General features: G+C 47.1%; 1 long non-coding RNA gene across 1 annotated transcript; it reads right to left on the reverse strand.

Annotated features, from left to right (window-relative positions):
* Window positions 1–24,896: 24,896 nt before the first annotated feature.
* Window positions 24,897–55,920, reverse strand: LOC139227040 (uncharacterized). The gene is made up of 2 exons (XR_011587362.1): window positions 55,611–55,920; window positions 24,897–26,036 (listed from the first exon to the last, which is right to left on the reverse strand). It is a non-coding gene; the product is annotated as an uncharacterized lncRNA (long non-coding RNA).
* Window positions 55,921–72,089: the final 16,169 nt, after the last annotated feature.

A 72,089-nucleotide genomic window follows, 5' to 3' on the forward strand; every position in this document is an offset into this window, starting at 1 on the left:
ACATAACCATTGTATGATTCTATATCTTGGACAAAGGAATGTGACCAATGCTCCCAGAACTGTATCCTAGTTAAGGTCAGTACATTCAGGAATGATGAAGAAAAATAATTGATAACAAGGACTGAATTAGTCGGTGTACCCCACTGCTCTCTATTCATTAACAGCTGCAAATGTGACCGCTTCCCAGGGGAAGCGTTGCCCTCGGAGAATCTGTCACAAAATCCAACCGCATTAAAAACACGATCAGAGCCATCTGATGTAAACACACACAAGCTGTCTCTGAGCAGGAGGGGCAGGGTGAGCCAGCTACATAATACCTGGAGGAAAGACACTAAAAATAGCAAGCTAATTATTCTACTGTTAATGCTGGATTACATTTAGAAATCCTTTGAGTGTATGCCAACCTCGGATGGGTTATTTCAAACAAACCATGGAGAGGAGGATTTTCCAAATTGGGTTTCTAAATCTTAAAGAAATCCTCCTCTAAGTGACAAGTGGTTGTTAAAAAAACACTAAAGGCAGCAAAGTGCCAATTCCATTTTGTATAATGCTTACTCAGAGCTAAGTGGTTACTGGGAGAGTGGGTCAGACACTGTTGCCTGATTCAAGACACCTCTGCAGTGCACAGCAATATCAGCAGAGCAAAAGTAGAGTGGAGCCTGTTGCCTCAGACTGATTATTCAGCAAGCATACCCCTGGCCCACAGAAACAGTGCTCCCACTTCCGAGACCAGTGAGGGGAGGTCCTCCTACAGTGTCCTGCGGAAGGCTCCAGGGTCACGGTTGCTAGCCGTATTCTGCTACAACAATGTCACTGAGAGTAACAAACACCCCGAGGAGCAACTGCAAAAATCACTTGAAGAGGAGCAGAAGGCGATGCTGTAGTTGGGTTAAAGAGACACAGGAGCCGGCACTAATTAGACTGAGGAGCCAGTAGTAACGAGGGTGAGGAGTGAGCACTAATTAGACAAGAGCCAGGATTAACTTGTTTTAGGAGCCAGCACTAAGTAGGCTGAGGACCCAGCACTAACTAAAGAAAGAAAGATTTGAATTGATATGGCGCCTTTCCCAACCTCAGGACGTCCCAAAGCGCTTTACAGCAAATGATGTACTTTTGAAATGTAGTCACTGATGTAATGTAGGAAACGCGTCAGCCTGGGCAGAGGAGCAGCACTAACTAGGCTGTGGAGCCACCGTTTGTCTGCCCCACAATCGATTCTGCACCCTTCCTTGCACTTCATTTCCACAGAAACGCATCCAGCGATTCCAATATTCTACCATTTATTACCAGGACATATCTATCCTAATTTTGCTTTGTAACCACGTCTATGTACCTTGAGCTTCCCTGTGTCCACTTGCGTGTGCGTTTTGGCTGCCACTCCAGACCTGAACCTGTCACTTCTATTTCTCATCTTTTCTTCTTTTCTGTTTACCCCTTCTAGACCCCTCTCTCCTGTCATCATAACTCCTTTCGTTTCTCCCTTCCCCACCCCAGCTCCCCCACCCCCCTGCCAAATCCTTACCACAATCCATCACCACTTCTCGACCTTCCTACTCTTCTGCTGTGGTCCCATGCTTGACTCCCTCTTGCATAAGCCTACAACTTCACTCTGGGCCTCTCTTGGTATCTCCAAAAGAGCCCATGGAGGCACTCGTCGCCGTTAATGACCAGCAACTCCGACTGCCCCCTCCTTCTCGCTCATCATCCTTCCTGTGCAGCGCGTCAGCTGGAGGATAACCTTGCCGACCTCCTTCCTATCCCAGCCACCCCTCCCAATTCTGACCCAGTGGACTCTGCCAGCTGATCAGCTATCACCACCCCTCTCCGCATCTCCCTCCAGGATGTCCGTTCACTTGTGAACAAAGTCCATGAGCTTATTGTGGATGATTGCATCGACATCATGGCCCTGCCAGAAGCCTGGCTGAGGGGTGATGACACCTTCCCCCTTATTGAATCCTCCCCCCGGCTATACCTCCCGCCACAGGCCCCACCCAGACCGTCGCCGCTAAGGACCACAAATACTCCTTTCAGGTGAAACAGCAATTTACTTGTACTTCTTCCAATTTAGTATACTGTCTGCGCTGACCACGATGTGGTCTCCTCTACATTGGGAAGACCAAACGGAGAGTGGGTGACTGCTTTGCGGAGCACCTCCGTTCAGTTCGCAAGCGTGACCCGAGCTTCTGGTCACTTGCCATTTGAATTCTCCATCCTATTCTCAATCTGACTTCTCTGTCCTCGATTCTTACACTGTTCTAATGAAGCTCAACGGAAGCTCAAGGAACAGCATCTCATCTCTCGATTAAGCACTTTCATCATCATCATCATAGGCAGTCCCTCAGAATCGAGGAAGACTTGCTTCCACTCTTAGCATGAGTCCTTAGGTGGCTGAACAGTCCAATACGAGAACCACAGTTCCTGTCACAGGTGGGACAGATAGTCGTTGAGGGAAAGGGTGGGTGGGACTGGTTTGCTGCACGCTCTTTCCGCTGCCTGCGTTTGATTTCTGCATGCTCTCGGCGATGAGACTCGAGGAGCTCAGCACCCTCCCGGATGCTCTTCCTCCACTTAGGGCGATCTTTGGAAGACTTTCCAGACTCAACATTGAGATCAACAATTTCAAATCATAAGCACAGCTCCCATTTTGTTTAAATAAGAACATAAGAAATAGGAACAGGAGTAGGTCATACGGCCCCTCGAGTCTGCTCCGCCATTCAATAAGATCATGGCTGATCTGATCATGGACTCAGCTCCACTTCCCCGCCCGCTCCCCATAACCCCTTATCGTTTAAGAAACTGTCTATTTCTGTCTTAAATTTATTCAATGTCCCAGCTTTCACAGCTCTCTGAGGCAGCGAATTCCACAGATTTACAACCCTCAGAGAGAAGAAATTTCTCCTCATCTCTGTTTTAAATGGGCAGCCCCTTATTCTAAGATCATGCCCTCTAGTTCTAGTCTCCCCCATCAGTGGAAACATCCTCTCTGCATCCACCTTGTCAAGCCCCCTCATAAACTTGCACGTTTTGATAAGATCACCTCTCATTCTTCTGAATTCCAATTTCTAGAGGCCCATCCTACTCAACCTTTTCTCATAAGTCAACCCCCTCATCCCCGGAATTAACCTAGTGAACCTTCTCTGAACTGCCTGTACTGTAATGATTCTGCTGTTGCCGTTTACAGCTCCTCTAGTTTTTTTGTTTCTTTACTTGTCCCATTATCACGCCCTTTCGCACCATCATCTCTTTTGTCATTTAATCTCTCCTGCCTTCCACCCTAACACAGACCTTCCTTTTTCTTTTTTCTTCCTCTCTCCCTCTTTGCTTAAAGTATGTTATATCTCTAACCTTTTCCAGTTCTGACGAAGGGTCATCGACCCGAAACGTTAACTCTGTTTCTCGCTCCACGGATGCTGCCTGACCCGCTGACTGTTTCCAGCATTTTCTGTTTTTATTTACTAACTAGGCTGTGACCATCTGTCACTGTGAGTCAACAAACTTTATTTGGAGATTGTTACCTATTTGGCCTGGAAGGCACTTTGGATTTAATTTGTATTATGACATTACCATGAAGTTAAGTTTGGTTCACAAGGGGTTAACTCCTAGAAACATATCTTATCCAGGATATGGATTAGGGTCAATAGCAGAGACAACCAGACAAAGTGACGACAAGAGTTGTGAATTCTTTTAATACCATAACAATTTGTGACAATGAGGTGGTGGTTAGCGCATACCCAAGAGGTTTGAACTGTAATGTTAGATTGGTTTACATTCAGAGGCACCTGCAGTGATCTCAGTAAATCAGGCAATGCTGTTGCCATGGTTCCCACACCGGGCGGGCAGGGCATATTCTTTATTGAAGGTGATAGCTTTGATTGCCAGCTCAGCAAGCCAAAGCTCAACACAGAGAGAGAACAAGAGCTGCAGAGGATTTTGAGGTCACGCTTTTGTCTTTCTCAGACACTGGGAGAAACAACTGCATCATGTTTTATTCAGGAGAGAGGCAGAAATGTCTCACTTTCTTAAGTCGGTACCAGTCAGTAGCAATGCTGAATTATAACGTTTGCATTATATCATTATTTGTGACGTTATGAGGGGCAATGGAAAATAGATTGTTGTTAAAAAGATGTTCATTTAGATATTACATGTAAATGTGGTTTACATTTAGCTTTGTCTCACTAAAACACTTTTCACACTGCCTTCCAAAAGATAGAAGCAAAGCATGTATTGACACGTGCCCGATCACAGTAGCCAGAACGCACAATGAGAGGTTTAATTGTTACAGCCCCAAGGTCATGCTATTGAGCGTTATGGGTATACGCCTAATCATAAGGCGCATGGGGTCCACTGTGGGAGTGACCAGAAATTTCTAGTGCAGACCCAGTCATTTGTAACACCAGGAAACATTCTCTTGAGCTCCGTCACAATACTAGCCATCCACAACTGGCTTGATCATTCCATTCAATCTCAAATAATCCACACTACAAGCACAGTCACCCTCTTCATTCCTCAGCAATAGCATTATCCCACAACATTTGTAACTACAGCCTGAAAAATCAAACTTAAACTGCACCATGAATTTAGTTTTCCACAAATATTTATTTCTCCAAAATAGAAATATGCCTCAAATTACTGTCCTCACCGATGGTGCTTACCCCTGCTATCAATCACTCAGGATATTGTCATATATTCTTTACCTCCAATATGCTCGAGGTCTCGGAAACATTGAAATGTCTGGTTAATACTCTTTATTAAATCAAGTCCCTGAGATAATAAAGCACAACTCCTTATATTCAGTAAATCTGAGATATAGGTACAAATTATACTCGCAAACCAAGAACTAAGCGTAACCCTAACCCTAATCCATCTTCAATGAGTTCTAGCAATGACATCTGTTCACTCACTAATGAGAAATCGTGGGTATCGGTTCTGGCCTTTCTTTTATCTGTTCATATCACAAGCTCTGTTCGTGCAATTGGCTCCCTTCAGGTTCCTTGACTGATTTACTGTATTTCCTCGCTCTTCTCGTGTACGGTCAATGAAGAAATATCACTACTGCTCCAGGCTTGATCAAGTGTAGCCATTGCAGAATGAGAACTAATATACGTGTAGGTGTATTTTAAAAGCTTACTATGGCCGTTCTACCTGGTACATTTATACTTATGTATCATACTTATTCTGCTGCATCTTCTCAGTGTTTGCTCTGAGGCATGGGCTGGGCAGAGGGCTGGCAGATGGCAACTGACTGTTACTGAGACCCCCTCGGATCAAGGCAGCTCCTGAGTTCTCTGAAAAGGCTCCCAGATGGGTCTGCTTCAGCGTGGTACTCTTCTGCCTGGCCATGCCTACTTTCAGGTTCCTGGGCATTCATTAGAAGGGAAGGTGGGCTTTTGTGGATGGGTTGCCATTGGGAGAGATAGCAACATCAACTATAGGCCGTTCCGGACAGCCCATGCTCCCAGTCACTAGGTCACTGTGCCTACTGATATGTAGGTGAGTAGACGCCATTGCAAGCAGAGACATTGCTTAAGATGGCAATCATTTCCTTCTCATCAATAAACCTGTCCATTGAGGACATGATATATTTTTAAAAATTTGTTTGTGGGATGTGGGCAAGGCCAACATTTATTGCCCATCCCTAATTGCCCTTGAGAAGATGGTAGTGAACTGCCTTCTTGAACCGCTGTAGTCCCTGTGGTGAAGGTACTCCCACAGTGCTGTTAGAGAGGGAGTTCCTGGATTTTGACCCAGCAACGATGAAGGAACGGCGATATAGTTCTAAGTCAGGATGGTGTGAGACTTGGAGGGGAACTTGCAGATGGTGGTGTTCCCATGCGCCTGCTGCCCTTGTCCTTCTAGATGGTAAAGGTAACGGGTTTGGGAGGTGCTGCCAAAGAAGCCTTGGCGAGTTGCTGCAGTGCATCTTGTCGATGGTACACACTGCAACCAGTGGTGGAGGGAGTGAATGTTGAAGATGGTGGATGGGGTGATAATCAAGCGGGCTGCTTTGTCCTGGATGGTGTTCAGCTTCTTGAGTATTGTTGGAGCTGACCTCATCCAGGCAAGTGGAAAATATTCTATCACACTCCTGTCTTGTGCCTTGGTGGAAAGGCTTTGGGAGTCAGGAGGTGAGACACTTGCCGCAGAATACCCAGCCTCTGACCTGTTCTTGATGCCACAGTATTAATGTGGTTAGTCCAGTTTCTGGTCAATGGTGACCCCAGGATGTTGATGATGAGGGATTCGGCGATGATAATGCTGTTGAATGTCATGGGGCGGTGGTTAGATTCTTGCTTGTTGGAGATAGTCATTGCCTGGCACTTTTGTGGAGTGAATGTTACTTGCCACTTATCAGCCCAAGCCTGAATGTCGTTCACGTCTTGCTGTATGTAGGCATGGAGTGCTTCATTATCTGAGGAGTTGCGAATGCCACTGAACACATCAGTGAACATCTCCACTTCTGACCTTATGATGGAGGGAAGGTCATTGGTTGGGCCTAGTACACTGCCCTGAGGAACTTCTGCTGCGATGTTCTGGGGTGTGATGATTGACTTCCAACCACCACAACCATCTTCCTTTGTGCTGGGTATGACTCCAGCCAGTGGAGAGTTTTCCCCCTGATTCCCATTGACTTCAGTTTTACTGGGGCTCCTTAATGCCACATTCGGTCAAATGCTGCCTTGATGTCAAGGGCAGTCCCTCTCACCTCACCTCTGGAATTTAGCTCTTTTGTCCATGTTTGGATCAAGGCTGTAATGAGGTTTGTAGCCGAGTGGTCCTGGCAGAACCCAACTGGGCATTGGTGAGCAGGTTATGGGTGAGTAAGTGCCGCTTGATGGCACTGTTGATGACACCTTCCATCACTTTGCTGATGATTGAGAGTAGACTGATGGGGTGGTAATTGGCCAGATTGGATTTGTCCTGCTTTTTGTAGACAGGACATACCTGGGCAGTTTTCCACATTGTCGGATAGATGCCAGTATTGTAGCTGTACTGAAACAGCTTGGCTAGAGGCACGGCTAGTTCTAGAGCCCAAGTCTTCACCATGACAGCCGGGATCTTGTCGGGCCCATAGCCTTTGCTGTATCTATTGTGTTCCTAACACAATGAGACTGCACACAGGGAGGTTATTAAGACATTCCAGAGTGAGGAACAGGTCTTAGGGGCCAGCTTATATACAGTGCTCCCAAGGGATGCTGGGATACCTTGAGACTTCAGGGGATGCGCTCCCTGGTGGCAGAACATGGGAGTGCATGCTTTACAGATACACAACATCACTCCCCCACAAAGTCAAAGTGAAAACTATTTACAAGGTGAGGCGGTCGGGAGCCTTTCTTTTCCTGGTGGACCGTCTCGGTACAAATGTCTGTTCTGGTGTGTTGGCTGTGCCCTCACTGGGCTGGCATGTTGTTGGCCCTGCAGGGCTGCTGGGTGAGCCTGGCCTTGCTGGGCTGTTGGGCGCGATGGGTTTGATTTCCTGGTCCGGGGTGGTGTCGTTAATCCTTTGAGTGTGTGTTGTGGGCTCAAAAAAGGTGGTGTCTGCTGTGGGTTCTTCAGGGGGCAGTCTGTGAACCGCAGCCTCGTTTGGTCCAGGTGCTTTCTGCAAATTTGTCCATTGTCTAGTTTGTCTACAAACACCCTACTCCCTTCCTTAGCTATCACTGTGCCTGCGATCCACTTGGGACCATGTCCATAGTTTAGCACATACACAGGGTCATTCAGATCAATTTCCCGTGACACAGTGGCGCGACCATCGTTTACATTTTGTTGCTGCCGACTGTTCTCTACCTGATCATGCAGGTTGGAGTGAACCAGCGAGAGTCTGGTTTTAAGTATCCTTTTCATGAGTAGTTCAGCCGGGGGCACACCTGTGAGCAAATAGGGTCTCGTGCGGTAGCTGAGCAGTACTCGGGACAGGCGGGTTTGGAGTGAGCCTTCTGTGACTCGTTTAAGGCTCTGTTTGATGGTTTGTACTGCCCGCTCTGCCTGCCCATTGGAGGCAGGTTTAAACGGGGCTGAAGTGACATGTTTGATCCCATTGTGGGTCATGAATTCTTTAAATTTGGCACTGGTGAAACATGGACCGTTGTCACTGACCAGGATGTCAGACAGACCGTGGGTGGCAAACATGGCCCTCAGGCTTTCAATGGTGGCGGTGGCGGTGCTTCCCGACATTATTTCACGTTCAATCCATTTTGAAAAAGCATCCACCACCACCAGGAATATTTTACCGAGAAACGGGCCTGCATAGTCAACATGGATCCTCGACCATGGTCTGGAGGGTCAGGACCACAAACTTAGTGGTGCCTCTCTGGGCGCGTTGCTCAACTGAGCACACAAGCTGCATTGCCGTAAACAGGATCTAAGTCAGAGTCGATACCGGGCCACCACACGTGGAATCTGGCTATCGCTTTCACCATTACTATACCCGGGTGTGTGCTGTGGAGATCCGAGATGAACGTCTCCCTGCCCTTTTTGGGTAGCACTACGCGGTTACCCCACAACAGGCAGTCTGCCTGAATGGACAGCTCGTCCTTTCGCCACTGGAATAACTTGATTAGCTCTTGCATTTCAACGGGGATGCTGGCCCAGCTCCCATGCGGTACACAGTTTTTTACTAGGGACAGCAGAGGATCTTGGCTGGTCCAAGTCCTAATCTGGCGGGCTGTGACAGGTGATTTATCATTTTCAAATGCTTCCATGACCATCAACAAATCTGCGGGCTGCGCCACCATCAACAAGTTTGCAGGCTGCGCCATTTCCACCCACGTGGTGGGCAATGGTAGCCGACTGAGAGCATCCGCACAGTTCTCGGTGCCTGGCCTGTGGCGGATGGTATAGTTATACGCTGATAGCGCGAGTGCCCACCTTTGTATGCAGGCTGAGGCATTAGTATTTATCCCCTTATTTTCAGCGAACAGGGATATGAGGGGCTTGTGATTGGTTTCCAGCTCAAATTTGAGGCCAAACAGGGACTGATGCATTTTCTTTACCCCGAACACACACGCTAATGCCTCTTTCTCAATCATGCTGTAGGCCCTCTCGGCCTTAGACAAGCTCCTGGAGGCATAGGCGACAGGTTGCAACTTCCCTGCAACGTTAGCTTGTTATAATACACACCCGACTCTGTACGACGACGCATCACATGCTAGCATAAGTCTTTTACATAGGTAATACAATACAAGCAGCTTGTTGGAGCATAAAATGTTTCTGGCTTTCTCAAAAGCAATTACTTGTTTTTTTCCCCATACCCAGTTCTCACCTTTACGCAATAACACATGTAGGAGCTCTAAGAGGGTGCTTTACCACGGTAGGAAGTAACCAAAATAGTTGAGGAGTCCCAGAAACGACCACAGCTCCATGACGTTCTGTGGCCTGGGCGCGTTCCTGAAATCCTCTGTCTTGGCGTCTGTGGGCCGAATGCCGTCCGCCGCGATCTTTCTCCCCAAAAACTCCACTTCTGTTGCCATGAAGAACCATTTTGACCTCTTCAGCCTCAGCCCTACGCGAATTAGTCACTGGAGGAACTCCTCCAGGCTTTGTAGGTGCTCAACCGTGTCCCGACCCGTGACCAATATGTCGTCCTGAAAAACCACCGTGTGTGGTACCGACTTAAGTAGGCTCTCCAGGTTTCTCTGGAAGATCGCTGCAGCCAACCGAATTCTAAACAGGCATCTGTTGTAGATGAACAGTCCCTTGTGCTTATTGATGCAGGTGAGGAACTTTGAAGACGCCTCCAACTCCTGCGTCATGCAGGCCAAAGTCAGGTTGAGCTTGGTGAACGTCTTGCCTCCAGCTAGCGTCGCAAAAAGGTCATCTGCCTTAGGTAACGGGTATTGGTACTGTAGCGAGAAATGATTAATAGTTACTTTATAATCGCCGCAATTCCTGATCGTGCCATCACTTTTGAGTACTGGAACAACCGGACTGGCCCACTCGCTGAATTCCACTGGAGAGATGATGCCCTCACATTGCAGCCTGTCTAGCTCGATTTCCACTCTCTCCCTCATCATGTGAGGTACCGCTCGCGCCTTGTAGTGAATGGATCATGCCTCTGGGACCAAGTGGATCCGCACCTTCGCCCCGGAAAAGTTTCCAATGCCTGGCTCAAAAAAGGAAGGAAATTTGTTAAGAACCTGGGTACATGAGGCCTCATCGACATGTGATAGCACTCGGATGTCATCCCAGTTCCAGCGGATTTTGCCCAGCCAGCTCCTTCCAAGCAGTGTGGGGCCATCGCCTGGGACAATCCAGAGTGGCAGTTCATGCACCAGGCCCTCGTAGCTGACCTTGACCATGGCACTGCCCAGGACAGTGATAAGCTCTTTGGTGTATGTTCTCAGTTTCATGTGGATGGGGCTCAGGGCTGGTCTGAATGCCTTGTTCCACCACAGTCTCTCAAACATCTTTTTACTCATGATGGATTGGCTAGCGCCAGTGTCCAGTTCCATGGCTATGGGTAAGCCATTCAATTTTACATTTAGCATTATAGATGGACATTTCGTCAAAAATGTGTGCACCCCGTGTACTTCAGCATCTGCCTCCTCTCTCTGAGGCTCGAAATTGCTTTGATCCACCATGGACCGATCTTCCTCTGTCACGTGGTGGTTAGCAGGTTTTGCAGAGCTTGCAGCTCGTTGGAGGTGCCCCATTGGCCCACAGCTCTTGCAAACATACCCTTTGAAGCGGCATGAATGGGCTGATTGGAAGCCTCCACAACGCCTTGCATTCATCCTTTGTTGCGGACTCTGAGTCATCTGGGTCACCTGAGGCCTACTGGCAGTTGAAGATTCGTGGTTTCTGCCCTGTACATTTCTGCTCGCAAACACAGTTCCTGTTAATTTATGAACATTGCTAGCACTTGTGTGCTGAGAGATTTGTTTGGTGTTATCACTGGTGGACATAAACGCTTGTGCTATCGCAATGGCCTTACTGAGGGTCGGTGTCTCTACAGTCAAAAGTTTTCGTAGGATGGTCTCGTGGCCAATGCCCAGTACAAAAATGTCTCTGAGCACCTGCTTCAGGTAGCCATCAAACTCACATTGTCCTACAAATCGCCTTAGCTCGGCGACGTAGCTCGCCACTTCCTGACCTTCAGATCGCTGGCATATGTAGAACCGATACCTCGCCATCAGCACGCTCTCCCTCAGGTTAAGATGCTCCCGAACCAGAGTACACAGCTCCTCATACAACTTATCTGTGGGTTTCACCGGAGCCAGAAGATTCTTCATGAGGCTGTAGGTCGGTGCCCCGCAGACTGTGAGGAGGATCGCTCTCCTTTTTGCAGCACTTCCTTCTCCGTCCAGCTCATTGGCTACAAAGTACTAGTCTAACCATTCGACATAGGCATCCCAGTCCTTATCCTCTGAGAACTTCTCCAGGATGCCCACAGTTTGCTGCATCTTTGCATTGGGTTTGTATACTCGTCACCAGTTATTGTGTTCAAAACTGCCACAAAGCTCATGGTCTACAGGGCTGTAGTGATACCCGCCCTCTTGTATGGCTCAGAGACATGGACCATGTACAGTAGACACCTCAAGTCATTGGAGAAATATCACCAACGATGTCTCTGCAAGATCCTACAAATCCCCTGGGAGGACAGACGCATCAACATTAGCGTCCTCAATCAGGCCAACATCCCCAGCATTGAAGCACTGACCACACTTGATCAGCTCCGCTGGTTGGGCCACTATGTCCGCATGCCAGACACGAGACACCCAAAGCAAGCGCTCTAATCGGAACTACTTCACGGCAAACAAGCCATAGGTGGGCAGAGGAAATGTTATAAGGACACCCTTAAAGCCTCCCTCATAAAGTGCAGCATCCCCATCGACACCTGGGAGTCCCTGGCCAAAGACCGCTCTAAGTGGAGGAAGTGCATCCAGGAGGGCGCTGAGCACCTCGAGTCTCATCGCCTGCGCATGCAGAAATCAAGAGCCGGCAGCGGGAAGAGCGTGCGGCAAACCTGTCCCACCCACCCTTACCCTCAACGACTATCTGTCCCACCTGTGACAGGGACTGTGGCTCTCATATTGGAGTGTTCAGCCACCTAAGGACTCATTCTAAGAGTGGAAGCAAGTCTTCCTCAATTCCGAGGGACTGCCTATGATGATGTTTATAAACAACAATCTACTGTTGGGATTTTATCTCTCCGCACTTGCATTTTCCAGAAATTAAGTATTTGAACCCTTGGGTCTCTGGCCTAGAAATTCATTTAAGTCCGAAAATGGGCAGTGCCACTCCGGGCCAAGGTTAGTGGCCACCTACAAACAGAGCACAGACAGCACTGGTACTTGGGTGCTGTTGCTGATTGAAATGAGCGCAGCGCATAAGCTCACGTACAACATGCTCTTTCTGGCAGTAAAATCAGCAGGTGGCCGAAGGCCTAAAGGATTTGTGTGGCCTTCTCAGGAGATTGCGATTGCTCAAATGAACTGCTCTGTTTCAGGTTATGTTTCTCGGCTGACGGAGAGGGTATGCAAGCTAAATGAAAGCGTAAAGATACACTAATCTGTCACATTTTAAAGAATGCAACCAATATTTCTGATTCTATTCCCTAGAATATAAATAAAAGCAACCTTTTCTTTTAATACACATATATAGTGAATAAGCTTTGTTATTACAGAGGCTTTTCTCTGCAAGTCTTTTTAGGAGTATATCTCTCCGGAAAGTACCTGGATAAGCATTTTGAAATGGCAATGGTGTACTGCAATTGGGAGATTTGTTTGCAATACTAGATTTCAGAGCCGGCATAGGTGATCCATGATTCCTCCTTGAATAGATGGAGGGATGTGAAAAGTTTACTGGATACCCTGAACATCGATACAAGTAAAGGCAGATGTACAAATTCCTTCTGAAACAGTAAAAAGTCATTAGGGCTCTTTTCATTGAAAAAATCACAAGCACACATCTGCTACTTCAGAGGTCTATGATTCTATGATTCTATGGAACAGAATTAGATATTTGGAACAATAACAGTAAACATTTACAAATATCATTTCAATTCCAGTCTACTGACACAACTGCAAGCGACAGTAATGGATCAGGCCTTTAGATGCAGTACAAGGCCCCCAGACTGTTTGTAACCAGATGCTGCTCTGCATACATTGGTGCCAGAACTCGCTGACCTGGGGGGTTGAGAGCTGGCATCTAACGTGTATAGAATAGGCATTCAATTTGCTGATATGTTTCTGCAGAAATCTTCACGAGCCATCCCACCGGACTGGACATACACTGCAGCGTTATTGACAACAGATCTCCACGGCATTTTCCCGGCTCTACACACTGGCAATGGCTACACGCATGCTTTGGAGAGGGTGCGAAGAGGAACGACGACATCCAAAATCGCTGAGCATATGTCACGCTCTTGATCACTAAAATATTTGCGGAGTGCGCAGGCAACGGCAGCGCTCCCAACCTGCCCAATATGGTGGCCACCGTGTTCCACGCCAGAAGCAGGTGGAAGCAAAACGGCCGCTATTTTTTCTTCAAAACCGGCCTTAACAGTCGGCGCTAAAAGTTCCAATTTCTAGGTCTCTGTGTTCATTCACACTGTTCAGTGTTTATCCGTTAAGTAAATATTCCAATTCCTTGCTTTTTTTTCCTAAAATATATTACCTCATACTCATCCACCATACATTCCATCTACAACCTGTCTACCCATTCCATTATCCTGTCTATGGCTGGGAAATTCATTGGAGCTGCTCCTGCTCTGCCGCTGCAACTTTGCTGCAAAGGAAAGCAAGGATCCCTGATTCCTGAGCCAGTGCTGGTGGCCATTATCACCTTTTCCAAAATGGGCAGACAAATTAAAATTGCATCCAACAGTAATAAAAGAAAGAAAGACTTACATTTATATAGCACCGTTCATAACACATCATCTGGAAGAGAGCAAATAAATAATTAACTGGCTGTCAAATTGCTTGTTTCATTAATTCAATGATCAGATGCTCTTCTTTAATCTGTTTATCAAAGTGGCTTGTTTCAGAGATGTATTTTTAAAAAGCTTTTTAGAAATAGGGACATGAGAATTATACTTGTTTTTTTTCATAATTCTCTGTTACAGTTTGTAAATTCTGCCTAAATCAAGATTTACGTAATATTCAATTATTCAAAGCCATTACACAGACCTACACTTCAAAAGAATTTAGCAGGTGTGAGGTTCTGCACCTTATAAGAGCAGGAGTTAACAGCAAGACTCAAACTCTTTTGAGTTCTGGTGATTGATGAGGTGAAGAAGGGCTTTGTTCTGCTGGCAGTGTGAGTGATACAATACATTGCATGTGATCGGGGCCCAGGAGAGGCGAGAGTTCAGGGCCCAGAAGAAGCGAGGGCCCAGGGGCAGCACGGGCCAGCCCACACTGCGATCTATGGATAGTAGGAGCACACGTGCGCACTAGATCCGTGCAGCAGAGCTGGTCTCCAGTCGTCTTGGTTAATCGTTGCCACTGGACCAAGACCTAGCTCCGTCAAGCCCATGTGGTGGCTGGTGTGCAATGGCCACCACACATTAAAAAAATCCACACACAGGCACCTTCCACCCTTCAATATGTAGTTCGGGATCTGGAATATTAGGCCCTTCATTGAAACACCTGTGAACTCCTCCCTTTTTGGCGTGGAAGCAAGTCATCCTTGTTTCAAGGAACTGCCTATGGTGACAATGCAACACGATGTGGCATTACAGGAAGGTCTGGAAAAAGACACAGCCCACTGAATTTGTTGTTCAAAAATTGAATTTTGTTCACCATTTATCAGCAATTTTTAAAAAGAAATAAAGAAAGACTTGCATTTATATAACGTATTTCACAACCTCAGGATGTTCCAAAAGGCTTTACAGATGGGGTACTTTTGGAGTGTGGTCACTGCTGTAATGTAAGAAACGCGGCAGCCAATTTGCGCTCAGCAAGCTCCCACAAACAGCAATGAGAAATAACTAGATCTCTATTTTCTTTTTAGTAATGTAGGTTAAGGGATAAATATTGGCCACCGGGAATAACTCCCTTGTTCTTCTTCAAAATAGTGCCATGGAATCTTTTACTTCAACCTGAGAGGTCAGTTTAACGTCTCATCCGAAAGACTGCACCTCCGACAGTGCGGCACTCCCCCAGCACTGCATTTATTTGCCAAATTGCTGTACTTATATATTACTATTTAATTGAAAATAGGTATATACTGTATTAGTTGTGCAGAAAAAGTAGGACCATTCAAAATCACACTACAGGCATTCTGGGAAAAGCAAAAGTTTCTGGGAAATCTGAGACTCAGACAACAACAACAACTTGTATTTATATAGCGCCTTTAACATAGTGAAATGTCCCAAGGCACTTCACAGGAGTATTATGCGATAAAAATTTGACACCGAGCCGCATAAGTAAAAATTAGTGCAGCTTGGTCAAAGAGGTATGTTTTAAGGAGCGTCTTGAAGGAGGAAAGAGAGGTAGAGTGGCAGAGGTTTAGGCAGGGACCAGAGCTTGGAGCCTAGGCAACAGAAGGCACGGCCACCAATGGTTGAGTGATTATAATGTAGATTATATTGACGACAGTGGACTCATATATCCTAGTATTACAGGAGGTTTTCAATTACAGTAATTGGAGCTTCAACTAGGGCCTCAGTGAAACTATAGGCCAGTAGGTGGATTAATCTACTACGGTTTCCCAGCAAATAAAACTAATGGAGTTGAGAAGAAGCCCTGATAGCAGAAAAGATGCTGTTCTTTTGATTCAAGCTAATTAAATTCATGTAATGTTTGCTTCTAGTACTTGCCTATCCAGTTGAAGGACACTTTGGAAACGATCCATGAAACAGAATTTATCATGTTGGTTGGTTACATTACTTAGGTGGGATTACTTTAAAGTGCTTAAATTTATGCTTTGCCTACTGTAATGTATTTGCTTCATGGGTTCTTTGCTTAAGAATTCATAGCAACACATTGCTATTAAGAACGAGTTGGTTTATTAGCAAAGGTTTAACAATCACATTACACATTACCAGTTCATCCACCAGACTCGCAACCACCTGCCTCATCATGGATCCCCCGAACCCAACTGGCTGGGGTTTTATTGAGCCTTGTGAACATCACGTGATGGGCTAAGCCACTCACAACTCAACAGTTCTGTAAACCTGTGAGCACACTCAGGTGTTTACATTACACCCACCCAAATCAGAAAATATCCAGTAAGGGTAGAAGGTTAACGGATGCTGTAAAGAGCTTTGAAAGCAGGGCTCGAGTGGAGGAAGTGTTAAGGATGAAAGTTGAAATATATGTATCCAATCAAACAGGAATGAAAACTGTGTAAAGTGTATCAAAGTTATTAATGAGTAGTTTAAATCTCTGAACCCAGAGAGTAAGGTAAAACAGTACAACGGTGCCAAGAAAGACTTGTGTGCACGGTTAGTTAAGCTAGGATGAGAAGAAGAACACAACATAGACGGCTGCTCGCTATAGACATCCCCAGAAAAGAAGCCGAGTATCCCAGAGTAAGGCAGACTGCCCAATGTTACTACAGCCAACTTACTGAAAGGATGAGGTTTGGGGCCGGAAATTTGCAGCCCTTCTGGTAGGAGTGCGCCAACATGGACAGAAATTAGGCCAGGACTTGGATATGCTTGGCCCTGGTCTTACACTGGGGATTCCACAGTCCTAGGAAGGGGTGTTGAAGGGGGAAAGGATGGGCCATCAAAGCAGCTCCCACCTGGGGAGCCAGGCCGAGATCATGGTCTGGACGCCTGAAGATAAAATAAATGTTCGTTTTTAAATGATTTAAGTTACAAAAGTGGTGATTATTCTTTCTTGAAGGTGGGGAAATGCCCTGACCATTCATCTCTCCACTGCAATTTGTGGCTTCTTCCAGATAAGTCCTAGTGGTGAGAGCACCTACCTTTGGCGTTCATGTTAGAGGGACCATCCCTTGATCCTGTAATCTTTAGCAGAGTTAGCAGTGGGTCTCAGGTGAGCATATCCCCAGCACATACATCAGGATCAACACCCCACCCCCCGCCCCCGGCCCCACCATCCCTGATATGAGGTTTCAGCCTCTGTATGTCTTACCCTTATCACAGAGGGATAACCTGAATGCGTTAAACTTATCCGGGTGCATTGATATACACTGTAAATTTAAACTTGTTAAGTCATACCGTAATCTTGGAAGTTAAATATAACCCTTGTAAGGTTCTTAGACATGACATCAATTTTTGCTTGCAAATAATCTTGAACTCAACCAGGTCTTGACATTTGCAATGTCTTAAGCATTAGTCATAGACAGAAATAAATGATATTAGCCACTTTCATTCAGGATAGAGAATGTAACCTTCAGCAATTCTTTCACTCCTGTCTCTCTCTACGAAGTGTGCAAGAAAGCTTAACATCTTTGTAGGGCTCTAGTCACACACAGCCATCCCTTAAAATGAGTTGGGTTTTTCAGTTTCCTAACTGGTCTGTTGATCATTGTCTTGTTTGTGATATAAGCTACCATTTTATCTGAAGACCATTAAACCATTATTCAGCATTCCTTGCTAACAAAAGATCTCTCCTTGCTGACAAAGCTTTTTCTTGCTAAATGTCAGCCAAACTTTTAGTTTAAACAATCTTATATTGTTCACTTGAGTAGTAATGAATTTAGCCTTATAATTATAATCACTTTATTTTTCTCCTTTAACATAAAAGCAATCTAAATGCAGAGTATAATTTCTTCAGAGTCATCATCATCATCATAGGCAGTTGCTTCGAGTCGAGGATGACTTGCTTCCACATTAAAAATGAGTTCTCAGGTGACCGAGGAATCCAATGCGGGACCTACAGTCTCTGTCACAGGTGGGGCAGACGGTGGTTGAAGGAACGGGTGGGTGGGGGGCCTGGGTTGCCGCACGCTCCTTCCGCTGTCGACGCTTGGCTTCAGCTTGCTCTCGGCGACCAGACTCGAGGTGTTCAGCACCTTCCCGGATGCTTTTCCTCCACTTTGGGTGGTCTTGAGCCAGGGATTCCCAGGTGTCGGTGGGGATGTTACATTTTTTCAAGATGGCTTTGAGGGTGTCCTTGAAGTGTTTCCTCTGCACACCTGGGGTTCACTTGCTATGTTGAGGCACCGAGTAGAGCACTTGTTTTGGGAGGCTCAAGTCAGTCATGGCCCGTCCAATGGAGCTGATTGAGCATGGTCAGTGCTTCAAAGCTGGGAATGTTGGACTGAGCGAGAACACTGACGTTGGTGCGTCTATCCTGCCAATAGATTTGCAGGATCTTGCGGAGGCTGCGTTGGTGATACTTCTCCAGTGTTTTGAGGTGCCTGCTGTACATAGTCCATGTCTCTGAGCCATATAGGAGGGTGGGTATCACTACTGCTCCGTAGACCATGAGCTTGGTGCCAGATTTGAGGTCCTGGTCTTCAAACACTCTCTTCCTCAGGCAATCGAAGGCTGCACTGGCACACTGAAGGCAGTGTTGGACCTCATTGTCGATGTCCCCATCCACCCTTTCCTTCAACGACTGTCTGTCCCACCTGTGACAGAGACTGTAATTCCCATATTGGACTGTTTAGTCACCTAAGAACTCACTTTTAGAGTGGAAGCAAGTCTTCCTCAATTTCGAGGGACTGCCTATGATGATGATGTTGACAGTAGGCTCCAGAGGTATGGAAGATGGTCCATGTTGTCCAAGGTCTCATTGTGGATTTTGATAACTGGGGGTGCGGGGGCAGGTTGGCAGGTTTGTCTTGCGGATGTTCGCCTCGGTGAAGGTGTTGATGATGGCTTGGAGTTCAACCTCCGAGTTTGCGCAGACGCAAGCATCGTCTGCATACTGCAGTTTGATGACAGAAGATGGGATGACCTTCGATCTGGCCTGGAGGTGGCCGAGGTTGAACAGATTGCTGTTTGTTCTGAGGATTAGCTCCACTCCAGCGGGGAGTTTGCTGAGGTTGAGATGGAGCAGTGCAGTGCAGCAAGGAAGATTGAGAAGAGCGTTGGTGCGATGACAGCCTTACTTGACCCTGGTCCAAACATGGATTGGGTCTGTGATGGATCCATTGATCAGGATCACGGCTTGCATGTCATCGTGGAGCAGGCAGAGGATGGTGACAAACCTTTGAGAGCAGCCAAATCTGAGGAGGACACTCTATGATCCCTCACGGTTTATGGAGTGTAACGCAGTTTACAAGTGAAGCTTTGTCTGCAGTTTTGAACGAAGGCATGCACTCAATTCTTGTAGGTTTCTCTTTATCAAACTGGACATGACCTTGCTTTATTTGGTAATGTTGGTCAGTGCACCAAGCTGATTCTTGCGCACACAAATTTACATTCACGTACATCAACATCCGTTTGCGTAGGTTGTAATGGTATGTAGCGGGTCATTTATAGTATGGAGCTATATTAACATCCCAAGGCCTTATGGGCTGGTATGGGCCATCTTGTTATTCCAACAGTCATAAAAGCAGCTGTAGTGGTCTCACAGTATCTTGCCTTGAAATTGTAGGCTATATTACACCGTCCCTCTTCCCAGAGTCGTACACTCATCTAAAATTGGGTAATTCGCCAGCAATTATGAACCTGCAGGCTGGAGTCATATGTTTTCGTACCACATTGGACCTACAAACTCAAGTGGTTTCTTTTAGGGTCCAGCACTCTATGTCCAGTGCTATCCAAGTTCCAGCGTTCTTTATCAGATGGTGTGGGTATTCTTCATATGGTTTAGGTATGGAACCTATTCAAGAGTCTTTACGCATTTCAATAGAATCTATGGGGTACACTTCCCAAGGTTGACTCCCATTATTTGCTAACAAGAGTATCACTGGTATGATATCCTCATTTCGGAGGGCCAAAAATGTCATTGCCATCTGGTGCATCATATTATAGTCTATATCTGTGGTTCCTTTGAACCATGCTCTCAATTGTTCTTCATGAGTAAACAAAGGGATTTGAGTACCCTCTATGTTGTCCAGTCCCCTCTGTACCACATTCATCACAAATGTCCCATAGAGGCTACACATGATATCTCTAGTAAGGTCTTGATTCCGGTTAGGCTCATTGTTAGCCAATAATCTTTGTAATTGCCTCTTCATTACCTTACTGTGTTCCCTCATACTTTTGTTGGAGCGGATTTTTGGACATATACTGGACTAGTATACGAGACCAAACATTTGTTTTATTTTCCCCTTTAAATGAATTTTGTAAGGGACAATACTGATGCATTATGCTCGATATAAAAAAAAACAGTTAGACTTTAAGGTATGCTGGCCTTGAGTTAATGCAGATAGGAAAGTGAGATAATGAACACTGGAGAGTTAAGTGCTGAGTATGTTTGTTTATACCGGTGTCAAAAGACCTGCACTTGTTTATACTGCCCTGTCACAATGCAGTATGGTTAATATCAAAAGCATAGCCTTCGATAGTCAAAGCTTTGTAGTGCTAAAGCATATGTTGTAAAGTGACGTAATTTGTAAGATAAAAGAACTTCACTGCAGATACCAATTTGGGAAGATGGTTCAAAGTCTTTAACACTTCTCCCAAAGCTTTGTCTCCAATTTAATAAACCTCTCTTTATATATTATACAGTCTCGGAAATATTTTTCCACAACAAAATGGCGTCACGATAGGATACTGTCTGATCAGACGTGATCACTTAAGACAGTATCTGGAATCTGGTGTTAGAGACTGAAAAGAGAGGTGTACGGGCACGACGGGATAGTGTATAAGATATGAGTAAACAGATAGCGGGAAGAGGCTGACTAACCAGTTTGAGTTGTCCCTTTAGTAAATAAGGTCGGTGCGGAAGGGAACTGATCGATCCAACCTAGAGCCGAAAACTCCGGTGGTAAGGAAACACGCTAGCTTTGTTGCGAAGACAAAGGGTCTCCACAGAGTAGTCGTGGCCATGAGTATTACAGAAACAAAGGGAAACATCCGAGACTGGCGAACATGGAAGGTAAGGAAGGGAATGTAAAACGCAGGCTGCCCGGGTCATTAATTAATTCCTATCATTAATTGTAACTTGCGTAATTACGTAATGCCATAAAAAAAGCTGATAGTGACTATCTTAAGTGACATATGGATCCAGACATAAGCTTTGTTGAATGAAGAGAGACTTTTGTGAGTGTCTATTTTGAATGAAGAGAGTACTCGAGTAATTTTGACTGGAATGAATGAAAGCCTGTTTTAAGAAGGTGTGGAGTTGCCTGCCTGTTTTAGCTCCACCCACTCTTTCCAAACAGAGTGAAATGTTTTTTTTTTAACCCTTCGTAGTGTTGTCCTGTATGTGGGAAGTTTAAGAAACTGTGAACCTTATGGTAATACATTTTAAGTTAGAAACGAAGGTGTGGATATATTCGGATGATAAGTTACGGAGCTAGGAAATGCACAAAGGATAGGTTTGTTGAGTAAAAGATAAAAATACATGGACCCGGTAGTAAAAAAAAAAAAGAATTTACTTGTCGAAAGAAAACATGCAATTGGGTTGAAAGACATAAATTTAGTCCAGGAATGAGATAAAGAATGTCTTTTAAAACATTCCCATTTTCCTTTGTGCAAAACCTTGACACGAAAGCTTCTAGCTCAGTAAAAAAAAAAGAGTTTTAAATTTAGAAATACCTTCAGGGATTAGGTCAAACTCCTGGGCGAGTGGTGAGCTATCTGTGAAGGTGTAAAAGGGACTTTTGAAAAAGGCTAAAACAGTAAGCTTTAGCAGTTTAGAAAAGAAAAAGATGAAGCAGGAAAAGGTCTCTGCCACGGGAACAGGAGGAGGGCAGAAAAGGGGGACTTGCCACAATACCCTATAAGACCTGAAGCTAGAACAGCGGTTGTAGAAATAGTAAAAGGGCTAGTGGAAAAGGGTATCTTAAAAGAAACAGTTAGCACCACTAACTCCCCAAAAAGGCCCAGGTAGGGAAATCCCAGGTCCTGTACCTAGGGTACTGCCTCTCAAGGGGCTGAAAGAAATGCCCTCGGATAGGAAAAAGGCTGTCAAGGAGGTAAGGGGGGTGAGGAAGGTACTGGGCCTCTTTAATTACAGCCGGAACTTTATCCCTGATAAAAGGAGACCTATAGCCTATTACTCTACCACCGAAAGCCCGGTGGTGACTGGGTTTTCCAGATGTATAGCCACGCTAGATTGCGCAGCTTGGGCGGTAAAAATTAAGCGAGCCTGTGGTGATGACTGGAAACATCATTCTCCACACTAAACACACATTGGTAGAAATGTTAAACACAGGAAAACTGAGAACCGTATCTAATATGAGACGGGCAAAGTGGGAAGCAGTCCTCTTAACACCCAACAAAGCGGTAACCATAATTAGGGATGTAGGAAACAACCCCGCAGAAGGTATGATGGGTGAAGGGGAACCCCACTTTTGCGAAGAGGTATGTGAGGATATGGAAGAGGATAGAATAAAAGACGCCCCCCTTCAAACCGCAGAACAAACCTTGTTTGGGGACGGCTCCCGAAAATACGTAGAGGGACTATCTCGTACCGGATGGGCCGTAGTTAACCAGGATCTAGAGACAGTTGAATCAGGGCGAATTAATGGGGGGTCGTCAGCTCAAGTGGCAGAACTGGTAGCCCTCACCCGGGAACTGGAATTATCGGAAAATATGATTGTTAATATCTATACGGACAGTAGATATGCATTCGGGGTAATAGACGATTATATGACAACATGGGGGAGAAGGGGTGTTTGCGATGGATAAAGACATAACTTACTAAATACCAGTTGATATCAGCTGTGAAAAAGATATTGGTTTAATTGGAAAAAAAACACTCTCCATTGATAATGATTGTTAGCGTTAGTGTTTTCTTAGAAGAATCACTCAACACTCAGAGTCGGTTCCAATGCTGATGCAGCTTTTATTACGCTCAGCGGGGAGGAAAAACTCAGGACCGTATCCAGGTTTCTCTCCACAGAACAAAGGGTTACATGCACCTTTGTATGTTTCACAACAGTTACAAAACAGTTTACTACAGCTACACAGCCCACCACGGCTGGACACAAGCCAATCACAATGATTATAGATTACATATAGGGTCTTTTACCCCAATAGAATTCCCCTAGTATCCAGGGAACCATATGTTCGGTTATTGTCAGCTTGGGCTGATCGATGACTTTATAGGTTCTCTCCCTAGTTCTTTCATCTGGGAGAAATAATTGGTTTATAACCTTGTTTACAGGAGATGGTTTCCCTCTTATCTTTCTTCCTGGGGAATTAATTGGTTTATGACCTTGTTCACAGGAGATGGTTTCCTTCTTATCTCTGTCTTCCCGCATCCCAGGCATTCCTACAGTGGGCCTCACAGGGTTATTGCTTGGTCATTGAACGTTCAACAGTTCACAGCTTGACTACCTGATTTCCCATCATGCCTGGGCAGCCATTTTATGTGTGTGTCCATTTTAAGCTTATGTGAGTTTTGATATATCTAGCAGGTGCCTAATGCCTAGTATTCTGGTATATTCTAAAGGTGCCTACCTCCTACAACAACTCCCCCTTTCGGTAAAGGGACTAGTCCTAGTCCCCTTTTAACCGACCGTTCTGCCTTTATTAGATTTTGTGCACGGCCCGGTACTCCCTGCCTCAACGTGCTGGCCAGTCACGTGGTTTCAGGAGTCCCGGTTGCTTAAATCGAATTGACAAAGGCCAAATCCTCCTGCCCCCTTATAAAACAGGCTTGTTTAGTATCCGGGGAACGGTGATTTGTCCGTCTTCGTTGTGCGTGGTGTCTGCATGCCTGGCAGGCCATTACGCCCCATGTTATTGCTAAGATCAATTGTATCCCGACCAGTATATGTGAAATTATTCGAATCCATGGATGGATGTTCACATTTATTCCCCAGTCCCAGACCTTTCTCCACCAACTCTGACTTTATAAGTCTACCTCGGTATCTTCTTCCAGTACTTTGATTTTAGTTTGCAGTTGGTGATATAGTTTTACAGATTGACCCACTCTGAGCCTCAACTCTCGTAATACTTCGGTTAGATGTGGGATAGGGACCTGCTCTGGCTCGTCATAATCCTGTAAATGATCATGGAGCTGATCGGTTACCTCGATAACTTCGGACTTCCGGCGCCTAACCTGGGTGATATGCGCTTGCCCGATCGCGACAGGTCGTAGTGGTGTAAAGCAAAAGTTTGGCTGCGGTATAGGGCACTGCAGGTCATTATACCGGTATGAACGCTCTGTGGTAGAGACGCAGTATCTTCCCCTCCCTCCGTAGCCTGCCCTCGCGAAGTGCATGTGTGCGGGCACTATTTCTAGTACACACCCGTCGGTTCGGTTAAACCCGCACTCGTCTCGCTCCCCTCTGCCCACCGGGTGAGGACATACTGTGATTTCCCCCTTTTGCTTGCAATCTGCTAGGGAAATCCCGGTAAGTATGTTGTTTCGACGAACGGCAGAGGTGGTGGTCAGGTAGTAGCGTATGGAGACATTTTCCCGTATTATTCCGATATTCTCTCGTTGTTATAGGGGGAACGGCCCTGAGTCCGGCGTGACTATAGGGATCATCAGGACTGTCCCTATCCCGGTAGTCCTACCCATCTGGCAATCTGGAATTGCTGGGTATACTCTGGTCAGTCCCTTGAGAGTACAATTATCCAGTGTCCCCCTTTGGTTAGCCAACTGAGCTAAATCTTCCTGTTCTCTATCAATGAGGTGATTGATGGTTCTGGCGTGAGCTTCCAGGACTGAGATGCCATCCAGCTGAATTTTGGCACCCTCCTTTCCTAGATTGGCTTGGTCTTCCTGGTTTTGCTCCACCCTCTCCAATAACCCCTTCATCACCCCTCTAAGCTGTTCCACCCTCTCATTTAATCCTTGTATGTCTATCGAGTTCACTACAGAGGTCCCTGTATTGAAAACGGTAGCAACATCATTAACTATTGTTAGCGTTAGTGTTTTCTTAGAAGAATCACTCAACACTCAGAGTCTGTTCCAATGCTGATGCGGCTTTTATTACACTCAGCGGGGAGGAAAAACTCAGGACCGTATCCAGGTTTCTCTCCACAGAACAAAGGTTTACATGCACCTTTATATGTTTCACAACAGTTACAAAACAGTTTACTACAGCTACACAGCCCATCACGGCTGGACATAAGCCAATCACAATGATTATAGATTACATATAGGTTCTTTTAACCCAATAGAATTCCCCTAGTATCCAGGGAACCATATGTTCGGTTATTGTCAGCTTGGGCTGATCGATGACTTTATAGGTTCTCTCCCTAGTTCTTTCATCTGGGAGAAATAATTGGTTTATAACCTTGTTTACAGGAGATGGTTTCCCTCTTCATCCTGGGGGCTAACCCCTGTCCCCGGAACCTACTGGCACCCATTGCATCGGCAGCCTGCTGCATTACAACTTTACTTAATACATTGTACATCTTCCTTGACTGTTCTGTACAGTATTCCAGCATCTGGATGCCTGAAATATTGATCAGAACAGGCACAATTTCATGTCTAACATTATCATACAACAGTTCCCCCTCGCTGTACATTACAATCCCATTCTCTGGTCCCTTCGTAGTTATGGGACAAGGCAGTTCCTCGGGCAATGTAGTGATTCTTATGGGGCGCGGTGTCGGAGGGGGTGAGAAACATACATACAATGATATTGCAGCCGTCCCCGCCTCCTCGTAATACCCACACAGCCCCATTCCCTTCTTGCGGATGACTGATTGCTGGGATTGTCCCGGAGGCGCGCAAATTATGCCGAAAGTACATTCATCAGGCCCTTTGACATCCCTCCATTTAATGCATCTGCTCCTTATACCCGTGGAGCACTGTACACATACTCTTATTCTTATTAGGATTCTTATTAGGATTCACTTGTAACCATGCATTAAAATAAGTCCTGTCCTTGCTCCAGTCCTTGGCTGCTGGGATGCACATTCCGTCCGTTAAATTAAACAAGACTCCATAGTTCAGGTAGTTGTTTATTTCCAGCGTGCTCTGCTGTCCGTCGGTGTTGCCCAGGGTACGTGCATGTCGCAGGGCTACCCATATTACGAGTAGCGCCTTTCGTATTCCCATTCCGGTAAGTATTATCTGTAATTTTAAACAGACGGCCTGGTCGTCACCAGGGGTTAAGTTTTTTGCTCTACGAGTGTCCCTGTCACCCTGCAAAATCAGAAGGACAAGGTTATAATCGAACCATTTCGAGCTGAATCTGTAGGGCGTGCGCCCGTGTCTTTACCCACTTAAATATTACCCAAACTCCTATGACCAAGGCCAAAGCTATTCCTCCAAACATCGCTGTCTGCTTTACCGTTAGGTTGGGTTTGTGGACTACACCTACCCACCGTGGGGTACATTGGCTCTATTGCCAGAGGTGATGGTGCTATGGCTGCGCACTGCACTATCCGTCTAGTCCTGTTATCTCTTCCAGCCTGTTTATCTTAACTTTTAACTCTTCAATTTGTTTTATTGAATATCTATTTCTTTATTGTATCAGGCAAGTATTATTACATAAGCTAGTTCTGTTTTTATTTTTGTTTCCTCTGTTAGGTGAGTCTTTTTTTTCCGATTAAGAAATCCAAATTAATAATGTTCAGTATAAAACGGCTGTCAATGGAAAGGGTTAACTCCTTTCCAGGTTTGTAAGAAGACCTGATGTCATTACGTGACTTCACGTAATCATCTGAAAAAAAAAAATCTTTGTGCCTTCAAAACTGGCTTCGAAATTAGGAATCTGTTAAAAACAGCATAATTCATTAGAGTAAACTCCAATGTTTTCTTAACTTCTAATTCAAGTACTTGCCAAAGAATTTTTTTTTAATTGTTTTAAAACAAGACCACGCATACAATAGCAATTTTGTTTACTGAAATTCAATTCTGTTTTTTTTTATTTCTCTCTTTCTCCTCGTTATCTTCAAAACCCTCCTGCTTGTTTAGACTGTTCGGGACATTTTTGATAAACACTGTCCATTTTGGAAATCTTTTCAAACTGCATTGAAACTTTTTCATAATTGAAAATTCAAATCCATGTAGAGTGTTTTTTACTTATTCCAATTTTTTTTTTTCTTCTAATTAAACCAATATCTTTTTCACAGCAAACATCAACTAGTATTTAGTAAGTTATGTCTTTTTCCATTTAGTCTGTTACATCTTTTTTTCCTTTCTTCAAATTAGGTTTTGTATTTTACACGGAGGGTTCGTAACTCCATAAAGTTGTTAATTTAAAATCATTTGTTTACTTTCAAAGTGGCGTCTTTATCTTTTTCTTTTTCTCCATAACTGGAATGGAGTCCAGCTTTGAGAGTTTGAGTGCTGCCTTTCGTTATCTCAAAATGCTCCAGTTTCAAAGTCGTTACTAAAGCTTGCTGTTTTTTAACATTTTCCAAAAGTTCCTTTTACACCTTCGCAGATAGCTCGCCACTTGCCCAGGAGTTTGACCTGATCAGATTTAATTTAATCTTTTTCTTTTTTTTTTTAAATCCACCTCAGTATTTCCTGTGCCTTCTCTGAATATCTCAAAATCCCAATTCAAACTTTGTAATTTCAATCTTTATTTAAAACTTTTTTTTTAGAAGCTCTTTTTTTTTCAAAGCATTCTTTATCTCATTCCGAGACTAAATTTATGTCTTTCAACCCAATCAATCATTGCATGTTTTCTTTCGGCAAGTAAGTGAGCATGTCAAATAAATATTTTGCTCAACAAACCTATTCTTTATTTGTTTATTTTCCTAGCTCCGTAACTTATCATCCGAATAAATCCACACCTGCGTTTCTAACTTAAATGTCTTAAAACTTCCCACATACAGGACAACATTACAAAGGGTTAAAAAAAGACTTTCACTCTGTTTCTAAAATAAACAGACACTTGCATTCCTCTTCCAACCAGGCTTTCGGAACATGAAAACATAAAAAAATTCATTCTGCAGTCAAAAATCACACAGACACTTCTCACTCAACGATCAGACATTTACAACAGTCTCTCTTCTTGTTTTGGCCGGCTCTATTTTTGGATCCATGACCTTTCAGGGAATTCGTAGTTTTATCTAAATAATTCCTCACATAACTAATTCCTGAGGATTCCACCCTGCTTTAATCATTTTTTCAATTAGCTTCTTTTGTTTTTCCGCCAGGTGGCGGGTAAGCGACCCTTCTGGTCCCCACTCGAGTTTACTTGTTTTCATGGCCATTCCTGGGTAGGACTAGTACCATTAGGAATCTACTCTCAGAGGTCCGCTTTCTTTCTAGCGCGACTTGTAGTAAACTGTCTCTTGGCTACTGTCAGGTCACAAGTTCTGCTGTTACACAAACTTATACAATTCTTAAAAACGCGTTTAAGCAATTCCCGCAGTGCTCTACGTATCCTTAACGACTACCTACCACCGCTCAGCCCGTTGGTCCGACCCTGTTCACAGGTTTGGATTCCGTTAGCCGCTGTACACCGCTTGGTTCTACCCCGGGGTATATTTCAAATTACACTACTGGGTCCGGAAGATGTCTCTCGGTATCACGATCCCATGGTCTAAATGTGTTCCCTACGCCTACTTGGTTCCTGGCCGTCACGTGGGACAAAAGTCCTCTTAATTCAGGCTCAGGCTAGGCGTTTGAGATATTAGACCGTCTCCTCATGTCGATCAACCAGCTTCCACCTTCCGCACCCTTTATACTTAAAAATTGTTTTTTATACTCACCCGGGTTTTTTCCAAGGGCGTCCAGCGACTCCGGGAAATCCCGTCGACTACGCCATTGTTAGCTTTAGTGTTTTCTTAGAAGAATCACTCAACACTCAGAGTCGGTTCCAATGCTGATGCAGCTTTTATTACGCTCAGCAGGGAGGAAAAACTCAGGACCGTATCCAGGTTTCTCTCCACAGAACAAAGGGTTACATGCACCTTTAAATGTTTCACAACAGTTACAAAACAGTTTACTACAGCTACACAGCCCATCACGGCTGGACACAAGCCAATCACAATGATTATAGATTACATATAGGTTCTTTTAACCCAATAGAATTCCCCTAGTATCCAGGGAACCATATGTTCGGTTATTGTCAGCTTGGGCTGATCGATGACTTTATAGGTTCTCTCCCTAGTTCTTTCATCTGGGAGAAATAATTGGTTTATAACCTTGTTTACAGGAGATGGTTTCCCTCTTATCTTTCTTCCTGGGGAATTAATTGGTTTATGACCTTGTTCACAGGAGATGGTTTCCTTCTTATCTCTGTCTTCCCGCATCCCAGGCATTCCTACAGTGGGCCTCACAGGGTTATTGCTTGGTCATTGAACGTTCAACAGTTCACAGCATGACTACCTGATTTTCCATCATGCCTGGGCAGCCATTTTATGTGTGTGTCCATTTTAAGCTTATGTGAGTTTTGATATATCTAGCAGGTGCCTAATGCCTAGTATTCTGGTATATTCTAAAGGTGCCTACCTCCTACAACAATGATTTTAAATTATTAAAATTAAGTCAGTGCCGCTGGGGCCCGAGATGAACAGATAAGTATTGAGAAACTACACCAGGACACTTCTGAGGAAGAAATAGGTATGTGGACAAAGCAGGGCGCAAGGGAAGGATAACGTTTGGAGATGAAACGACAAGGTAATGGCGCCTGAATGCATACAGAATACCTTATTGGAGTTGCATCATGGCCTGTCTCATTCAGGATGAGAGGCCATGACCGGGAATCTTGGGAGAGATTGGTGGTAGAAAGGGATGGGGAGAGATATCGCCAAATATTGCCATCGATGCGTTAAGTGCGCACAATATAATCCAGGCAGGCCCATTAAAATTAAAATGGGACACTAGCCCCATCCACGGGGGCCATGGGAACACGTACAAATTGATTTCACAGGTCCTTTGCCCCCATCCCATGGAAAAAGATATTGCCTAGTGATTATAGATCAATTTACCCGGTGGGTGGAAGCTTTCCCCACACGTGATTGCACTGCCTCAACAGTGGCAAGGATATTGACCGAGCAGGTGATTCCCCGATGGGGAGTGCCTCTTCAAATAGATTCCGACCAAGGCACCCACTTCACCGGAAAAATTGTAAAAACAATATGCCAGCTGATGGGCATAAAACAAAAATTCCACATCCCCTACCACCCGCAGAGTTCTGGGATGGTAGAGCCCATGAACCATACCCTTAAGAATGCCCTGGCAAAGGCCATGCAAATGTCAGGAAAAACGTGGACAGAAGTATTACCCATTATATTGATGAAGTTAAGAGCCACGACAAACCGACAACCGGATTAACTCCTTATGAACTAATGACAGGAAGGGCGATGCATTTACCAGAGAACATCATAACAGGGGGGGCCGATGTAGGCCCATTAAAAGACAAAATAAAACGGTATGTTTTGGAACTAAGTACTCAATTAAAAGGGATGCATAAATTAGTTAGGGACAATCAGGAAGAAAGAGACGCGGAAGCAGAGCTTACAAAGCTCCCTGAAGTCCCGTTGGCAGGAAGTCGCATTATGGTAAGGGTCCTCCCGGGAAAACCGGGGTTTGCCCCAAAAATGGATAGGACCGTATGAGGTTATAATCAGCAGGGACACTTGTGCCTGCATCGATGTTAAAGGGAATGGACAATGGAAGCATTGGACCAGCTTAAGGTTTTTGAACCAGCCGTTTAGCACACGTATTAGTTGTTGTTTGTCTATTTACAGATTGACAGCGAGAGATTCTTCAAGCAAGCCACTTGGCCATTTTGCCTTTGACTATTTGTTAATTATAGAGTAATAAGATGAAACTATATATTGCGATCGGTGCGATTATCATAGTTCGTGTTAGGTCCGGCCTGCTAGCTAGACCGAAACGAGAGTTACATGTGAATACCTTTTTGTACATGTCTTATGTTTATGCGCAAAATGAGAACTTTTCCAGTTGCTGGATATGTTCGCACATCCCCATACATAGCAAAGGAGGCATCCCTTTGAGGTCAGTCTCCCTTAACATTTTGGAAGTAGCAGAGTGGGTAAGGTGACAAAACGGTACAGGGGAAGTAAATGATACTTGGAACCAGAGTGGGAATAAAGAAACGTGGAGATCGGGGTGTTACCTTTTGGATGCATTTGACGGATGGTACCAGCCGGAATACAATAGGTCGGTAGGACCCCCGTTCCTGGTTTTGACCAACAACTCAGGAGTTGGAAGGCCCACCGCTGACATTTGTTTCACTAGAAACCTGACCAGTGAGGAAACAGATTTTGTAGCAGGATATAGCAATTGTACGCAATACTTTAACCTCACCAGGTGGAACATAATAGCCAGCGAAACAACAAACCAGGGGTTCTTTGAAAAAGAGGGTTTGAAGAATCAGACAAGTAGCCAGGACTGGGACCCTAAGATTAGATGGCGACGGGGGCTGAGAGAGAGATTGGGATCGAATCTAACAGCATACAATGGCACTTATTTTGTGTGCGGGTATAAGGCCTACCCCTGGTTGCCTCAGAACTGGAGGGGGTCCTGTTATTTGGGATATGTGGTCCCTTTTGTCACACGGGTACGTACTTTAGCAGAAGTACAGACACCAGGTCGACTAAGACGAGATCTTACCCCGGTAGAGAGGCTATTTGGGGTCATGATGCTCCCATTCGGGATAGGACACACCATGGATGAATTACGTAACCTAGAGAGGGTACTGGAACAGATAGTTAACGACACTGCTGAAGCAATAGAGGGCATAATGGCTGAAATGGTAGCCATACGCACATGTGCCTTAATTGGAGCTGAATGTTGCACTTACATTCCCGATAATTCAGAAAACATAACCAACCTCGCTGATCACATAAGAAGGGAGGTAAAGAAGTTATCCATAACAGCAGGAGGATCTGGCTGGTTTGACTGGCTGTTAGGGGGATCCTGGGGGTCCTATCTTATGCATGGAGTAATTATTCTGGTTGTAATAATAATTACTTGCTGTCTGATTATCGGGTGTTTTAATATCTGCTGTAAAGTTCTGATGGCTCGACTGATGCCAGTAGCCAGTGTAAACACCGAAGAAGAAGCACACCTGATGGAAATACCTGAAGACACCATGGATGAAGAAACAGACGACGATGACACCGACCACTATCTTTGAAGGGTAGCCTAGAGCTACAGGCAAGGTGGACATACGGAACATCAGGGAAGTAACATACCCCAAATATGCTACTATCATTGTGATCATCTGGATTTCATAAACATCCTCCAGGACCAAAAGGGGGAATATTGTTGGAGCGGATTTTTGGACATATACTGGACTAGTATACGGGACCAAACATTTGTTTTATTTTCCCCTTTAAATGAATTTTGTAAGGGACAATACTGATGCATTATGCTCGATATAAAAAAAAACAGTTAGACTTTAAGGTATGCTGGCCTTGAGTTAATGCAGATAGGAAAGTGAGATAATGAACACTGGAGAGTTAAGTGCTGAGTATGTTTGTTTATACCGGTGTCAAAAGACCTGCACTTGTTTATACTGCCCTGTCACAATGCAGGATGGTTAATATCAAAAGCTTAGCCTTCGATAGTCAAAGCTTTGTAGTGCTAAAGCATATGTTGTAAAGTGACGTAATTTGTAAGATAAAAGAACTTCATTGCAGATACCAATTTGAGAAGATGGTTCAAAGACAGGGGTCTTTAACACTTCTCCCAAAGCTTTGTCTCCGATTTAATAAACCTCTCTTTATATATTATACAGTCTAGGAAATATTTTTCCACAACACTTTCTATATCTATTCTGTTTACCCCTTCTAACCCTGCTGTGGCCAGCTCTTGGTCCATAGCCCTGTAGGTTAGGGCACTTCAAGTGCTCATCCAAGTAACTTTTTAAATGTGTTGAGGGATTTCTGCCTCTACCACCCTTTCAGGCAGTGTGGTCCAGACTCTCTGGGTGAAGAAATTTCCCCCCCAATCCCTTCTAAACCTTCTACCAATTACTTTAAATCTATGTCCCCTGGTTGTTGATCCCTCTGCTAAGGGCAATAGGTCCATCTATCTAGGCCCCTCATCATTTTATACACCTCAATATGGTCTCCCTCAGCCTCCTCTGTTCCAAAGAAAACAAACTCAGCCTATCCAATCTTTCGTCATAGCTAAAATTCTCCAGTCCAGGCAACATCCTCATAAATCTCCTCTGTACCCTCTCTAATGCAATCACATCTTTCCTGTAATGTGGTGACCAAAACTGCATGCAGTCCTCCAGCTGTGGCCTAATTAGTGTTTTATACAGTTCAAGCATAACCTCCCTGCTCTTGCATTGTAGGCAAGTATTCTGTATGTCTTCTTAACCATCTTATCCACCTGGCATGCTATCTTCAGGGATCTATGGACATGCACTTCAAGGTCCCTTTGTTCCTACCATTTAATGTGCATTCCCTTGTCTTGTTAGCCCTCCCCCAAGTGTGTCCGCCTCAAGCTCCTGACTGTCCACGTTGCGGAATTGGAGCTGAGGGTGGATTCACTCTGGAGCATCCACGATGCTGAGAATGACGTGAGTAGTACGTATAGCGAGTTGGTCTTACCACAGGAGAAGGGTCCACAGCCAGATAGGGAATGGAAGACCAGCAGGAGGAGTAGTGCAAGGAAGGTAGTGCAGGGGTCCCCTGTGGTCATCCCCCTGCAAAACAGATACACCGCTTTGAGTATTGTTGGGGGGGATGACTCATCAGGAGAGGGCAGCAGCAGCCAAGTTCATGGCACCGTGGCTGGCTCTGCTGCACAGGAGGGCAGAAAAAAGAGTGGGAGTGCGATAGTGATAGGGGATTCAATGGTGAGGGGAATAGATAGGCATTTCTGCGGCCGCAACCGAGACTCCAGGATGGTATGTTGCCTCCCTGGTGCAAGGGTCAAGGATGTCTTGGAGCGGGTGCAGGACATTCTGAAATGGGAGGGAGAACAGCCAGTTGTCGTGGTGCACATTGGTACCAACGACATAGGTAAAAAAAGGGATGAGGTCCTACAAAACGAATTTAAGGAGCTAGGAGCTAAATTAAAAAGTCGGACCTCAAAAGTAGTAATCTCGGGATTGCTACCAGTGCCACGTGCTAGTCAGAGTAGGAATCGCAGGATAGCGCAGATGAATACGTGGCTTAGTGGTGCAGCAGGGAGGGATTCAAATTCCTGGGGCATTGGAACCGGTTCTGGGGGAGGTGGGACCAGTACAAACCGGACGGTCTGCACCTGGGCAGGACCGGAACCAATGTCCTAGGGGGAGTGTTTGCTAGTGCTGTTGGGGAGGAGTTAAACTAATATGGCAGGGGGATGGGAACCAATGCAGGGAGACAGAGGGAGACGAAAAGGAGGCAAAAGCAAAAGACAGAAAGGAGATGAGGAAAAGTGGAGGGCAGAAAAACCCAAGGCAAAGAACAAAAAGGGCCACTGTACAGCAAAATTCTAAAAGGACAAAGGGTGTTAAAAAAACAAGCCTGAAGGCTTTGTGTCTTAATGCAAGGAGTATCCGCAATAAGGTGGATGAATTAACTGTGCAAACACATGTTAACAAATATGATGTGATTGGGATTACGCAGACGTGGCTCCAGGATGATCAGGGCTGGGAACTCAACATCCAGGGGTATTCAACATTCAGGAAGGATAGAATAAAAGGAAAAGGAGGTGGGGTAGCATTGCTGGTTAAAGAGGAGATTAATGCAATAGTTAGGAAAGATATTAGCTTGGATGATGTGGAATCTATATGGGTAGAGCTGCAGAACACCAAAGGGCAAAAAACGTTAGTGGGAGTTGTGTACAGACCTCCAAACAGTAGTAGTGATGTTGGGGAGGGCATCAAACAGGAAATTAGGGGTGCATGCAATAAAGGTGCAGCAGTTATAATGGGTGACTTTAATATGCACATAGATTGGGCTAGCCAAACTGGAAGCAATACAGTGGAGGAGGATTTCCTGGAGTGCATAAGGGATGGTTTTCTAGACCAATATGTCGAGGAACCAACTAGGGGGGAGGCCATCTTAGACTGGGTGTTGTGTAATGAGAGAGGATTAATTAGCAATCTCATTGTGCGAGGCCCCTTGGGGAAGAGTGACCATAATATGGTGGAATTCTGCATTAGGATGGAGAATGAAACAGTTAATTCAGAGACCATGGTCCAGAACTTAAAGAAGGGTAACTTTGAAGGTATGAGGCATGAATTGGCTAGGATAGATTGGCGAATGATACTTAAGGGGTTGACTGTGGATGGGCAATGGCAGACATTTAGAGACCGCATGGATGAATTACAACAATTATTGCACGCACCCCTAATTTCCTGTTTGATGCCCTCCCCAACATCACTACTACTGTTTGGAGGTCTGTACACAACTCCCACTAACGTTTTTTGCCCTTTGGTATTCTGCAGCTCTACCCATATAGATTCCACATCATCCAAGCTAATATCTTTCCTAACTATTGCATTAATCTCCTCTTTAACCAGCAATGCTACCCCACCTCCTGTCCGGCGTAAAAATAAAAAAGGGAAGGTGGCTCAACCGTGGCTATCTAGGGAAATCAGGGATAGTATTAAAGCCAAGGAAGTGGCATACAAATTGGCCAGAAATAGCAGCGAACCCAGGGACTGGGCGAAATTTAGAACTCAGCAGAGGAGGACAAAGGGTTTGATTAGGGCAGGGAAAATGGAGTACGAGAAGAAGCTTGCAGGGAACATTAAGGCGGATTGCAAAAGTTTCTATAGGTATGTAAAGAGAAAAAGGTTGGTGAAGACAAACGTAGGTCCCCTGCAGTCAGAATCAGGGGAAGTCATAACGGGGAACAAAGAAATGGCAGACCAATTGAACAAGTACTTTGGTTCGGTATTCACTAAGGAGGACACAAACAACCTTCCAGATATAAAAGGGGTCAGAGGGTCTAGTAAGGAGGCGGAACTGAGGGAAATCTTTATTAGTCGGGAAATTCTGTTGGGGAAATTGATGGGATTGAAGGCCGATAAATCCCCAGGGCCTGATGGACTGCATCCCAGAGTACTTAAGGAGGTGGCCTTAGAAATAGCGGATGCATTGACAGTCATTTTCCAACATTCCATTGACTCTGGATCAGTTCCTATCGAGTGGAGGGTAGCCAATGTAACCCCACTTTTTAAAAAAGGAGGGAGAGAGAAAACAGGGAATTATAGACCGGTCAGCCTGACCTCAGTAGTGGGTAAAATGATGGAATCAATTATTAAGGATGTCATAGAAGCGCATTTGGAAAATGGTGACATGATAGGTCCAAGTCAGCATGGATTTGTGAAAGGGAAATCATGCTTGACAAATCTTCTGGAATTTTTTGAGGATGTTTCCAGTAAAGTGGACAAAGGAGAACCAGTTGATGTGGTATATTTAGACTTTCAGAAGGCTTTCGACAAGGTCCCACACAAGAGATTAATGTGCAAAGTTAAAGCACATGGGATTGGGGGTAGTGTGCTGACGTGGATTGAGAACTGGTTGTCAGACAGGAAGCAAAGAGTAGGAGTAAATGGGGACTTTTCAGAATGGCAGGTAGTGACTAGTGGGGTACCGCAGGGTTCTGTGCTGGGGCCCCAGCTGTTTACATTGTACATTAATGATTTAGACGAGGGGATTAAATGTAGTGTCTCCAACTTTGCGGATGACACTAAGTTGGGTCGCAGTGTGAGCTGCGAGGAGGATACTATGAGGCTGCAGAGTGACTTGGATAGGTTAGGTGAGTGGGCAAATGAATGGCAGATGAAGTATAATGTGGATAAATGTGAGGTTATCCACTTTGGTGGTAAAAACAGAGAGACAGACCATTATCTGAATGGTGACAGATTAGGAAAAGGGGAGGTGCAACGAGACCTGGGTGTCATGGTACATCAGTCATTGAAGGTTGGCATGCAGGTGCAGCAGGCGGTTAAGAAAGCAAATGGCATGTTGACCTTCATAGCGAGGGGATTTGAGTACAGGGGCAGGGAGGTGTTGCTACAGTTGTACAGGGCCTTGGTGAGGCCACACCTGGAGTATTGTGTACAGTTTTGGTCTCCTAACTTGAGGAAGGACATTCTTGCTATTGAGGAAGTGCAGCGAAGATTCACCAGACTGATTCCCGGGATGGTGGGACTGACCTATCAAGAAAGACTGGATCAACTGGGCTTGGATTCACTGGAGTTCAGAAGAATGAGAGGGGACCTCATAGAAACGTTTAAAATTCTGACGGGTTTAGACAGGTTAGATGCAGGAAGAATGTTCCCAATGTTGGGGAAGTCCAGAACCAGGGTTCACAGTCTGAGGATAAGGGGTAAGCCATTTAGGACCGAGATGAGGAGAAACTTCTTCACCCAGAGCATGGTGAACCTGTGGAATTCTCTACCACAGAAAGTAGTTGAGGCCAATTCACTAAATATATTCAAAAGGGAGTTAGATGAAGTCCTTACTACTCGGGGGATCAAGGGGTATGGCGAGAAAGCAGGAAGGGGGTACTGAAGTTTCATGTTCAGCCATGAACTCATTGAATGGCGGTGCAGGCTAGAAGAGCTGAATGGCCTACTCCTGCACCTATTTTCTATGTTTCTATGTTTCTATTACCTCACATTTCTCCAGATTGAATTCCATTTGCCCACCTGACCAGTTCATTGACATCTTCCTGCAGTCGGTAGCTTTCTTCTTCATTATCACCACACAGCCTATTTTTGTATCATCTGCAAACTTCTTAATCATACCCCCTACATTAAAGTCTAAATCATTGATATGTACCACAAAAAGAAAGGGACCGAGTACTGAGCCCTGCAGAACCCCACTGCAAACAACCTTCCAGTCAAAAATATACCCATCAACCATTACCCTTTGCTTCCTGCTTCTGAGCCACTTTTGGATCCAACTTGTCACTTTGCCCTGGATCCCATGGACTTTTACTTTCGTGACCAGTCTGCCATGTGGGACCTTATCAAAAGCCTTGCTAATATCCATATACACTACATCATACGTACTGCCCTCATCGACCCTCCTTGTTACCTCCACAAAAAATTCAATCAAGTTAGTCAGACACGACCTTCCCTTATCAACACAAGATATTTCTTGCTTTAAAATAACCTGTTGCCATTACCTTTTATGTTTGTATTTAAGTCTTTTACAATACTCTTTGTTGGAGAGAAATTTCTTAACCTATAACCTTTGTAACTTTTATAATGTGTAGCCAGCTCCCCTGTCTTTCTCTGATGAATTATGGGACAGGGAGAGTGGTCAAGTAAGAAATGTATACTTAAGCAGAAGGCATGTGTAATCTCCAAAGTCCGGTGACCCTGAGTCATGGAGATAGGGGAAGTGAGAAATGGGCAGTTGGAAAGGCAAACAGATGTATATCGCTTGTACTAATAACAGGAAGATAGTTCCTTGTTTTTCTGCTGATGCGAGGAAATTAACCCCACTTGTGTGTGCGTATGCTAGTTAACCTTTGACTTACCACAATGTAAAGATAGATTATCATAGCATTACCATATAGGGTAAGACGTTACAAAAATGTTAGATAATTGGACAATGGTGTACGGGGGCGGGACCGCCCCCAAAGGTATAATTGTAACTTGGAAACTTCGCTCGGAGAGAAGGTGTGGCGAAGCTGCGGAGTTTCCCCACTTCTCCCAGAGCGCTCTGTCCGAATAAACTGTGACATTTCCCTCACTGTTCTCGGACTCGGTGTGGAATTTATTTCCCTTACACTCTTGAATCACATTTTGTCCTAGAGGGATACTAACTCATTAACTGAACCCTATTAATTCCGTGAGCAATTTAGTGTTTGGGGTCAGGGTGTGTCCCAGCCCACCTTGTTCAGGGGAGTCTTCCTGGTCTCCCACATACGGAATTCCCAATCTTCCCAAGGAGCACGCTTTAGGGTCCTTTCATCAATACAACATAAATTATGCTTTTGAGAGGCTGTACCTCGGGTTATCACTGATTCCAAACCTAAACCTTTGAGGCCTCTGCCTTCTCATGGAGGTTGCTTCCCACTTGGATCCATGTAAGGTATGGCCTCCTTGTTTCCCACCTTCTGCTTGTAGCTGATTTGTATACAACCATGGCCACCTTGTCCAGACAGAGGCAGGCCTGGACCTCCCTTTCTTTTTGTTTTTAGCCTCCCTACAAGCTTTCTTTGTTCAGCAGTTGGTGGTGGCCTTGAATGACCAGTCAAATCCAATCTTGAACAGCATTCTCTTTACTTTTAATTTTAGTCCCTTCTGACAGGTAGCAGTGTGTTTAAATCAATCCTGATTATTTCAAAGTCGATTTCTCTATGGAGAATGTGTCATGGCCTTGCTAATTTAAAAAAGTTGTCCCACTTTCCTGAGCCACTTTAGCCATTTCATGTTGTGCTGTTGTCAATAACTAAGCATGTCTGAGACCTGTTCTTCAATGCAAATTCAACGTGCATTCCCTTTACAGGTAACACATTTACACTTGCACAAACACCGGTATCCCAATGTCATGCCACACGTGAGATCTGATACAAGCTATTCTTGGGCTTTCAGGTGATCTTATCAAAATATTGCAGGGTGTCTGGAGATCTTTGCTCATCTCTCCCTGCATGGTCCCGATGTCTCAGGTAGTGGTCAGGCTATCAAATGCAGTCTTCTTATTGTTCAGTCATCAGCATCATAGGCAGTCCCTTGGAATCGAGGAAGACTTGCTTCCATTCTTAGCATGAGTTCTTAGGTGGCTGTACAGTCCAATATGAGAACCACAGTCTCTGTCACAGGTCGGACAGAGAGTCGTTGAGGGAAAGGGCGGACAGGGAACCTGGTTTGCCGCACGCTCCTTTCACTGCCTGTGCTTGATTTCTGCATGCTCTCGGCGACGATACTCGAGGAGCTCAGCGCCCTCCAGAATGCACTTCCTCCAATTAGGGTGGTCTATGACCAGGGACTCCCAGGTGTCAGTGGGGATGTCGCACTTTATCAGGGAGGCTTTGAGGGTGTCCTTGTAACGTTTCCTCTGCCCGCCTTTGGCTCGTTTGCCAAGGACAAGTTCTGAGTAGAGCGTTTGCTTTGGGAGTCTCGTGCCTAGCATGCAAACTATGTGGCCTGCCCAACGGAGCTGATCAAGTGTGATCAGTGCTTCAATGCTGGGGATGTTGGCCTGGACGAGGACCAATTTTCAATTCCTGATCTTTGCTACTTATTTGGAAAAGCAGTGAATTATAACCAAGACGTACTGGTTACCCTTCTGATTCCTCTGAACTGGATCAAAGTAATCAGTGTGCAAATTTCTCTCTATCTACCCAATCAGATCCTCTTAATATCTTGAAAAGTTTGATCAAATCACTCCTTTTAAAAAAACATTTCCAGGGAATACAGTCATCCGTATTTGTGTAATCTCTCCTCGTAATAACCCTTGAATTCTGGTAAATCTACGCTGCACTTTCTCCGAGGCCAACATATCCTTCCTAGGGTGTGGTCTAACCAGGACTTTGTATAGCTGTAGCATAACTTCTACCCCCTTGTATTTTACTCTTCTAGATATGAAGCCAGCATTCCATTAGCCTTTTTGATTATTTTCTGTACCTGTCCATGACATTTTAATGATCTATGTAGCTGGATCCCCAAGTCTTTTTGGACATCCACTGTTTCTAGCTTTTCACCATTTAGAAAGTACCCTGTTCTATCCTTTTTAGGTCCAAAGTGGATGAACTCACATTTGCCTACATTGAAATCCATTTGTCACAGTTTTGCCCACTCATTTAACCTACTAATATATCTTTGTGACTTATGCCTTCATCTACACTGTTTACATCTTTGTGTCATCGGCAGACTTGCACTAACAGCGCTTTGTAATTGTTCAAATTGATTTAAAATAAGACCACTTGGGGCTAGAACCTCCACTTTTGAGCTTATCGCCCAAAAATGGGCGTTATCTCCGGCATGGGCGGTAAAAAAAGTGTTTTCAGATCGCCGTCTTCTCGCCCATTCTCAAAACACCTAGATTACATTTTTGAAAATGGGCGTTACCGTGAGCGATATCAAATGGGTGGTAACGGTAAATTATTTTGACCTTCTGCTGTAAAGTGTGGCTGCCCTTAGCAACGGCATAGCAACGCTCGACTCACGCAATTCTGGAGGTCAAGGGTCACCATGACATGCGCAGAAGAGGAGACAGAGAGAGAGGGAGCTCAGAGGGACTGAAGGCATTGTTGGGTGTGGAATGGCTGCTTTGGGAGGAAGGAGGGAGACTTTAGAGCTTCACAGTAAGTAGGCAAACAAAAATTAGCTGTTACCAGCCACATATTTGCCCCAATTTGGCCTATAATGGAGGGAGAGGAGGAGGCATCACAGCACTCTGTGGAGAGTGATGCTTGAGGGAGCAGTGAGGTGGAAGAGGAGCACATTGGAGGTTGCAAAAGAGCCAGGAGGTTCTCGGATGAGGCAAATGCCTTCCTCCTGCAGGAGGTCGAGTCGGGCTGGGGTGATTTGACACAGGGAGGCTGTGGGAAGCCCACCCCAAAGGCCTAACATAGGATATGGACCGAAATGGCAGAGGTGGTCTCGTCGGCGACCATCGAGGTGTGTGAGGGCAACCAATGCCTCAAACGATGGAACAACCTTGTGGGATCCGCAAGAGTAAGTATAACATTGATTTGCATGTACTTATATATTTATATAATTTGATTTGTAACAGTCATGAGTGACTATCAGCAGATGTGAGATCATGCACTTTTACCAGGAATATTTTACTCAAAGCCTGCGGTCACAGTGTACATCTTTAGGTAAAGAATGATAATAATCATAATAATCATGATTACATCTGTCGGTTATCTGTTGTATCAGTCTCTGTGACAGTACCTAGCAATGATATCACGCAATGATCTCATGCCATGTCGTCCTGTCACCTTTTACAGAAGAAGCTATTGACGACGAGGTCCATGCAGAGGCGAACGGGTAGGGGGCCACCAGTCCCCAGCGACCCATCACAGAGATGGAGGAGCGAGTGCTAGCGCTCATAGGGAAGCACCACTGGACGTCATGGACACATCTGCAGACCCGGAAGTGTTGGCACATGAGTAAAGCTTACACCATTGCATGATGTAAAGTCAATAGATGCCACACCAACTCATATCCGACCAATCATATATGATAGATGATTTCTAAAAGTGTGATAGAAATAATGCTAGCCTAATGAAAATCATTGCAATGCACAATGTGTTGATTGTCATGAAATGTGATGTCTGCGATAATTTTGAGAGTGGTGGTGCTTTTGTTGTGCATATGCTGTGTGTAGCGCTGGACTCACCTTGTCACCCTAGCACCCCGTTCTCCTCTAACAACCTCATTTGTGTCTTGCAACTCAGCCAGCAGCATGGCCCCAGGCAAGGCCACAGAGGCCAGAAGGTGGGGGCGCGGGGCAGGAGTCGGCGGACGATCCTACTACATCTGGTGCTGAGGAGCTCCGATTGTCATCTATCAATCCACTGAGTCTGTTCTTGACGGATGAGAGTGCAGACTTCAAAGAACCTGCATCGCCACGCTCCAGAACCCATTCCACCCCAAGGCCATCTATTGCTCCTCCAGTCATTCCCGCCTCCACTTTGGAGGTACCGGCCCCAAGCATCTCTCCACAGGGCACCCCATTTGTCCCCAGGACGGCGCCGACCCCACGGCAGGTCTGTTCCACGAGCATGACATGACATCAAAGAGATGGTACAGTTGTCCAGGAGGACTGTAGACATTGGTGACCAGCTCATCGAAGCTTTGGGGGGCATATCCCGACACCTGGCCACCATGACCAAGTACATTCCACACATGGAGGAGTCCCTGGATGCGATAGCCAGGAACACTGCTGCCACAGCCCTCCCAGTGGTCCCGGAGCGCGGCACTCCACCCCTAGCTCCCGCACCACCACTACAAACGACAGGTGAGAGCAAGGACCAAGATCCTGCTTCTGCATTAGAGAATGTTGCCCCCTCGGCACCACCTGCTCCCGACCCATCCAATTAATGCATCTGCCTTCATCCCCCCCAATGAGGCACCGCCTGAGGAGCTCCTCGGCCAGGCGCCGTGGAGCGAGGAGGGTGATATGTCCTTACTATACATTATAAATGCACACGAGGCCCATACTTGAGAGAAGGTCACTCTGTGACCAGTTACCTTTATTATCAAGACCTCAAGTGATGAAGGTGGGTGGAGCTTCCCCTTTTATACCTGAAAGTCCAGGTTAGGAGTGTCTCCCACAAGTTCATCCCCTTGTGGTCAATGTTCTCAAGGTGTACAAATTAGATCAGCTTGTACATGGGTTACAATGATAGTTGAATACATGACAGAGGGGAAGGGGTAGAGGTGAGGAGAAAAAGGAGAGGGGGGAAGGAAAGTGAGGTGCACGTGCGCAGGTGATGACTGTATTATATCTCCATCTGGGTGTATGCAATTTGTTGCAATGTATGGGGCTGGGGACCACACCCCTGCTTTGCCTTTGTATTCTGTGTTGCTGGACATGTTGAACATGTGATTGATGTCAATGGTGGAAAAAGTGGGATGTGGGCGGGGGTTGAGTGTTATTGGCTGTGATACTTATGATTTCATACCAATGTTGGTATTAAACTTTTGTTATTGAACATAACCTTGTTGCGCATTGTCTCAGATAGCTGGACCGTTACACACTGGTGATTCCTTACCATGAAAGGGTTAAATACAATTTAACATCAATCAACATAAACTTTAACTGGCACCAAGGTGATGGGCACCATTGATGTTTGAGCTGCACACACACAGCAATGTGTCAGCGTTGTCACTCACATCAGCGCTCTTTCAGGCAAATCTTTCAGATATCAGCTCCTCACGTAAGAGTGGGATTTAACAAATGCCAACCACACTGCTGGCATTCGTTCCGGTTCGTTCCACTTTTTGTTGGCGGATTTTTGAGCAAGCAATATTGTGGGCGATATGTGTGCGAGGTGGTGAAATTGAAGATAGGCGATCTCCATGGCTGCTACTTTGGGTAAATATGCTCTTTACGACAAAAAATATTGAATTAATATTGAATTTCTGCATTAATTCCTTTCGGAAAGTAACGCTGGCCGATATTATGGACGTTGAATTCACCCATTCTGCTGATTCCGCCCCAAAAAAGTGGGCGGGCGGTGATACTTTTTCTCAGTGTTAAACTCATTGGGAAAATAACGCCCAGCGATAAGTCTCCTAAAAAAGTCTGTCAGTTTCCATTTTGTGCCAGAATGGGCAATATATGGGCGTTATACGTCATTTCAGTGGTAAAATGGGCATTAAGTGGGCGTTAAGCAGGCAAAAAAAGTGGAGGTTCTAGCCCCTAGTCTTTAAACTATTTTTTTTAACCTAGTCCAATTAAAACAATGTTTTGAAAAGCTCAAATTCATGTTATACCAGCCAGCATGACAACTGTAACTTCAAGGCTGAAACTTGAAACGGAATTATCTTTTATAAAACAAAATGTTGCACATGCAAATGTTAGTCAAAATAAATGCACACCAGTATTTTGAACGTAAAATGCAGATCAAAGTTTTTTCCAAAAATTCTGGGTGCATTATCTTAATTAAAATGAACATACCCAATCAACTATATTCACATTTTCTGCAATTTAGAAATGTAGGCCGGAATTTTATTCAGGGAGGTGGGTTTGAGGCTGGGGGAGGGGGTGGATCCGAGGCAGGCAGAAACCTCGAGAGGCCGGGTTTCCCGCAGGCCCTGTCGACTTTAGCAGCAGGGCCTAATATGACTGTGAGGCCTTGGTTTCCTGTCTGCAGACAGTTAGCTCGAGAGGCTGGCTGGCTGCAGGCAGGTAGGCCTCAGTTGCGAGGGGTTGGTCCGGGGGTGGGATCGCGGGAGGGGGGGTCGTGGATCGGTGAGGGGGTTGGGAATCGGGGGTGTGGGGGTTGACAATCATCATTCGGGAGGGGTTCGGCAATTGGCGGTGGGTGGTCGGGAATCAGCAAGAGGGGGTCGGCAATTGGGACGGGGGAGAGAGGTCTGGCAGAAGGGGTTGCAGGATCGGAGATCGGCAGGTGATGGGGTGGTTGAGTATCAGGGAGGTCGGGGATCAGGGATCGCAGGGGGTCGGAGATTGGCGGGGCGGGGGATGGGGGCAGAGTCCACCAGGGATCGGGGGGGGGCAGGGGGTCGCAAAAGATCGACAGGCGATGGGGTGGTTGGGGATCGGGGAGGCCGAGGATCAGTGATCGCGTGGGTGGCGGCGGGTGCAGTCGGAGATTGTGGAGGGGAGGGTCAGCCAGGGATCAGAAGGTGCGGGGGCAAAGGATCGGTGGAGGGGGGTGGCCGGAGGATTGGGCCCGGCAGCTGGAGATCGTGGCCAGCCTGATCATCATCGTTGGGGGCGGGGGCTCAGAGGCCTTGTGGTGCGGTCCCCTGATGGGTGGGTGGAGGTGGGTTCGGCAGTGACCCTGAATATAGGAGGTAGGTATAAAGCCACCATTATGACTATTTCTACTATCCTTTTTCTTTCCTTCTGTGCCTGTGTCCTCTCGACTCCGCCCCCGGTGCCTCCCGCCTGAAACCATAACGGGAAGTGGGGCCCCGCAATGGACCACGTTAGACGGTGGGCAGGGAAGAGAGAGGCGGGTGGGCAGGGGAGAGAGAGAGATACAGAGGGGGGAGAGAGACACGGGGGTGGGAGAGAAAGAGATACATGGAGGGGGCGGGGGGAGAGACAGAGACACGGGGGTGCGCGGGGGGAGAGGCGGGTAGGCGGGGGAGAGAGAGAGAGACACACAGAGGGGAGAGAGAGATACGGGAGGGGGTGGGGAAAGAGAGACACGGGTGCGGGAGGGGAGATAAGGGGGGAGAGACACAGGAGGGGGTGAGAGACACGGGAGGAGTGACATAGAGGGGGAGAGGGAGTGACACTGGGGTGGGGGAGAGGGACAGACACAGCGGGGAGAGAGACAGAGGAGAGGAGAGACATGGGGGGAGGAGAGATAGAGACACGGGTGGGGGGGAGACACACAGTGGGGAGAGAAAGAGACACGGGGGGAAAAGAGAGAGAGAGACATGCTGGGGGAGAGAGAGAGAGATGGGCGGAGAGAGAGAGAGAGAGATAGGGAAGCGGGTTGGGGGATCGGAGGGGAGAGAGGGAACTCAGGGAAGACAGATCACGTTCTTCCAACCCCCTTTATACCCACACCCGATTTCTCGGAAAGCTCGGTGCGTGTGTTACAAGGGATATCGTTGGAGTGAATGAAATCCAGAAGTCATGACGCTGTCACTATTCACTTCATACCCAATAAATCTGTTAATATTCCATGACCACACACAATGTCCCATCTATGGCGGGGGGGGGGGGGGGAAGGTCATGAACTTGGGTTGGGGCGGAGGGGAAAGGAACTTGGGGAGGCATGCACTTGGGCTGCAGTAAGAGAGTTCGGTTTTTGCTGGGTTGGTGGAGATCTATCCTCTCTGGCTTCTGAAGTCAGAATGGATCGAATTACAATTTGCAAAGACAGTCAAAACTTGGCCTGGGCAGTTCCAGTTACACATTCCAAAGAAACTTCTGGGTGTGGCTTATCCTCCAAGGGAACCAATCAGCAATCAGGTCATGTGATAATGGAAAGCCAATCAGAGACAATGTGGCCATTTTGAAAGTACAAATAACTGCGTCCTTAAAGAAACAGGACCAACCCGCTCCGAGGGGGCGTTACCTCAATTTAAATATTGTAATGAGGCCAGTAGCCTTTATTTTCCTCTCCATTTTGAATTTAACTGCCTGGGGACGGGTTTCACACAATTTGTGAAACCCGACAATTAAACAGGTGGGGACTGCTGCATCCAGGAGGTAACTTTGGCTGTGGGCTTTTTAACTTCTTTCTCCTTTTCCTTTTGTTACACATCAAGTGTTCAACCCAGGGGTTTTTATTAGCTGCTATTTATACCACAAACATATCAGGCCTGGAGATAATGCCGCCTGCAGTGGTAGAAAAGCATGTTTGTCCAGGCGTACGCCTAATGTAGTTTTACTGTATGCACCTGTGCTCACAGGTTGGTAGAGCTGTGAGCTGTGAGTGGCTTATCCAGTCACGTGATGTTCACACATCTCAATAAAACCCCAGCCAGTTGGGTTCGGAGATTCACGATGAGGTTATGAGGTGGATGAACTGGTAATGTGTAGTGTGATTGTTAAACCTTTGCTAATAAACCAACTAGTTCTTAATAGCAATGTGTTGCAATGAATTCTGAAGCAAAGCACCTATGAAACAAATACATTACAGTAAGTAATCAAACTTTATTTAATAACCGAGTTGGATCTCCTATTCCCTCATATCTGGTCAATTGGCCGCTACGTTGGCACAATTCTGAACGGGTCAGATCCCAACTTACTTCTTTATCTCCATGTTCATATATTACTTGATCTCCCTGTGTGCGCAATGTTTGGGACCTATGAGGGGAGTTATATCTTGGTGCATCTCCAACTATTGATTGGCGGCTAATCTACGTTCTGTCTGCACAGCACGCAATTTGTTTTTTTTCTCTCAACTTCTGGCTAAAGAGCCTGAAGCTGGACACTGTGTTTAGTGACTTTTTCATTGAAACGATATATTATCTGCACCATTGCATTTATCCAGTTGTCCTTTTTTTGCTTTCTTATCTTTTTCAATTACATTTTGATTATCACTCTTCATTGTACGGTTTCTATAAAGGTCAGTTACCCGCCTCAAAAGCTGCTTCCCTAGTGTGCTGTTGGACATACCTTTCTACCCACAACATCCGTGATAATACTCCTTTATTATCGTTTATTTGTACAGCTGTTCTCGGTTGGCCCTCTCCTTCTTGGACTCGGCCTTTATAGGAAGTGATCAGTCTCCGATTTCCCCACTTATAACAGCCTCCCCTTTTCGATCTTGCCTATGATACTATGGGGAAACATTTGTCCCCTTAGTGTCTCCCGTTAGCGGCAGCAGATGGCACTAGTGGAGTGCTAGAGCATTACTGCCGGGGCGAGGCGAATCCAGCGCTGCCCGCCAAATCCTGCCCCCTCCCACCATAGCGCCACCGGTAACAGTTATCGCCGGGAGGGTCAACGCCAGGTGAATTGTGACTGACCGCCCAATCTGCAAAATTGATTGTTACCATCTACCTTAGTGCCTGGAGTAAATACCGACAGCAAGAGCTGGCTTGAAGCACCAGGAAGACAGCTCCAGGGCCATTATTTAAAAGGATCATCACTAATGACTCATAGCTGTCAAGTTAGTGCAGTTTCAGTGGTTTCTTGTCAGTTTCACATCATCCAACAGTTTAATTCAGTAATTTCAAGGTCATTTTGTATCAGGAGTGTTGTGGCAACTAAAATGTAGCTACATTTATTCTTAAAAATATCAAACTGCTACACTTGGCCACATTAATGGGGGCTCTACTGGCATGCCTCCTCGCCCTCCAGGATCTACAGCAGAGAGAGCGTAGGCAGCAGAAATGACGGGAACATGTGCGCAGAGAGATGCGGAGGGACATCAGGGCTCTCAGCAAGAGGCCTTAGCCTCTGAGCATATTCCAAAAGCATTTCTCCTACCTTCAATGAAGCGAGGAACAGTGTATTTGACGGCTCTGCCTCACCAAGGAGGTGATCACAGAACTCTTCCACCTTCTCTAAACAGACCTCTAGCCTCAAAACAGGATGACTTATAGCCCACATCCCCTTTGCTCACCACATCACCATCATTCCATCCCTCTCGCAGGCCGTTTCACACTGCAAAGCTGAAATGCGACAAAAGAATCCAAACTGAATTAATAAATTTCTCAAAAATCAGTGAACACATATTTACAACAAAAATATTAACCTTTGTGCAATCCCTTACTGCCTGTCGTTATTGTGCATTTTCCTACTCTAGTGCTGCCACGAAGTGTCGCCCAGTGGCTGCAGCAGGGCTGCTGGAAGGCTGCTGAGTGTCCATGCGGGAGACTTCAGATGGTCTTGCAGGGCGCCCTCGACCAGCTCGGGGCCTCGAAGGCCCAGCTGTAGACTGCACCACCTCAGCATGGGTGGCAACAGTCTGGGTTGACTGGATGACGAGGCAATGACAAGGGCAATGGCGGAGTGGCAGTGCTGGGAGCAGGAATGCTGCCATCCTGAGAGAGGACAGCAGGTTCCTGCTCCAGTGACCCACTGGCATTTCCCCGGGGCAGCACCTCAGCATCCCTCCCTATCTGCTGGAGCACAGATTGGTGGCCTGCTGTGACACCGTGAGATCCCCGGTCGATGGTGGTAGACCCAGCCATGGTGGCAGTAGTCAGAGCTTGCGTGGCATCAAGCTGAGACTGCATGGGAGCAGTCTGAGATTGGACCAAGCACAGACTTCATTACAGAGCTAAGATGTTGTGTCGCTTCCGCCTGTGCTGCAATGGAAGCTGCCAGATCGCCCATCACACACGACATCGGGTCTGGGTCACCACGGTCTCTCTGGGAGTCTACCATCTTTGCAGACTGGAAATGATAGACTCCATGGTGTGTGCAGAGCTCAGTGCAATGTTGGAGGTGGACTCCTCCACTCTCCTTACCAGTGCCGAGAGGCTCTCGGGCACCTTTGCCATTGCACCTATCATCTCCGAGTGTGGCCCATCACCCTTCTTCTAAAGGCTTCACCATCAAGTTCTTCATCTAGTCCTGTGCAGCAGAACTCGCGCGTGAATTCACCCTCCCGGGAGCTGGCCCCCGAGATACCCTTTCCCCCGGCCTTGCTGCAGCCCACTCGTCTCCGGTGCCTCGCCTTTTTCAGATCCCACTACTACACCAGCCTCTAAAGACCACGTAGTGCCAGTGTCTGAGCTGGTGCCTGTGGGTGAGACATGCAGTGACACGGTGTGTTCTTCCTCCTCCCCTTCTCCTGCCTCGCTCTCTATGGTGCCCTCAGGGACAAGCTGCTCAGGTGTTTGCTCATTATCTGAAAGAATAAACACACAAGAGTGGGGTTAAGGTGAGGGGAGGAGGGGCAGGAGGGAGAGCTGCCTGCATACAGCATGGTTAGCTGGTCATTGTGAAAGGCTTCTGGGGTGAGCGGGAGTGGGATGTGAGAAGAAGGAGCCGGGATGAACAGACCGTTGTTGTCCCCAAGGGGGTCAATGTCATGGTGGTCACGGCACCCACCACCTGACGCCCAATAATCTGCAGCACTTGATGTTCCAGCGCAGACATTGGTTGGGTGGTGGCTTGTCCCCCGCCTGTGCGCTCCCGCTCCCTCCGGGTGTGAGCCACCTTGGCCTGAAAGAGAAAGGGAAGTGTGTGAATGAGTGTGGCAATGTGTTTGGGTGATGTGGCTGCCATAGTGGAATAGCTATCATTGTGTGCAAGGTGTGAGGTGTGGGTGTGAGTGTTGGAAGGTAGAGATTGTTGGTGGGTGAGTGTTGGGGGTGTCTTGCTTTGGGCAGTGTGGTACAGATGGTGGTATGTAGCATTTGTTGAATCATTCACTCACCCTGACCACCCGAGTGAGTTCGTTAAATTTCTTCCTGCACTGTGCATGGATCCTGGGACCCACAGTGTTGCCCGAGACGTGCTGCCCCAGATGTGCTGCCCAAGACACGCTGCCCAAGACATGCTGCCCAAGACACATTGCCCGAGACACACTGCCCGAGACACACTGTCCGAAATGCAGTGCTACCCGAGACACACTGCCCGACACACACTGCCCCAGATGTGCTCCCAAGACACACTGCCCGAGACACACTGCCCGAGACACACTGCCCGAGACACACTGCCCGAGGGCCCGAGACACACTGCCCGAGACACGCTGCCCGAGACACACTGCCCGAAACACACTGCCCGAGGGCCCGAGACACACTGTCTGAGACACACTGCCCGAGGGCCCGAGACACACTGCCCGAGACACACTGTCCGAGACACACTGCCCGAGGGCCCGAGACACACTGCCCGAGACACACTGCCCGAGGGCCCGAGACACACTGTCCGAGACACACTGCCCGAGGGCCCGAGACACACTGCCCGAGACACACTGCCCGAAACACACTGCCCAAGGGCCCGAGACACACTGCCCGAGGGCCCGAGACGTGCTGACCGAGACACGCTGCCCGAGACACACTGCCCGAGACACACTGCCCGAGACACAGTGTCCGAGACACACTGCCCGAGACACGCTGCCTGAGACACACTGCCTGAGACACACTGCCCGAGACGTGCTGACCGAGACACACTGCCCGAGACACGCTGCCTGAGACACACTGCCCGAGACACGCTGCCTGAGACACACTGCCCGAGACACGCTGCCTGAGACACACTGCCCGAGACACAGTGCCCGAGGGCCCGAGACGTGCTGACCGAGACACGCTGCCTGAGACACACTGCCCGAGACATGCTGCCCGAGGGCCCGAGACGTGCTGACCGAGACACACTGCCCGAGACACGCTGCCTGAGACACACTGCCCGAGACACGCTGCCTGAGACACACTGCCCGAGACACGCTGCCCGAGGGCCCGAGACGTGCTGACCGAGACACACTGCCCGAGACACACTGCCCGAGATGCACTGACCGAGACGTGCTGACCGAGACACACTGCCCGAGACACGCTGCCCGAGACACGCTGCCCGAGGGCCCGAGACACACTGCCCGAGACACGCCGACCCAGACACACTGCCCGAGACACGCTGCCTGAGACACACTGCCCGAGACACGCTACCCGAGGGCCCGAGACGTGCTGACCGAGACACACTGCCCGAGACACACTGCCCGAGACGTGCTGACCGAGACATGCTGACCGAGACATGCTGACCGAGACACACTGCCCGAGACACACTGCCCGAGACGTGCTGACCGAGACATGCTGACCGAGACATGCTGACCGAGACACACTGCCCGAGACACACTGACCGAGACATACTGCCCGAGACACACTGCCCGAGACACACTGACCGAGACATACTGCCCGAGACACACTGCCCGAGACGTGCTGACCGAGACATGCTGACCGAGACACACTGCCCGAGACACACTGCCCGAGACACGCTGTGCTCCCTCCTTCCATATGGTGCGGGAGACTTGCGGTGAGGGCCTCCTGAAACAGTGAACACCAACGTCTTAAATGCTTCATCGCAGAATCTGCGGGCTCTCTCCCTGGAGTGTGGATCTGTCATGAGTACAGCTGTTTCAGCCCTCCAGCTCCTTCTCCTTGTCCTGCTTTTGCTTGCTCAGGCAGCTGCTCAGCCAGCAATGCTGTAAGATTACACTATTTCTGCTGTAAATTTGCTGTAGATTGACCAAACTTAAAACCTCGACCAAATTTAATGACTCAGCATGCACCGGGAAGCCAAGCGCCAGAGTCCTGCGAGGACCTTTGTGAACTGTTGAAGCAGCAAACTGACCTTGGATGGGAACAGACTGGTGATCTATCACAAGGAAAAACAAGACCAGCTGTCGATAATTATGTCTTTGAGACTGCTGAAGTAAATTAACTGACTGTTGATCAGAAGAAATGAAGTAAACAACGAATATAATTTGAAAGACGCATGCAGTGGGCGAGTTACCCGGTTTTGGAGTATGAACAGTGTTATGAGAAGACACTCGGGGCTGTGCAGTTGAGCAACCTGGTCAGTTGCCGGTTAAAGTCGTCTGTCTAATCATCGCCGAACCGACCAGTCACTGATGTTAGTACATAGAAACATAGAAACATAGAAATTTACAGCATAGAAGGAGGTCATTTCAGCCCATCGCGGCCGACAAAGAGCCACACGGCCCTCGGTTAGCAGTCCTGAAGGTCACATATAAACCTATGAACAAGGAACAATGGCGGACAGGTAAAGAGCATCCGGCCCAACCAGTCTATTGAATCCCCTACCACTAAAGCTCTTTTATTCTTTGTCCCTCCCCCCTGTGCAGCTGAGCCACCCGTAGTGCCTTGGACTTGGCTCTGGCTGCACTCCCCAGAGGCACCATCGCTCAGAAGAGAATATCAGTTGGAAAGCGAGATGGACTCCTGGGGGTATTCCTGCATTACCTGCCTAGCATCCTTCCTCCATCTGGTGCTCACCCACTTCCCTTCTGCCTGCATGCTTTTAAGCTGCAGGGTGACCACCTCCTGAAACGTGCTATCCACGTAGCTCTCAGCCTCGCGGATGCACTACAGTGACTCCAGCCGCCGCTCAAGCTCTGAAATGTAGAGCTCGAGTAGTTGAAGCTGAAGACACCTCCTACACACATGTCTAGGCTGCGCAAAGCATCCAGGACTTCCCACATTCCGCAGGACATGCACTCCACAGGACTGAGCTGCCCTGCCACCCCTCTAATTAGACTTATCTGTTATAAAAGAGAAAGAGAGATACTTATCAATCAACCAGCCAGTCACTTACCTGCCCAGACGCAGGCTGTGAGAGGTCAGAAATGCAGTTTGGAGCTGAATCCAAAATCAGCGGGGTGCAAGGGAGCAACGCACTCGGCAGAAGGAGGCCCGAAGTTCAGCGAGGAGCAGGGGGGCCGGAGGTCAGCGAGGAGCGGGGGGGCCGGAGGTCAGCGAGGAGCGGGGGAGCCGGAGGTCAGCGAGGAGCGGGGGGGCCGGAGGTCAGCGAGAAGTGGGGGAGCCGGAGGTCAGCGAGAAGTGGGGGAGCCGGAGGTCAGCGAGGAGCGGGGGAGCCGGAGGTCAGCGAGGAGCGGGGGGGCCGGAGGTCAGCGAGGAGTGGGGGAGCCGGAGGTCAGCGAGGAGCGGGGGAGCCGGAGGTCAGCGAGGAGCGGGGGGGCCGGAGGTCAGCGAGGAGTGGGGGAGCCGGAGGTCAGCGAGGAGCGGGGGGGCCGGAGGTCAGCGAAGAGTGGGGGAGCCGGAGGTCAGCGAGGAGCGGGGGAGCCGGAGGTCAGCGAGGAGCGGGGGGGCCGGAGGTCAGCGAGGAGTGGGGGAGCCGGAGGTCAGCGAGGAGCGGGGGAGCCGGAGGTCAGCGAGGAGCGGGAGGCCCGGGGTTCGGTGAGGAGCAGGAGGGCCGGGGTTCGGTGAGGAGCGGGAGGCCCTGGGTTCGGTGAGGAGCGGGAGGCCCTGGGATTAGCGAGGAACGGGAGGCCCTGGGTTCGGTGAGGAGCACGAGGCCCTGGGTTCAGTGAGGAGTGGGAGGCCCAGGGGTCGGTGAGGAGCGGGAGGCCCGGGGGTCGGTGAGGAGTGGGAGGCCCTGATATCAGCGAGGAGCGGGAGGCCGGGGGTTGGTGAGGAGCGGGAGGCCCTGGGATCAGCGAGGAGCGGGAGGCCCGGGGGTCGGTGAGGAGCGGGAGGCCCGGGGGTTGGTGAGAAGCGGGAGGCCCGGGGGTCGGTGAGGAGCGGGAGGCCCGGGGGTCGGTGAGGAGCGGGAGGCCCTGGGATCAGCGAGGAGCGGGAGGCCCGGGGGTTGGTGAGGAGCGGGAGGCCCTGGGATCAGCGAGGAGCGGGAGGCCCGGGGGTTGGTGAGGAGCGGGAGGCCCTGGGATCAGCGAGGAGCGGGAGGCCCGGGGGTTGGTGAGGAGCGGGAGGCCCTGGGATCAGCAAGGAGCGGGAGGCCCGGGGGTCGGTGAGGAGCGGGAGGCCCGGGGGTTGGTGAGAAGCGGGAGGCCCGGGGGTCGGTGAGGAGCGGGAGGCCCGGGGGTCGGTGAGGAGCGGGAGGCCCGGGGGTCGGTGAGGAGCGGGAGGCCCGGGGGTCGGTGAGGAGCGGGAGGCCCGGGGGTCGGTGAGGAGCGGGAGGCCCGGGGGTCGGTGAGGAGCGGGAGGCCCTGGGATCAGCGAGGAGCGGGAGGCCCTGGGTTCGGTGAGGAGCACTAGGCCCTGGGATCAGCGAGGAGCGGGAGGCCCTGGGTTCGGTGAGGAGCGGGAGGCCCGGGGGTCGGTGAGGAGCGGGAGGCCCGGGGGTTGGTGAGAAGCGGGAGGCCCGGGGGTCGGTGAGGAGCGGGAGGCCCGGGGGTCGGTGAGGAGCGGGAGGCCCGGGGGTCGGTGAGGAGCGGGAGGCCCTGGGATCAGCGAGGAGCGGGAGGCCCTGGGTTCGGTGAGGAGCACTAGGCCCTGGGATCAGCGAGGAGCGGGAGGCCCGGGGGTCGGTGAGAAGCGGGAGGCCCGGGGGTCGGTGAGGAGCGGGAGGCCCGGGGGTCGGCGAGGAGCGGGAGGCCCGGGGGTCGGGAGGAGCGGGAAGCCCGGAATAGTCCATCACTGACACAGACTGACGTATGTGGTGTATGCTTATCATAGCTTGATTTTAAAGTAAGGGAATAATCCTGCGTTTGCTGAAGTATAATCAAGGAGGTAATATACCCAACAGTTTTGTGTGAACTTGCTTGTAATTTCTTGCTGAGTTTAAGTAAAAAGAAGTTTTTCACAGATTCATTGTTTTTGTGTTGTTCTGTTCCACGGGTCCAAACTCCATAAACTGTTAGAAGGGGCAAGGGGTTATTTCCGGACGTCCGACAATGCTGAGAATGAGGTTCTGCAGCATTAAAGCATCCCCTTTAAGTAATGAAAAAAGTCTGTGGCAATCATGACTTGCGATAGACTGCACCTGATATTGACCACCCTTTGAGTGTAACGCCAATGAGCTTGGGCTAATAGACTTGAATTCGCATCCCAATCATTTTTTGAGCAGTGAGCACAAATTTTGCGTGCAATCTAAAGCATTAGCGCCTGGCGCTAATTCACCAACTTTTCTACTGACACTGCCCATTCCTGAGCTATAATGAATTTCTAGCCCATATGATAAGCACAGTTATCTCCCAGCCACTGTCACATTAAAATACTATACAACTTGGTATCTGCTGTACTCCCTTATCAAATTGGATACTGATATTACTCACACGTGTATGTGTTCTTTATCCTGAGTCCTTGATTTGTCGACGATGGAAGTAGTCTACCTCCTGCCCCAGGGCTCGCTCGTGACTGATTCCTGCTGGAAGGGTTCGACTCCAATCCAGTCTCGATGCCCCGGTTTTCAAACAGCAACGAGTTCAGGTCCTTCGCTTAGCTCACCAAATGTTGTTTTAAACAATCTTCTGTTGTTCACTTGAGTAGGTTTCTCTCTTCTCTAACTTAATACAAACGCTTCCTTTTTTTATACAGTATTCTCTTTATCAAACTGGTAGTGGCCTTGCCTTATTTGATAGTCAATGCACCTTCCTTCAGCCAATTTTTATGCACACATGTTTATAATTCTGGTACTTCAACATCCTTTTGCGTAGGTTGCAATAGTATGCGGTGGGACATTTATATTATGGCACCACTACAAGCATCCCAAGGCCATACTTCAATCTTGAACACTGGCTGTTACTATGATGATTTGTAATTTTTTTATCTCTCTCTCTGTATTGTTGCTAGGCTAGTGTATCTTTCTCTCCCTCATGTACCAAGGTATACCCTGAAGAATTCTCGGAGCGAGCAACTTGAGTATTTTATTATTTTTTGCTACAGTACAAGCCTAGGGCTGAATTTTAGCTACCATTCTGCGCCATTTTTTTGGCCTATGGTGCTTATTTTTAGAGCAGTCTAAAAAGTTTTGCCAAAGTTTCTGCGCCATTCTAAAGTAGGCACATCCGATTTTTTTTATGTCACTGGGGGCAGAACCTGCCGGAGGCCATTTAAGCGAGTTTGGCCAAGTACGATTTTTTTCTAAAATGGCGCACTGCACCCTACTGAAAAACTTTCCCTACACTTAAGGAAATCGGCGCAGAGAAAACGCCATTGTTTCAGCGGAGCTGAAGACATGGAGCGGGGGCGGGTGGGGGGGAGGGGGGTCCCTTCAGCACAGGATGGCAGTGAGCTGGTGCGCAGTTCTTTTGGCCTGGGATGGGTGCGGGCCGGTGAAGGGTGTGGTTCTATCGGCCTGGGATAGGTGCATGGTCCTTTCGGCCGGGATAGGTGCGGGGTCCTTTCGGCCGGGATAGGTGTGGGGTCCTTTTGGCCGGGATAGGTGCGGGATCCTTTTGGCCGGGATAGGTGCGGGGTCCTTTTGGCCGGGATAGGTGCGGGTTCCTTTCGGCCCGGGATAGGTGCTGGGTCCTTTCGGCCCGGGATAGGTGCAGGGTCCTTTCAGCCCGGGATGGCAGCGGGCCGGTGGTTGGGGTGGGATTCAGATTCAGGTTCAGATTGAATTGTACAGTCCAGGAGAATAACATACAGTGAATTATTCACCACTGTCACAGGCTCTGGAGTTCCCTTGTTTCATAATCACCATCATAGAAACATAGAAAATAGATGCAGGAGTAGGCCATTCGGCCCTTCAAGCCTGCACCACCATTCAATAAGATCATGGCTGATCATTCACCTCAGTACCCCTTTCCTACTTTCTCTCCATACCCCTTGATCCCTTTAGCCATAAGGGCCATATCTAACTCCCTCTTGAATATATCCAATGAACTGGCATCAACAACTCTCTGCGGCAGGAAATTCTACAGGTTAAGGACTCTCTGAGTGAAGAACTTTCTCCTCATCTCAGTCCTAAATGGCTTACCCCTTATCCTTAGACTGTGTCCCCTGGTTTTGGACTTCCCCAACATCGGGAACTTTCTTCCTGTATCTAACCTGTCCAGTCCCGTCAGAATTTTATATGTTTCTATGAGATCCCCTCTCATCCTTCTAAGCTCCAGTGAATACAAGCCCAGTCAATCCAGTCTCTCCTCATATGTCAGTCCTGCTATCCCGGGAATCAGTCTGGTGAACATTCGCTGCACTCCCTCAATAGCAAGAACGTCCTTCCTCAGATTAGGAGACCAAAACTAAACACAATATTCCAGATGAGGCCTCATCAAGGCCCTGTACAACTGCAGTAAGACCTCCCTGCTCCTATACTCAAATCCCCTAGCTATGAAGGCCAACATACCATAATAGGCAGTCCCTCGAAATCAAGGAAGACTTGCTTCCACTCTAAAAGTGAGTTCTCAGGTGACTGAACAGTCCAGTATGGGAATTACAGTCTCTGTCACAGGTGGGACAGACAGTCGTTGAAGGAAAGGGTGGGTGGGACTGGTTTGCCGCACGCTCCTTCTGCTGCCTGCGCTTGTTTTCTGCATGCTCTCGGCGATGAGACTCGATGTGCCCAGCGCTCTCCCGGATGCACTTCCTCCATTTTGGGCAGTCTTGGGCCAGGGTCTCCCAGGTGTCGGTGGGGATGTTGCATTTTATCAAGGAGGCTTTGAGAGTGTCCTTGAAATGTTTCCTCTGCCCATTTGGGACTCGCTTGCCGTGTAGGAGTTCCGAGTAGAGCGCTTGCTTTGGGAGTCTTGTGTCGGGCATGCGGACGATGTGGCCTGCCCAATGGGGCTGGTCGAGTGTGGTCAGTGCTTCGATGCTGGGGATGTTGGCCTGAACGAGCAGTGTGAAACATTATTTAATTGTCCAATAATGTGAGTAATATTTACCGTTCTCACTGCAAGATCACTGTGTGTTGAGTTGAACGTTTGGAGGACTAGATTAGCAGTGGAATAAAATACGGCAAAAATTCCCGAAGATTACCTTGCACCAGGAAATTATTCTGGTCCCACACCTATCACACTGCTTTATAATATCCAGCATTACAACATTATTTTATTATAAATGATGCACCACGAGATTGAAAATGTCCAACATTGAAGGTTAAAATCTTTTAATTATTTAAAAAATGTTTGTCAGAGTCATTCACCACAGAGACACAGTTATATAGGCCCCAAATTTCCCCAGCCACTTAGAGTGGCGTATCTCGATGTGATCCGCCGACTTCCTGGAGGAGAAAAAGCGCCAAAAATCTACCTTGTAATTTGGCTGCTCCCTCGTCCTCCGGATCCATCGGCGTCGCGCAGCAGAGTGTGGGAGGGAGCAGATCTTTGGCCGTGCTTGCTCAGTGCGGCTGGCAGAGGGGCGGGGTTTGGGCCCAACGTGTCGAGCAGTGCCGGCAGGGGCACGCATGACCGTTTCAGTGTGCGCGCATGTGCCATGGGCGCTTCAGTCTGCACGCATGCGCAGTGTAACAGGAAGTTTGGCAATCGGTCAATTAAAGGGAGAGCGTCCTCAGAATAAGTGGCTATGGAGCATATATAAAGGTGAGGTCTGAATATTGATTTTTGTGTGGCTGAGGGAATGGAAAGGAGTGCTGGATAGGAGTAAGAGAGGTGTAAGTGTGATCTTTGAACATTACCTATGTTTGAGTCCAATAGACGAATGGCGCAAGAGCGTGCAAGAAGAAACAAGAATTTCCTCCATGAGGAAGTGGAGAAATTAGTAACGGTTATCGAGGAGAAATGGCTGGAGTTGCATATCAGCAAGAGTGGTCCGTCAAAGGTATCCCCCAAGGAAATAAGGAAAAGATGGAACCTCGTTGCCGAAGAATTCTCCGCTGGGGTCTGTCGAAATCTCGACCTCCGAAAAGAATGACTCTGACACTTACAGCTCCGGCAGAAGTTTCTTTAATTTACTTGCTAGCAAGGGGCAGGTCACACTCAGTCAAGGGCTAAGTGAACACCTCCGCAATGGTAGTTTCACAAGATATTTATACAGTAAAACCCAAGTTATGGCCTCTCCCTGTGTATTGCTCTGTCTCACAGTCAGTGAATACAGATAAAGAGTTAATTACTATATCCTGGTCCTGACATGGTTTACAGATATTTCCTTTTGTCAGGGTTATCAGTTGGCCAGCCGGCCATTACTCCATGAGAATGAGGTAATGGGCTATCACCTGTCTTGTATTGTGTCAGGATTGTTCAATTTCCTGGTCAGTTTATCGTTTACATCAAAAGGACGAGGTCTCTACAAGAGATAGTGACTGGTGGTTTGAGTACATAGAAAAGGGTGGGGTGACATGGAACTCTTGTCGTGTAGACAATAGGAGAGCACCATGGGGGGGGGTGCTTGTCTCAGCATGACTTGTCTCCTAGTTGTCTGCTGGCCATCAGCCATCTCCAACCAGGTTTAGCTGTTTACGCAAGCTGACTGATTTTATGCAGAAAGTTCTGGAAGGACCAGGACTCCCTCTTGCAATATATATTGCAAGGGGCACACAAATACCGTATGGTATCAGCTTAGATGCAAATACATTTCCACATTCCCCCATTTTGTCCTTCACAAGGACAACTTAATCCATTCTGATTTTGTACAGTCTCTCCATTTCCATTTCCACACAAGAGCCTTCAGCAGTTGTTGCTACCATAACTCTCGCCGTGGTCTCGGTAGGTAACATAGTTTCTCCCACCCTGGCACAGCAACACTTAATGACAACAAATAATAGATACAGGGCGAAGGCTATCAGCAGGAATATGATCAAACCCTGTACCACAGATTTCCCCAGGGCTCTCAACCATCCCGATACCCAACCCCACAAGGTGATACCATCCTGGCCAACTGTCTGTTTATACTCTATTACCTTTTTCCTGATGTATTCAGCTAGACTGCCGATTTCTTCTGATTTATCTGGGATATACGTACAGCATTCTTCACCTATTAATGCGCATGTCCCTCCCTCCTTGGCTAGGAGATAATCTAAGGCCATACGATTTTGGAGAGCCACTGTTCGAATAGCTACTATTTCATCATTTACCCCTTCAAAGGCTTGGGAAGTTGCATTGGCTACTGATTCGACTAAGTTAGCCAGTTCCCGTAACTGCCATTCGGTCGATGCTATTCCATAGGGTGGTACCATTACCTTGAATATTCCGTTTAGCCACGTCAAATCCCGTTTAAATCTGTGACTTCCATAGGCCTCCCTTAGAGTCTTTACTGATCTGATAAGAGGTACCACATATCCTAAGTAACAGGACCCTGTCCAGTTGGCTGGTAACCATGGGAAGGCTTTATGGCCACAAATAAAGTAGGTACAATTATAGGACGTCAGCTCCTGGTCCTTTCACACTATCCCTACTCGAGTGGTCTCACCTTCTCACCCTTTACCTGGGGCTTTGTTATGGACCATTGTCCAGCCAACGGTTGCTATCTTTCTCTCAATGGGATTAGTTGTGGCTTGCCATTTAATCATTTGGGAACACTTGCTGCGTCCCATTTCTGGTCCTTTAGTCTCATTACTCACCAGGCATATTATACCTTCAGGATTTTCTATTCTGGGAGTAATGCTTAGGAAGGGAGGCTGATGGTTATTATCAGAATTGGGCTGGTACCATCCCTGGAAGGCTGTAAGTTTATACCCTGCCGACCTCCATTCTGTTTGCTCCTTCGTTTCTGGCCCCTTAGTTAGGTTTGTCCTATTTTGCACTGTCAACCATTCTACCATTTCTGATTCGTTAAAGGGGACAGATCTCAGGGGAATACCCCCTTTGGAGTGGACAGGCACATGGGAACATATCCAACAACTTGACAAGTTTCTTTCTTGAGCATACCTATGACTCAGTGCCATAAATACGTTTACTTGCAATTCCCTTCGGTGGCGGGTCTGTACCCCTGGTGTAATCAATAATGTAAAGTAAAACCCTGTCAAGCCCAGCACCATCAGTCCCCATAGTCCATACAGTTCCTTATTCAGTCTTCCTTTTTCTGTTCCTCTGGTTCCTTCTTCCCTTCCTCCTGGTCGGGTGCCCGTTTGCAATGGGATGCGTGGATCCATGTTGGTCTATCCTTTACCTTGATTGCAGTATTGGTCGCCAACAAGACCTGGTATGGTCCTTCTAATCTTGGCTGTAGACTGCTTTTTCTTTTAAAAATCTTGATGTAAACGAATTCCACTGGCTCCAGGTTAGGACACTTCCCTTCCGCTGGCTTGACTTGGGCTTCCTTTACCTGTGAATGAAAGCTGGAAATACATTTGGTTAGTGCAATACAATAATTCAACATATTTTCCTCCATTTTGTGGATGTCCATCTGTTTTGCAGTAAATGGTGCTGTAAAAGGTAGTCGTTGGGGACGTCCCATAACTATCTCATGCGGTGACAGGCCTGTTGTTCTGTTGGTTGTAGATCGCATTACCATCAAAGCTAAGGGCAGCAGTTCTGTCCATTTCAGTCCAGTGTCATTGCATAGTTTTGCCAGCTTATTTTTAAGCATTCCATTATATCTTTCAACAAGTCCAGCTGATTGTGGATGATAACTGCAATGAAAACGTTGATTAATCTGCAAAGCTTTACACATTTCTCTTATAACCGTTCCCGTGAAATGTGACCCGTTATCACTAGAAAGCTTAGCAGGGATTCCGAAGCGCGGTACGATTTCTTTTAACAAACATTTAGCAACAGTAGTGGCATCGGCCTTTTTACATGGAAAGGCTTCAATCCATCTAGAGAACACATCTACAATAACTAATACATACTTGAATCCCATACACATAGGTAATTCAATAAAATCCATTTGTAAATGTACAAAAGGCCCGACTGGATTTGGGTGGGAGGCAGATTCTACTTTTTCCGTCTTACCCGGATTCATTGTCTGACAGGTAACACAATTTTCACAGATTTGTTTTGCAATTGCCGAAATACCTGGTGCATACCAAGTTGCCAAAATATAATCTGCCAATCCCCCTTTGCCCGCGTGTGTGAATGTATGAACACATCGGGCAATCCATGGAAGTAAGGATCTGGGGGCCACCACGCGGCCGTCGTGGTGAACCCATATTCCTTCTGGATTTTTATAACATTGATCCTTCGTCCAAGTCACCACCTCCTCCGTACTGACCTGTGTCTGAAAAGTCAGCACGTCATTAATAGTAGGTGGCAGTTCTGAGCAATTATTGTTCCTTAGTGGGAACAATGGCACCTGCATCCCCCCTTTTGACAGAGCTGCTGACTTAGCTGCATTATCAGCTCTGGCATTCCCAAGTGCCACCTCATTCGACTGGCCTGTATGTGCTTGGCATTTGATAATGGCAAGTTTCAGGGGGCATTGAATGGCTCGCAGAAGATTTTCTGCATTTTTGATAGGGGTTCCTGAAGAAGTCAGGTACCCGCGAATCTTCCAAATTTGTCCATAGTCATGTGATACACCAAAAGCATACCTGGAGTAAGTGTAGATATTAACTGTTTGTCCTTCAGCCAGAATACAGGCTCGAGTTAATGCAAACAATTCGGCTTGTTGGGCTGAAAAAGAGTCTGGAAGAGAGGCTGTTTCGACAACATTAAACTGAGTTACAATTGCATAAGCTGCTCTAGGTTGGCCCTATCATTTCGTAGGGCTGATCCGTCAACATAGTACACTAAATCAGGGTTATACATTGGTACATCTGTTAGATTGATACGTGGTTTAGTCACTAATTCGGTTACCATTTCACATGAATGGGGTTCGCCGTCTTCTTCCGTGGGGAGTAGAGTGGCTGGATTTAAGATAGTGCATCTTTTGATGTTAAAGTTTGGATTTGATAACAGTTCGACTTCATATTTAGTGGTTCTTGCAGGTGTTGGGTGGCACATTTAGTAAGTAAAATCTCGACAGAGTGTGGGATATACAAAATGGTCTGATGATTTAGAGTTATTGTCTGAGCCTGTTGCATAGCATAATAAGCTGCTGCCAACAAAGGAAGACATCCTGGTAGTCCGCGTGCCACTGGGTCTAGTTGGGTACTGAAATACGCTACCGGTTGCTGCCTGTCCCCATGTAACTGAGTCAAAACAGATTGTGCAAAACCCGATTTTGTGATGCACAAATAAGTTGAATAGCTTAGTGTAATCTGGTAATCCCAAGGTTGGTGCTGAAGTGAGGGGCTGCTTAAGACTCTGGAAAGCATTCCGGGATACTTCATTCCACATCCTTCTTTAAGCATTGTGAGAATATAGTAGATTCATTCACAGCTCGTAGGTCATGGACAAACCTCCATTTGTGTGGGCTTCTGAACTGGATGAATCTGTGTGTTACACGGACTTCTCATTTATGCTTATAGTGATTCACAGATCACAGAATGTAAAGTACTTGTTTTCTAATCTTATTAAAAGGCTTCCAAACCCAAGATTTTTCCAATACACCCAAAATGTTGATCAAGGAGATCACCTGAAATATCTTAAAATCCCAATTCAAATATTGTACTGCCACTCTTTATCTAAAAAAAATTCTCTTACTGAGCTAGAAGCTTTTGTACCAAGATTTTACACCAAGGACAATGAGAGTGTACTCCCCCAGCCTGCACCTCGAGAGACCCACAAAGGCTTTTTAAAAAAAAAAAGGCATTACAACTTCCCAAGACATTACAACTTTTAACCACCGGGACCATGTCTCAACAAACCTATCCTTTGTGCATTTCCTAGCTCCGTAACTTCTCATCCGAATAAATCCACACCTGCGCTTCTAACTTAAAATGTCTTAAACTTCCCACATACAGGACAACACTATGAAGGGTTAAAAAACTTCACTTTGTTTGAAAAAGTGGGTGGAGCTAAAACAAACAGGCAGCTCCACAACCTTTCCAAACAGGTTTCCAGACACAAGGAAAAAACACAGAAGCACTCTCATTCAAAGACAAGACATTCACAAAAGTCTCTCTCTATTCAATAAAGCTTTTTTTTTGCTAGCTTTATTTTTTTTTGAATCCATAAGTCACTTTCAGGTTCTCTTTTTTTTTATTTTACATTTGATTTACTTCCTCTGTTAATTTTACATGGGCTTGAAGAATCGGAACCCAGGCCTTTTCTATTACTTTCCTTTTTTTTTCTCTTCTACCTGGATCTCTGTTTATAAGACACTCCTCTAGACATGTTGTTCTCTCTAAATTAAATGAACCATCGGGTGGAAATGGCCTGTTTTCACCCTTAGTCCTCTTAGGTGGTCAATTGAAGACTGACCACAATTCTGGAGCATAAAATGGGCTGGGGTCCCTTTTGGTGGTGGTTTACTTGCTCCAGATTAAGATTTTCCACAGTTTCTGATCTCACAATCCTTTCAGCCAACCGAGTTCTCTACGCCCACTTCTCCTGGCCGTTACGTGGCCTGAAAAGGCTCTTACTTCGGGCTCAGTCTGGGTGTGTGAGATATGTTGGCACGAACCAACCGTAGTTGATCAATCAGTTACTGTTTCTTTTCTTAATCGATCCTTGTGTTTTTTTTTTTCCGAATCACAATTTTCCCTAGTGACTCTTCCCGTTTCTCTAATGGCAATCTCTCACAAAGGTATTGCACACAACAGTATAACAAGGACAACAAACAATATTCTCAGTCTGCATTGTACGCCACTACAGACCGAGTCCTTAACTTATCCTAATAAAAAAACTGATAAAACTTATGGTTCCATACCCAAACTCTTATCACATAAGAACCTTTGATCGATTGCGCTTTCTTTTTTTTTCTCTACTCTTATCACATAAGAACCCCTTCCGAATTAAAAACAATAAAAATCTTATCACATAAGAACCTTCGATCGATTAGCGCTTTTCCTTTAAAACAATAAAAATCTTATCATATAAGAACCTTCAAGAACCCTTTTTGATCGACTAGCGCTCCCTTACCTACTGAAACCGGGCTGTTTCGAGATTTTTTCCAGAACCCATTCCCTTCTGCTTGCAAGCTGAGAAAGAAATAGTTAAAAAAAAAAACTTAGCTTTTAAATGTCGAGTCTTGTAGATTGCAGTACCTCCCCTTTGGACAACAGATTACATATGCGATTCAACAGTGAAGAAACCTTCTTGTGAGCAAAAGGCTCACCTTGTCTGGCCACTGAAGCCTTTCACTGGAGAGGCACTATGCCTGTATCCGTTTTACTCACAGGACAGAGAGTATGCATCTCAGTGGAACCTCCAAGAAGTAACTGTCGAAATCTCGACCTCCGAAAAGAATGACTCCGACACTTACAGCTCTGGCAGAAGTTTCTTTAATTTACTTGCTAGCAAGGGGCAGGTCACACTCAGTCAAGGGCTAAGTGAACACCTCCGCAATGGTACAGTTTCACAAGATATTTATACAGTAAAACTCAAGTTATGGCCTCTTTCTGTGTATTGCTCTGTCTCACAGTCAGTGAATACAGATAAAGAGTTAATTACTATATCCTGGTCCTGACATGGTTTACAGATATTTCCTTTTGTCAGGGTTATCAGTTGGCCAGCTGGCCATTACTCCATGAGAATGAGGTAATGGGCTATCACCTGTCTTGTATTGTGTCAGGATTGTTCAATTTCCTGGTCAGTTTATCGTTTACATCAAAAGGACGAGGTCTCTACAAGAGATAGTGACTGGTGGTTTGAGTACATAGAAAAGGGTGGGGTGACATGGAACTCTTGTCGTGTAGACAATAGGAGAGCACCATGGGGGGGGTGCTTGTCTCAGCATGACTTGTCTCCTAGTTGTCTGCTGGCCATCAGCCATCTCCAACCAGGTTTAGCTGTTTACGCAAGCTGACTGGTTTTATGCAGAAAGTTCTGGAAGGACCAGGACTCCCTCTTGCAATATATATTGCAAGGGGCACACAAATACCGTATGGTATCAGCTTAGATGCAAATACATTTCCACAGGTCTGATAGAGAATTCAAACAAGCTGCATACAGACAGGCTGTGAGAATTCACAGACCCCCCCAGTTAGAGCTACTACGTGCAACTCAGCACATTGCATTAAGTCATCAGTCAACTTGACATTTCAAGACCTTTGGTAGCGAGCCAATTAAAGGTTAACAGAATATCAATTGAGCCAATAAGGTCAAAGAAGGCGCGTTCTTTTCTGTAAATTGATCAGGTATAAGAACAGCCATTTTGGCCATGTGTTCTCAGAAAGACATAGGACTGGCAATCAGCCAGAAGCTTGTTGCTGCTGCCAGAATAAAAGTTATGTTAAAACTACAACCGGAGTTCGCATTTCATTGAAAATTAAGGGATCTAACAATTTTGGCATCGCGAACAGGATCGCTGAGGGAAGAAACTCAATTTTGGACATCGGACCTACATACTGAGGTAAGGACTCCTCTTTATAAAAGTCCTCGGTCAAAAGTCTAAATTCGCCTCTCCTTCTACGCGATTCCGAAAGCCTCCAGTTTGCGAACCCTCCGGTTGGTAGTCGGCTTGAGGTCCCATAGACGTATAACTTCGGCGGTGTGTTAGTTAATTATTCACCGACCCACTGATCGGCTGGAAAGCCTACGACTCGGGACCCCAGTAAAGAAATCAGTATTATGACAGCAGGAGATAAGAGCAAAGAATTGCCTACAACTGTTAAAGGTGGGCGGGCACCACCTGAGGTTTCGATAGATGAAATCCTCGAGCAGTTGAAAGAATACATAGAGCAACAATTCGACTTATCTAAAACCTGTATTAAGATCGAACAAAAGTACGGAACCTCCAAAGGACAATGGTCCTTGGACGAGATTAAAAGGGTCTGGGGAAAAACGACCCGTATGAAAAATAAAGAGCGAACCCGATGGTCCCTAACCGTTATGGGACAGATCCGACAGCGAATTGAAATTATAATGCGTTCCCAACATGATAGAGAACTGACCAGTACAAAGGACCAATTGCAAGTGGTTTGTGAACAGCTGCGACAGAAAAGACTTGAAAATGAAAACTTGGAAGTGGAAGTTAAAGATCTTAAAGGTGAAATTAAAGAATGGAAAAAATCATTAGGTCAAGAGACAGTAATAGGAAAAGGAAAATGTATCGGTCAATTCCCAGGGTCCCCATGTTTGGATAAATTAAAAGTGCAAACTCGAAGACACGACCGAGGAATAGATACGGATTCTGAGTCCTCCGACGAAACAGGGTCGGAGGATGAAGAATTAGGGGTGCGCTTTGCCCATTTTAAAAAAAGACGAGTTTTAGTCAAATCAGAAGAGACTGCGGATGAGGATGGGACCAAAACAACGAAGAACAGGATGTATGCAAAATATTTAGTTCATGATCCGGCAGACCCAGAGAAAATTGATAAATGGTCCAAGGAGTTGCCCAATCCAAAAAAGGGGGAGTGAAAATGTGGGACCAATTGGACCGCTTAAGAAATATATATCAATTTCAGCCCTGGGACGGAGTGCAAATTTTGACCATAATGGTGCCAAAAACACAGGGAAGAAAATTGCACGACAAGGTAGAAGGAGCTTTGGGGCAGGATGAGCAAGAATTAGGCGCGGGGTGGGAGGCGATTAAACACTGGCTGCAAGTCTTCAGTCCAGCTAAGACAGACTGGGGAAAAATTGCAGCCTGCCAACAGAAAGGAACAGAGGAGGTCCTGGAGTATGACGAGCGGTTTAGATGCACGTGGCTAGAACATTCGGGTATGAATAATATCGATGAGGAAATGGATGAACAAGTGTTTGGGCCCCTGAAAGCAGCTTTTGTGGCAGGTCTAAAGCCAGAACTGAACAAAATACTTAAGGTAGTGTTACCGGATGGGAAGGTAGAGGAACTACCTTTGCAGCATTGGTGGATCGATGTAACCAATTAGATCGGGATATGGGAGCTAAAGTCTGAGCCCTGCAGGCTGTGGGATGGAAATCCCAGGATTCCGATAAACAGTTATTGGGAAAATTACCCGGAAAATGTCATTATTGTGGGAAAGAAGGTCACTGGGCCAAGACGTGCAGGGCAAAACAGCAAGATCACGGCCGGGGAAGAGGATGCAGCCAGGAATACAATTCAGCCAACAAGCCAGGCTTGTCACAAGATAATGACCTCATAGAAGCATTTAAGCGATTGACAATACAACAACAGAAGGAGTTACTTGGGATAGCAAAAAACGATTAGAGCCCGCCCTGGCCCCCCTCCTTGCACTAATACAACAGAGGGGAGATGGGCTATATATAACTGTGAGGGTGTGCGATAAGGATATGGACTGTCTTTTAGACACAGGAGTGGAATTAACATACTTATCCCTACAATATGGAGACTTTTTGCCGTTGGATGGTAGAGCACGTACAGTCTATGGAGTTGGGGGCCAAAAAATGGAAATTAAAAGGATAACATAGGGCTGGGTCCACATGAACTAACCACGCCGGTCTGGATAGACCCAGTAGATTAACCCCTTTTGGGAATGGACGTTCCAATCCAAGTAGATTCATCGTTGCATTTCAAGGATGGTCGGGTGACATGGTCAATTAGAACTTTGAAGAAAGAAGAATTGAAGGAACACCCGATATGGGCTAAAGATAAGAACGATTGTGGCCTACTCCAGACTGAGCCTGCGTCATTTACCGGGACCAAGCCTCCATGCACTAAACAGTATCCCATCAGTCCAACTGCCATCGCGGGAATCTTACCGGTTATTCAGCAATTGGAGAAACAAGGGGCGCTTATTAAAACGCAAAGCTCCTCCAATAGCCCCGTGGGGCCGGTACAGAAATCTAATGAGACTTGGCATTTGACTGTCGATTATAGGAAAGCTAACCAATGTATTGATCAAAAAGCTCCACCATTTTTAATGCCCTCAAACCGGAACATAAATATTTCTCGGTTATAGATATGGCAAACGGATTTTGGTCAGTGCCTCTGGCACCGGAGGTTCGACAGTGGTTTGCTTTCATGGTCCAAGGACAACAGTATACTTGGACCCGGTTACCACAGGGTTTCCACAACAGCCCTACGGTATTCCACATGGCTTTACAAAGCCATTTGCGAGAATTACCTCCCCTGTCATCCACAGTCATCCAATATGTAGACGATATCCTGCTAGCTTCAAACACGGAAGATCAGCATGAACAAGATTTACGAGCTTTGCTGGACCACCTTCGGCTGAAAGGACATAAAGCCAGCATCGACAAAGCACAAATATCCCAAGAAGAGGTTGTATATCTGGGACAAAAGATTTCACAAGGAAAGAGAGAACTTACCCAGGATAGAACTGCAGCCATTCGGGCTGCTAAAAAACCCACCACTATTCAAGAACTAAGGTCCTTTTTGGGATTGTGTAACTTTAACAGAAATTGGATTGACTCCTTCACACAGCTTGCTCAGCCATTGAATGATATCTTAAAAGGGAAACGTGCCTCTAAAGAAGCCATCACCCTCACTAAGGAATAGCAAGAGGCCTTCCTGAGTTTGAAAAAGGCTTTGTGTTTGGCACCAGCTCTGGGAATCCCCGACAGTGGTAAGCTATTTACCCTGTTTGTTCATGAGAAAGAAGGATATATGACAGCTATACTGACGCAAGAACATGGGGATCGGCAAAGACCTATTGGTTATTATTCGGCAAAACTGGATGCGGTAGCCCTCGGATGGGGAAGTTGCCTAAGGGCCATGGAAGCTACATGTCGAGCGGTAATGATCACTGCGGGCCTAGTCCTCGACCAAAAGCTGATTGTCAAGTGTCCCCACACCGTACATGCTTTGCTGTCTATGAATAGACTGTCTCAAGTGAAGGCAGCTAGATGGACCCGCTGGACAGCAGTTTTGGAAGCTCCTAATCTCTATATCGTCCGGGCCAGCCCGGTTAATCCAGCAAATATGCTCCCGATGTCAGAATCGAGGGAGCAAGAGCGGGGAGAATGTGAAGAGCATGACTGCGTGGAGATTTTAAAAGAAACAGAAGAAGCAGCCTTGGCGGCAGAGCAGCCTCTGCACAACCCAGACCTCATCCTGTTTACTGATGGTTCCTCTTTTGTTGACAATGGTACCAGAAAAGCAGGATGGGCAGTTACAACCTTATATGAGGTAGTGGCAAAAGGATGTTTACCCTCAGGAACGTCAGCACAACAGGCCGAGTTACGGGCCCTGTCAGAAGCATGTCGAATAGCAGAAGGACAGACAGTTAATGTTTACACAGATTCGCGTTATGCTTTTGGAGTCGCTCACGACTTTGGTCTGTTATGGCGGAAAAGAGGATTCCTCACTGCTGCTGGTACACCTATCTGAAATGGAAAAGAAGTCCGAGACTTACTAGAGGCCATACAATTACCTCAGGAAGTGTCCATCCTGAAGTGTAAGACCCATACCAAGGAAAATACCACGGAAGCATAGGGAAATGCCCTAGATGACCAGGCAGCTAAAGATGCCGCCTCACAGGGCGCTCCCCCAGAAGAACCAACACAGATGTGCAGATTGAAAGCACTCAGGACTCTGACACGAGACCTTCAAACAATGTAAGACGAGTGCTCCCGAGAGGAAAAATGGACATGGATTGAGGCAGCAATTAAGCTATGCGAAGGTGGTATCTGGAGACAAAGGGCCCAAGTTTCGAGCCGCGCCTAGAACGGCGCAGTCCCGACCTGGACGGCCGTTTTTCGCGCCACAAAGTGCGCCTAAAACAAACTTCCAGATTCTCCAGCTCCCTGCAGGTCGTTTGCAGCTCGGCGCAGCGCAGCACGAGCTGTAGGGGGCGGAGCCAGGTCCCTGCGCTGAAAACAGTGCCGGGACCTCTGCACATGCACGCTACAGTAGGCGCACATGTGCAGTAGCTCCAGGCGCCCAAAACTGTGGGAGGGGCCCGAAGCACGCAGCCCCTAGCCCTGGCCGAATGGCCTCACTGGGGCTGCGTGAATAAGGCTCCTCCCACGGCCAGCTCCTGCTTCTTCCCGATCCGACTTGACTTCCGCTTCCCGCCCCCTGCCTCCGGACCGGACCTGACACCGACCCGACTCGCGCTTCCCCCACCCCCACCCCGCCCCCGGACTGGACCTGACCTGACCTCCCTCCCCCCAACCTGACCTCCCTCTCCCTCCCTTCCCCCCGACCCGAACCGAACCGACCTCCCTCCCACCACCCCCCCGACCCGCGCTCCCCCGGACCCGACCCGCGATCCCGACCCGACCCAACGCCGCCTACCTGTAAATCTGGTGCTGGGGACGGGCCCTGCCCGAAGTCTTGGGCCCTGCCTGAAGTCTCGGGCCCGGCCGGGCCTGGCCCGTTCAGCCTCCCTCCCCCTTCTGCTTTCCCCCCCATCTCCTTTCCCCCCCCATCTACTTCCCCCCCATCTCCTTTCCCCCCCATCTCCTTCCCCCCATCTCCTTCCCCCATCTCCTTTCCCCATCTCCTTTCCCCCCCATTTCCTTCCCCCCCATCTCCTTTCCCCCCCTCCCCTCCTCCCCCTCCCCCTTCTTTTTGGCCATGTGTTCTCAGAAAGACATAGGACTGGCAATCAGCCAGAAGCTTGTTGCTGCTACCAGAATAAAAGTTATGTTAAAACTACAACCGGAGTTTGCATTTCATTGAAAATTAAGAGATCTAACAGGTCAACACTGCAAGATCTGGAAGTCAGTGCAAGAAGAAATGGCAGGACGTTGGTCAAGTAGTGAGTGTAAGTAATATCTTCATCTTTAAATTGAATTGCAGTGCAAAATGTGAGCATCTGTATGTGTCCCATCCTTCAGAAGCGCACCATGTCTGACAATTTATATTTTCATCTTTGCAGAAGAAATTGGCCCACAACAAGAGGGAGAGAACTAGAACAGGAGGAGGTTCGCCAAATCTGCACCAACTGACACCCCTGGAACAGAGGGTCGCTGCCTTGCTGACTCGAACCGGCTGAAAAAGAGTAAGCTCTGCAC

The sequence above is a fragment of the Pristiophorus japonicus genome, chromosome 16, assembly GCF_044704955.1.
Source record: "Pristiophorus japonicus isolate sPriJap1 chromosome 16, sPriJap1.hap1, whole genome shotgun sequence".
NCBI lineage: Eukaryota > Metazoa > Chordata > Chondrichthyes > Pristiophoridae > Pristiophorus > Pristiophorus japonicus.